A 72089-nucleotide genomic window follows, 5' to 3' on the forward strand; every position below is an offset into this window, starting at 1 on the left:
AAGTTACAGTTTAGAAATGATTCCCACACTCAGGTGAGCCATCATCAAGTCTTGCTAGCATATGAGCTCCACTGTATTGCTTGCATTTCTGTGGAAGCAAGTTGAAGCAGATCATTATCTTTTTCTCCTTCAATCCCAAAAATCCTGCTTGATGAGATAAATGTAATAAATAACCCCAATGTTGTCAATCTAAGACATCTGTTCACCACAGGAATGCATTTCTGTACTGAATGGAAGCAGAAACCCACACAATAAAGGGTTTCAATCTCCAACTTGTTTTCTGGATTTTGTTGGTGAGGTTGAAAGCAAATCATTGCAAAATATCAGCAAAGATGGTAATGCCCAATTATAGTTGGGCCTTTTAGTGCTTTAAGAAATAGGTCCTTTTGGAAATGGAGACTCTGTTTTACTGTTGAAGTTCTTTTTGCTGTATAAATGTGCTTCTAGATAACATTTAATGTGGCTTTTTAAAATATATGGATGTTTCCATAAAATCACAACAACATTCATGCAGCTTGAACCAGTAATAGAAATTGTATAGAAGTAGATGTGCCCTTTGGAGATTTTTACTGTTTTAAATTTGTTTCTGCTTCTGTTCTTGGTTTGATTTTCTTTTTAATCCCATCAATGTTTTGGTTATTGTTTTGGTATCTTGTTTCTGCAGAAAAGAAAAAAAGAAAAGAAAAGAAAACACACAACCCCCCCCCCGTTTATATTTATTCAAGGATCAAGAATTATTATTTCTTTTTCAGATGCTGATTATTGCCAGACATGCCCAGAAGATCAGCATCCAAATGAAAATCAGGATCAGTGCACCCCCAAAGTTTTAACTTATCTATCCTATGAAGAACCCTTGGGAATTATTTTAGCTTCTTCCACTGGTTTCCTTACTTTGATTACCCTTATAGTGATGTGGAGTTTCATTCAGCATCGCAATACTCCCTTAATCAAAGCCAACAACTGGGTCATATCATGTGTCTTGCTTTCTTGCTTGCTATTTTCTTTTCTCTGCTCTTTTTTATACATTGGAAAGCCTGGGAGGGTCCTTTGCCTTCTGCGTCAAACAGTGTACAACATTATCTTCTCCATTACTGTGTCTTGTATTTTGGCTAAAACCGTGACTGTGCTTTGGGCATTTGAGACCACAAAGCCAGGAAACTGGATGAAAAAATTGTCAGGAAAGCGACTGGCAGGATGGGTTGTGATTCTTAGTTCTCTTATTCAAACTGTTCTCCATGCTGTGCAGCTGGCAACATCTCCAGCTTTCCTAGAGTTTGATATGCACTCCCACCCTGATCAAATCATATTGCAGTGCAACAAAAAGTCAAGTCTAATGGTGTACATTATATTAAGCTATATGGGATTTCTGGCTATCACCTGTTTCATCATTGCCTTCTTCGCCAGAAAGTTGCCTGATACTTTTAATGAAGCTAAGGTCATCAATTTCAGTATGTTGCTGTTTCTTAGTCTTTTAGTGACATTTATCCCAGCCTATTTCAGCTCTAAAGGGAAAAACACAGTGGCCCTAGGAGTTTTCTGCATTTTGTTCACAAATGCTGGATTGCTGAGTTTCATCTTTCTCCCCAAATTGCACATCATTGTACTAAGGCCAGAGCTGAATGTTAGGAGTCAGTGGACAAGGAAAAAAAGATTTTGAGATTCTGAAGGTTGTAAATCGGGAATCGGATGATGTACATAGCAAAATAATTTCAACTCTTAAGACCCTTCAAGCCAACAAAACATTCTGTCTCTTTCACACCTGCAAAACCTGCTGAACTCTCAATGATGTTTCTGCATCCCTGGGGTCTAAATTGTTTTAAAAAGTAACTGTGATCCTTGACCAAAAATCAGCTGTTTCCCTCTCTTGTGTGTGAAATAGTCTCCTATTTGCTATAATAGCAATGTAAGGCTCTGATCTATTTCATTGACAGATTAGAAAAGGTGTACTTCTTTAAAATAACTATTCAAAGTGCTAAAATCAAACAGCTCGGGGAATCAAACAGCTCACCTTTAAAGCCCTACATGGCATGGGGCCAGGTTACCTGAGGGACTGCCTCTTCCCAATTACATCAGCCTGTCCCACCCGATCATGCAGAGAGGGTATGTTGCAGACCCTGTCTGCAAGAGAATTCTGTTTGGTGGGGTCCAGGAAAAGGGCCTTCCCTGCAGTAGCTCCCACCCTGTGAGACATGCTGTAATGGTTGCCTATTCTAAAACACTATCAGACTCATGAGCAGGAATTCAAAGATATCTGATTTATTAAAGAATAGTATGCAGGATCACAGAGAAAGCTGAGAATGGAAAAAGCACACCAAATGCAAACTAAAAAACCCTCGGTACAAACGAGATCCCTCCCCCCGTAGAATCTTCCCAGGCTCACAATCCCAGGTGCTCCTAATGGCTTCTGCTGGTCCACGGGAAAAGTCCTTGAGCAGAGCACATAACCCAAACACATTCCATTGAAATGAACATAGATACAGAGCTTGGTACAAGGTTTCACAGCAGCTCCCTCCCAAACAGAAACGCGCATCAGCGCCATGGCATGTGAAACATTACGATGTATACTGTACATTGAAACAGTGAACACAACACACGCTGCCCCTGGAGGTGAGATTGGCCCCATTGCTCCTGGCCTTCCAGAGGAATCTGAAGACCTGGCTCTGCCATCTTGCTTGGGGTGGAGAAGGGAGTAGCACCACTTGGGGATGGCTGGCACCCTAGAACACTCCTCACATACATGGACTGTGTTAGTTCTTGCTATTTGGACTTTATTTTTACTCTTATCTTTACAGTTATTTATTAATGGTATTGATATTTTATATATTGCATTTGTATTTTATATTTATTGTTTTAATCAATTATTTTTGTTGTAAACCACCCAGAGCCCCTCTGGTGGGATGAGATGGGCAGTGACAAATTTGATAAATAAAATAAATAAATAAAATGTTTTCCACCTCTATATATCCAACAACCTAAGAGATGGCTTTATACATGGACTTCACCAGATGGACAACACCGAAATCAGATTGACTACATCCTTTGCAGCCAAAGGTGGCGGACATCTGTACAGTCGGTAAAAACAAGACCTGGAGCTCACGATCACGAACTTAGTTCCGATCACGAACTTCTTCTTGCACAATTTAGGATCAGACTAAAGAGATTAGGGAAGACCCACAGATCAGCTAGATATGAGCTCACTAATATCCCTCAGGAATATGCAGTGGAGGTAAAGAATCGATTTAAGGAAGAACTCTGGACAGAAGTTCGCAACATTGTTCAGGAGGCGGCAACAAAATACATCCCAAACAAAGAGAAAACCAAAAAGGCAAAATGGCTGTCTGCTGAGACACTAGAAGTAGCCCAAGAAAGAAGGAAAGCAAAAGGCAACAGTGATCGGGGGAGATACGCCCAATTAAATGCAAAATTCCAGAGGTTAGCCAGAAGAGATAAGGAATTATTTTTAAACAAGCAATGCACGGAACTGGAAGAAGTCAATAGAATAGGAAGGACAAGAGACCTCTTCCAGAAAATTAGAAACATTGGAGGTAAATTCCATTCAAAAATGGGCATGATCAAAAACAAAGATGGCAAGGACCTAACAGAAGAAGAAGAGATCAAGAAAAGGTGGCAAGAATATACGGAAGACCTGTATAGGAAGGATAACAATATCAGGGATAGCTTTGACGGTGTGGTCAGTGAGCTAGAGCCAGACATCCTGAAGAGTGAGGTTGAATGGGCCTTAAGAAGCATTGCTAATAACAAGGCAGCAGGAGACGATGGCATCCCAGCTGAACTGTTCAAAATCTTGCAAGATGATGCTGTCAAGGTAATGCATGCTATATGCCAGCAAATTTGGAAAACACAAGAATGGCCATCAGATTGGAAAAAATCAACTTATATCCCCTTACCAAAAAAGGGAAACACTAAAGAATGTTCAAACTATCGAACAGTGGCACTCAATTCACATGCCAGTAAGGTAATGCTCAAGATCCTGCAAGGTAGACTTCAGCAATTCAGGGAGCGAGAATTGCCAGATGTACAAGCTGGGTTTAGAAAAGGCAGAGGAACTAGGGACCAAATTGCCAATACCTGCTGGATAATGGAAAAAGCCAGGGAGTTTCAGAAAAACATCTATTTCTGTTTTATTGACTATTCTAAAGCCTTTGACTGTGTGGACCATAACAAATTGTGGCACGTTCTTAGTGGTATGGGGATACCAAGTCATCTTGTATGCCTCCTGAAGAATTTGTATAACAACCAAGTAGCAACAGTAAGAACAGACCACGGAACAACCAACTGGTTTAAGATTGGGAAAGGAGTACGGCAGGGCTGTATACTCTCACCCTACCTATTCAACTTGTACGCAGAACACATCATGAGACATGCTGGGCTTGAGGAACCCAAGGCTGGAGTTAAAATCAGTGGAAGAAACATTAACAATCTCAGATATGCAGATGATACCACTTTGATGGCTGAAAGCGAAGAGGAACTGAGGAGCCTTATGATGAAGGTGAAAGAAGAAAGTGCAAAAGCTGGCTTGCAGCTAAACCTCAAAAAAACCAAGATTATGGCAACCAGCTTGATTGATAACTGGCAAATAGAGGGAGAAAATGTAGAAGCAGTGAAAGACTTTGTATTTCTAGGTGCAAAGATTCCTGCAGATGCTGACTGCAGTTGGGAAATCAGAAGACGCTTAATCCTTGGGAGAAGAGCAATGACAAATCTCGATAAAATAGTTAAGAGCAGAGACATCCCACTGACAACAAAGGTCCGCATAGTTAAAGCAATGGTGTTCCCCGTAGTAACATATGGCTGCGAGAGCTGGACCATAAGGAAGGCTGAGAGAAGGAAGATCGATGCTTTGGAACTGTGGTGTTGGAGGAAAATTCTGAGAGTGCCTTGGACTGCCAGAAGATCAAACCAGTCCATCCTCCAGGAAATAAAGGCAGACTGCTCACTTGAGGGAATGATATTCAAGGCAAAACTGAAATACTTTGGCCACATAATGAGAAGACAGGACACCCTGGAGAAGATGCTGATGCTAGGGAGAGTGGATGGCAAAAGGAAGAGGGGCCGACCAAGGGCAAGGTGGATGGATGATATTCTAGAGGTGATGGACTCATCCCTGGGGGAGCTGGGGTGTTGACCGACAGGAAGCTCTGGCGTGGGCTGGTCCATGAAGTCACGAAGAGTCAGAAGCGACTAAACAAATAAACAACAAATCTCTATATATTATAGCCAAACATAAGAAAAAAACATTTTCAAATATTCTCCAGTTCTCCAGTGGACTGAGCGTTGAAAAAAAAAATCTGATATTTTTGAAGTTAGAGCCCTTGGAACTGGAGAATAATATTTTGATTGTTGTAAAACAGAGATATGGGGACGCGGTGGCGCTGCAGGTTAAACCGCTGAGCTGTTGATCGGAAGGTTGGCGGTTCGAAACCGCGCGGTGGGGTGAGCTCCCGTTGCTCGTCCCAGCTCCTGCTCACCTAGCAGTTCGAAAACATGCAAATGTGAGTAGATTAATAGGTACCGCTTCGGCGGGAAGGTAACGGCGTTCTGAGTCATCATGCTGGCCACATGACCCGGAAGCGTCTATGACAACGCCGGCTCCAAGGTTTAGAAACGGAGATGAGCACCGCCCCCTAGAGTCGGATTCGACTGGACTTTACGTCAAGGGAAACCTTTACCTTAAAACAGAGATGGACAACTTTTTCATGGCCAAGTGTTGCCTTAAAATTTGGGGGTCAGGCTGAGGGGTGGTTTTGTAGGTGGGTTTAGGAGAGGGCTCTTTTTTAAAAAAGTATATACTCAACCATTCTGGAAGCCTCACACTAATTTTCATCTTTCATCCCTTTGAAAAGGTGGACAATGCTGCTGATGGTTATTAATCATGAAGATCAGAGGGGGTTTTAAGGGCCACGAAAGACAGACTCAAGGGGAGGTTGACCAAAACATTTTAAAAGGAAAATGATGTTATATACCATTTTGCCATTTAAGTGGTTGATCAGTTGCCCCAAACAGGTATTTTCCTGAAACAAAAACATCATCCTAGGCAAAACATTCATCTTTATCAGAGAAATTCTCCCCCAGCAAAGACAGCTGTAGTTTCTCCCATCTTAATATGTCTTTTTAAAGTTCATTCCATGTTTTAACATAATTTTCTGAAATAATATACAGTTCATATTTGTCATAGTGATACCCAAATATTTTACTTTTTTCTCAATCTTAAAACCCATTTTCTTCTGTTTGTTCCACTATTTTCATATTTTTGTTAACATCTTCATCTTCTGAAAATTAATCTTAAAACCTGCTAGCATACCAAATTCTTTTAATTTTACTACTAATGTTTCTATTCTCTTTAGTAGATCCTCCAAAACCAAAAACAAGTCATCAGCAAATGCCCTGAAATTAAAAGTTTCTTTTTTAATCTTTACTCCCACAATTTTCTCATCTTGTCTTATATCTATATTCAATATTTCAAGAACTAAAATAAACAGGAGAGGAAACAACGGGCATCCTTCTCTTGCCCTTTTTTGCTTCTCACATGGTTTTGTTAGATCTCCATTGACAATTACTCCATTGATCTTACCCATTTAATAAAATTCTTTACAAAATGCATATCTTCCAAAACTTTAAACAGGAAAGCCCTCAGGGCAGTTAACCCTCAAAGACTTGTAATTTACTCCTGCAGTTGGGAGCTAAAAAAAAAAAATCTGGCAATGAGATTCCAATAGAAATTTGGTAAAATAATCTATGTGTAGTAATTTGAAGATCAAGAACATACATCATATATGAATATGACTTGTTTTCTGTGTTGAAAACTGTAGCCTAGAGAACCTGTGATCTTTAGAAGTTGATATCCAATTCCTCTTACTCCATGATGTGAATGACAGGAAAGATAGGATCTGTAATCCAATGACAGATGGGTGTTCATAGCTACTCCATCAGCCTTCTGTCCTATAGGCCTGGATCTCTTTATTGCAATTCTATGAGCAGGAAATAGGGTTTGGGTTTTTTTTTCCTAAAACGGTTTGCTTATTATTTATTACTTGTTGTAATAAATGCAATAAGCAATATTTGTTCTGAGATTACCTGCAAAACGAAACAGCTGACCTTTGCTAATGCAACAATCACACAATTCACACTACATTTTAAGCAACATGCCTTCCAAAGGACATGGCATCATTCATGGTAGCAAGCTTTGTGAAGCTCACTTTCCAGTGTTTTGCACAACCTTACTGTTTAACTCACTGCATGGCTTTACTACTTAACTCACACAGTTCTTTTTCTCTCTCTCTCTCTTCTGGAGGGGGACATCTGGTGAGCTTCTAAATCCTAACTATGGAGACACTACAAAGAAATGCTTTGTTACACATTGTTTATAGTTGTAGAGATCCACAGAGTTGACCCTTGAGAAACCATGCAGTTACAGAAAGAAAGAAAAAACATGGTTTAAGCTCAGAAAATGAGATAATTATAAAAAGGGAACTAAAATTGCCTCTGCTGTAAGTCTGTGGGGTATAAGAGAGAGGGAAGGGAATACATATTTATTTTATTTATTTATTATTCACATTTCTATCACCACCCATCTCCCCCTAAAAGGCTTCCAAGATTCTGTTCCTATAGCCTATATCAATAAAGCAGAGATCCCATCAAACTGGTAGACTCTCTTTCTTCATCTGGCCTGCCTCAAAAGATTGAGAGTAGTTTCTTAAGGAATGTGTGTGGTGGGGATGTACAGGCTATTCAAGGTTCTTGAGGTGTCTTCTCTCTTAGGAAATAAGCCCATACCTACAGAGGAAGGAATCAGACCCCCAGAACCCTTAGTCAAGTCAGGGGAATGAGTGAAGAGATGTGCCTGTGAGCCAGACTGAGGTGCCTTGGTACTCTAGGAATCTCATTATTAATTCTTTAATTCTACTTTTTTAACTAAGATTACTTTCAACATTTTATCTCACTTTGACTCTGCTGTTCCTCCAGCTTTATGTCATCCTAGGATTTCTATTTCTTTCCGTGGCTTAACCTATGTCATGGTTAATGTATTGAGGAAGTGCAATTGTGAGAGGCCTGGTTGACATCTGTGAAGCTCATGTTTCAGCAGGGTGATTTGGATTGCCTACAAGGACAGTTCACTGCTTTTCTTATTCCCCAGGAAATTAAAAAATCCTGTGTGACCATTACTATATAATACATATATGTTAAAAAAGAAATCGTTACTCAGTTTTATATTAATTATGACATCTTGCTGTTAAGGATTATATCCTAATCAAAACATACAATGTACTTCAACTTTGATAAGAGAAACAAATGTTCCCCAGGAAAAGATTCAAGAACAGATACTTGGATTGGACTGCTTCCTCATTGGATGTTCTTTTCTGTTTAACTGTGGCTTCAAGAGAATGATGTAGCACTTGGGGAGAAAGATGCAGCTCAATAGGCCAGCAGTAGAGGCAAAGATGGAGAAGATCTCCACAGCCACCATGTATTTTCCCTTTGTGCACAGATAGGAGGGGATGAAAGACAAAATGTTTCTTCCTCTGCTGATAAACACTTAAACCAAACCACTAACAGAGCTATCTTTGCAGGTCAGACTATGAAAATCTTCAGAGCATCTGTCCATCCATCCATCCATTTATCTATCTTATTTCTCCATCCGTCCTTTCAATACATTGCCAAATACAGTATTTCTCTCATAGGAACAGATAACAGTAAATGTAAGATGAAAGAGAAGAAATGACTGAGAAATTAAAGCACAGATATTTATTAACCTAACTTGAAAATCAGGCAGACCAAAGTAGAAGACCTTCACTCCTTTCCTCAAGGTACAAAGACAGGAGACTCAGCCAATCATCTGAGAGAGATCATTCCATAGCTTGGGTAAAATGGATCTAGAGAAGCATGTTCCTCCAAAGAAATCTATCTTTTTGATCACCTTATTCAGTAACAGTACCTTAACACTGAGCAATCATTCTTTAACCCTTTGAAGTCAAGAGTAAAGAATTCTAATGCTTGACTTCTTCAAGCAGGAGGTGTAACTCCTCTCCCATAAATGAATGCCATGTTCTACATAGGACAAATGGGACAATCTTTACAGAAAAAATTAATGTATCTCATCAGGACTCAGAGAAAGTTCCAAGTGATGTCTAAGCATTTCAACCTCTCAGGATACTTCATAGCAGATCTTAGCATGACTCTTTTGGACAATGATCTTTGAACAACAGCATTAAATGAAAAATGGTTGAACTCACATTGAGGAAAAGAAATGTCAGGCAATCTCAGAAGGTCTCAGCTAACACAATGAGTTTTTAACACCTGACAATCATTCATTGGTAATGGCATTTGCAATCTGTCTCGTATATAATCTGCTTCTGCATAATTAAGATATCTTCCCCTTCCTTTCCCCTCCTTTCCCCCCAACTCACCTTAATTGAATAAGTCCATCCACTCACAAAACCTTATGCTTTTTATTAAAATATATTCTTCAGAAAAAGTGCTACCAGATTCCTTCTGATTTTTTGCCACCATAGACTAACACTTCTACAATTGATGGCCTAAAATAATTCTTAAATTTTATATTGTCAGATCCTTTTAACTTCCCTGATCTTCAGCTTCTTGAACTTCATCAAAATGACTGAAGCCACAGCTCAGTGTTTACTGCTTTAGCTGACAAATTAGAAATCCGTGTCAAGATTGCCCACATGCCTAGCCCACAGTCACTGGGTGTCTCTTCAGTGGGCTGCATTTAAGGCTGTCTGATCTAGGCAGACCCAACCCAACCTAAGAAGGTGTTAACTTGATTTGTATAAAAGAGACAGGAGTGGGGGAGGCAGGTGGGCCAGGATGAGCCCAGCTTCTCCCATCTTGGAATTCTGTAGTGCAGAAAGCCAGGAGAGATGGCTGGGAAGATGTATTGGCTGTGAGCCAGGTTGATGGCAGCTTATACTTAAGAAATTAATTTCTTTAATTAGCTAGGCTTAAATAAAATCAACCGAAACATTCTACCTCTCTTTGGAACTGTCTGCTATTCTTCCAATATTATACCACCCTCAGTTTTTTATAAGGATTTCTATTGCTTTCCATGCCTTCACTTAAGCCACCTATAGTAAGGTATGAGGTAAAAGAAGAACTTTCAGGAGTGACCACAAGAGGGGTTGGGCACAAAATATCAAGAAGGTATTCTTGACTATGTGAGCCAAGCCCCCTTCCCCCATTTTGGCATTCATCGTTCTCAGCCCTACTACCATATTCATCCCTAGAGTATTGTCAATAATTCAGGTATTTGTTCTCATGGTGAAGCAGTCTTTTCACTAGTTAATCACTGAGTCTCTATAAATTTACCTTAAAAGAGCAAAAGGCAGACAGAATAAAATGGCTAGGTTCACAAGCTCTTGTCCAGGACATTAAAGTGATGTTTCATAGTTTGTGGTTCCCCATATTCTGAAAGAAAGGTATATTATGGTATATCTTTTATTTATATGAGTACATTGTATAATGTGATCACCACATAGAGCAGCTCATGGATTCTAAAATTCCCTGAATCCCATGAATAAATTCAATGTGAAACCTCTATGGTGTTCTTTCTCCTCCCCCCGCCCCCCTGATTTCTCATTCAAAGTCATCAGTGTTTTGCACACATGAAAAGTCATCCCTTGTCTTTCCAAGGGGGGAAAAATCACAGTATTAATATGTAAGGAATACATATTAATCAAGATGATCTACTTCAAGATTTATAAGAGAAACAAATGCTCCCCAGGAAAAGGTTCAAGAACAGACACTTGGATTGTACTGCTAAAATACCCTCCTTGTCAGATGTTCTTTTGTGTTTAACTGTGGCTTCAAGAGAATGATGTAGCACTTGGGGAGGAAGATGCAGCCCAATAGCCCAGCAGTAGAGGCCAAGATGGAGAAGATCTCCACAGCCACCATGTATTTTCCCTTCGTGCTCAGATAGGAGGGGATGAAAGACACCCAAACACTGCAGAACACAAGCATACTGAAGGTGATCAGCTTGGCTTCATTGAAAGTATCAGGCAGCTTCCTAGCAAAGAAAGCCACAGCAAAGCTGATGCTGGCCAGAAGCCCCAGGTAGCCCAGGACAATGTACCACATGATCTCTGATCCTTCGTTGCATTGCACTATGATCTTATCAGTCAGGGAATGCATCTCCAATTCTGGGAAGGGAGGAGACGTGGCCAGCCACACTGCACAGAAGCCCATTTGAATGGAAGAACAGAAGATGATGACAAATCCTGCCAGTCTTTTCCCTACCCACTTCCTCATCTGGTTTCCTGGCTTGGTGGCCAGAAAGGCCAGAACTACTGTCATGGTTTTTGCCAAGATGCAGGAAACAGAGATAGAAAAAACAGTGCCAAATGCTGTTTGCCGGAGAAAGCAGGTCACTTCTCCAGGCCAACCAATGAACAGAAATGGACACAGAAAGCAAAGGAAGAGTGAAGAAAGCAGGGCACATGTGATGTTCCTATTGTTAGCTTTGACAATGGGGGTGTCCCAGTGCAGAATAAGGATTATTGCCACCATAATGATGGTCACTGAAAAGAAAAGAACAGAGGAAATCAGGATGATTCCTAAGGGTTCCCTGAAGGACAAATAGCTGAACATTTTGAGAAGGCATTGATTGTTTTCTTCATTGGAATAGTGATCTTCTGGGCACATTTGACATTGGTCGGCATCTGAAATAAAGAAAGAAGGCCCTGTAATTTACAGATACATAGAAAGAGTTCCATTTCACCCACAGTTTACAATCATCATTTTCTATTTATCAGCCAAGCCTGCTGTGCTATAGTAAATAGTAAATGTTCAGCTGTGTTTCCATAACTTTGTCTAGATTAATTTGTCCTTTCCCAATTGCATAAAAGAACAATTTCAGAAGCCATTGAAATAGTTAATGTAATGAATACACAAATGTCATATATTTTTAAAAGCTAATAACACTAAACCACCCTTTACTCTCAATATATGTGAGTAAAGTCATCCATGTATTTTGCCACATCTTAGTTTAGCCAGAAATTATGCTAAACCCTATTAAAGCCCTCTGAAAAAGTGGTTAGAATTGACAGCAACCATGGAAATAGTTTTATTCCCACTTCAGTTAAGCTTTTTAGGGCCAAACTGCTGAGACTAAAACTTTGTGGGACTCAACATTCTTCTATTTGTGCCTAGAAGGATATATGAACATTGGAGATAATTCAGTCCAAGTTCTTAAGAGCACCACTTTGTGTCCCTTGATGCTGTAGTGGGGTTGTGTGTCAACAGGAGTGCAGAAGAGGACTTGAAGGTTGAAATAGTAGCTAAAATTAACCATGGGGGGGGGGCAGATCTAGATCCCACTTAACACTTGTGAACAAGATTGACTCCTCATGGCAAAAAAGCACAGATTTAAACCAGGCCTATTGTGAATTTTCAGACCTGAGTCAAAGGACCATGAACCAGCTTATCCTGAAGCTAAACTTGCAGAAGGACAGGAGCAGAATTTCTCACCATGGAACTTTGACCTTTGAAACATCTTTGTCTACTTTTAAGTACTGTTCCATGACAAAAGGAAATTCACATTATTTTTCTCTTTTAATGTTATAATGTATTATATGTTTCTTCTTTAGCATTTCACACAGAATTTTGGTGTATAACTATAATTTTTTTTGATATTTTATACATTGATTTATTTACAGGAGTGAAAGAGGGGGGATGCTTTAAAGTTGTGAATGTTCCATTCTGAAAAATGGATACATAAATTTCTACCCAAGAATTCCAATTTTTGTTTTGAACTCTAGAATTCTGTTTCACTTTTTAAAAAACTTGCCAAACTGGAGTGAGATCGTTCCGTCTGGGCATTCCCTGCAATTGTAGCAACAAGAATGCTTTCCTGGCTGAACAACCCTGCTGTACCCCTGGTGGCAGCTCTCAACACATCTGGCACGGGGAGGTACCTAGAAAGAAGCATAAGAAAGGGTTACAGTGAGGATTCATACAGATTTAGAAATACTCCCCCTTATTTGCAATGGAACTGCAAAGGACAGGAGCTGATTAAATAATCAGAGTGGACAAAATGTGTTTGCCTCAAAATGTCCCAACTTTCAAATGGCACTTCCTTTTTTTTCCCAAAGAACTTTATTAATCTTCAAAGTATATTTAAAATACAAAATAGAATATAGAAAAGCTAGAATACAGAGCTAAAGAAAAAAGAAAAACTTAAAAAGTGTAAAGCAGAGAGAAAGTAGAAACAGAAAGGGACTTCTGACTTTCTCCAGTACAGATATGGATACATTACAAATATTACCTTTTACAATTATTTAAACCTTAATAACATTATTTCTATCAGTTCAAACCATTTAATCATTAAAACCTAAAATCAAAGCTTCATTTTTTTCTGGCAGAAGCAAGTAATCGAAAAGTGGTTGCCAAGTGGACAGAAATCCAAAAGGGTATTTTCTCTTTTCAATGCTGTTAACTTGGCCATTTGGGCCAGCTCCATCAATTTAATAATCCAATCCTCCACTATAGGCATTTGTGGATCTTTCCATCTCTGTCTGTATAAAAGTCCTGCTGCTATAATCACATATAAAAGTAAAGTCCCATGTTGTTTCTTGAGCTGCTTCTCCATCAAACCTAAGCGAAACCGTTCTGGGGTTTTTGTGAATCCACTTTTAGAATCTTTTGGATATTAACACATATTTGATCCCAATTTTTTTTAGCCTTTTCACAACTCCATCAAAGATGATAAAATGTCCCTTCACCAAGAGAACTTTTCCAACAAACATTCATTATTGCAACTTTAAAATGACACTTTCAAGTTTTCCTTTTCTTCTCCCTCTCTCTCAGAGGGCTCTTAAAGAGCAAGAGGTGGTTTCAGTTTCTACCGCTTAGAGTAGAAACTCCAATCTTTTCAAATGTTCTTTGAATCAGATATTAGGAATAGGGCTGATTGTTTATGATTTTGGTACTCTTAGAAAAGAATTCCTACACATACTGGTGAATTGCACAAAAACAGCACCAAAGAGGATTCTCACTGGGAGCTTTTCTTTTCTTTTCTTTTCCTTTCCTTTCCTTTCCTTTCCTTTCCTTTCCTTTCCTTTCCTTTCCTTTCTTATCATGATTTCCTATTCATACAATTTTGGAGTCATTGCATTTTGGGATATTCTCGCAGGAAAATGTGCCCAACTTTAGAATAAAAGGAAAGGAAAGGAAAGGAAAGGAAAGGAAAGGAAAGGAGAGGAAATATTACTTCTAGAAAAGGTTTTAGTGTGTCCTTTTTCTAGGGAAATAGAAAGCAAAAGATCTCAACAAATTGTCAATGGAAGGTTGTGATTTTGTCTCTGGTCATAGCTAAAATTAAGTATTTTTTTCTGTTTACACAGATCATGACTCTTTTGGAGAATAATAAAAAAAATGGTCTCTTCTCAGCTCATGCTTCTCAATTATGTAATATAAATTTCCAACTAAGATGAATCTGAGATTTTTTTTACTTTTATTCTTTACTTTGAATCTATTCTATTGAATCCTACCCTATCCTATCCTATCCTATCCTATTATTCTATTGAATCTACTCTAATTTAAACAGATACAAAAGAAATATAGGCAGCTGGACCAAAAAATTTTGAATGAAATATATTTTTGGTTTATTCTTCTTTCAAGTCTCTTGAAAAACTGTAAGAAAAATACATCTTTGAATATTAATCAGAATCAGCAGTTGAATTATGTTTGAGAAGAGAAACCCAAATATTCAGGAAACTTCTGGAAGCTCAAGCACACAAACTAATGCAACGTCCAGGTACAACTGCACACCACCTGAAGACTTACCTGCCGAAACTTGTGATTCCACATAATGGCACTTTCCCTGATGGTGAACTTTTTCTCCTCAAGAGATTTGGGGTCCATCTTCCCAATCCGCATGCTCTGGAAGGATTGATTGTGGAAGGTGACCAAGTTGAAGATGTCGTATCCTGAGTCAAAGTCCCCCTTTTCATCAAAAAAGATTTCATCTCCCACACTATTGTTAAAACGCACATGTCTCAGGAAGTAGTGAAGCTGGATTGGAGGGAGGGCAAAAGTTCAGGAAGGTAAATCAGAGGCTAGATCAGGTAACCAGAGATGGGATAAAATTATCTCACTACTTTCTAGGCAAGAGAGCATTAAAATTAGAGGAAAATAGATATAACGGTTAAAAATTTTTGAGTACATCAAAAAGGGTGAAACCATTTAATTTTACTGGCAAATTCACAGAAACTGGATTAAGTCAGAGGGAATGAAGCAGGAGGAGAAGTGAACTGTGACAATGTTAGGAACACTTGACCATCAACTGCACGCCTATAACGTTTCTGGTGTTATATTCCCCTTCATTCCTCACAATACAAATACCTTTTCTTTCTCCTGGGGGGAAAGAACTAGGAATTTAGGGTTCCTTCTAAAACTGTCATTCAGAGAATTTACTTCTGATTTCCTCCATTAGCACTAGTGTGTCTTATGAATGGCTGATAAGTTCTGCATGTCTGATCTCATCATCCATTTAAAATGCTGAGATTTGGGCAACCAATGGAGGTCTGATTCTAGGCCATATTGAGAATTAAGGGGAAGATGTGCATTTTTGCTTGGTTTATCACATCAGAGCGCTGGAATGGGAAATGCCAGCTTGGTTGTTGGGAACACATACCTGCCAAGGTTGAATTTCCCAGGGATTATGTTTGTTCTGAATCCTTTGGAAGACCAGTGTTGCTCTTGCTGAATGCAGAGAGTGCAAAGCATGTGCCACAGAATAAACCCCATTGTAGATATTGTAGCTCTCTCCAGACATTTTCATTTCAAACACAGAGCCGGGGAGTCTCCTTAGTTCTTCCTTCCCTGTGCAGTTTTTTCTTTTTTTTCCAAGATGAAGATCATGCTGGGGGAATGAACAGAGAAATGCAGCACTCCAGAAGTGATAGGTAAAAGGAAAGGAATGAGTGAAGGGATTTATGCTCTCAAGAAACTCCTGAAATCCTGGCACTGTGTTTGTATGGAGTGAAAAGAATAATGTGCCATTGAAAGTTTGCAATGCAAATTTCATCCAAGCAAATACAGTTCTGAACTCCCACTGAGCAGTTATGATCCACACTCTATGATCCAGTGGATTGTTGATGACAAATTCAAAGGTATACAGAGTGATCTGAAGACCCTCCATAGACTGGAAATCTCCATAAACAAGGAACACACTGATTTTCAGCTCTGAGATAATATTTCCTATCCTTCCTAAACTTTGAACAAAGGAACGTCGATTTCCTGTGTAAGTTTTCATTATTGGGATGGTTTTCATCAAAGCTAGGCAGATGTCATTCTGAAAGAGCTTTGGCTTCAGATTCCGAAGAAACCTTTCCCCGCTTTCATCCTCAGGTATGAAGAGGCCAATCCAGTTCCATCCAAAATGTTTCAGTAAATGAACAATCCCCTCGTATTGCAAGTTTTCACTGGGAACCATGCGGAAGAAGGAAGGGAAGTGAGTTTTATCACTTAGGACTGGATCAAAGGAGCCATAACTGAGCTATGGTGCAAAGAAATAATGTAGCAAATAGAAAAAGAAGCATTACAATTGAGACATGAACCTTTTATCCTGAAGAACAAATTGCCTTTTCAGTTTGTATGTGAATTCTACACAGTACTTTAGTACTTTAATGAAGAATCCCATAAACTATTGAAGTGGAAAGCCTCAGGACTGAAATTTCTGGCCTTTCAGTGATGATTGGACTTCAGATCCTTTCCTCTCTCATCATAAGAGATTTGGCAAAAGCTGATGGGAGCCAAAGTTAAGTAAGAAGTGGAGCTCCACATGATCACCATACCTATTTCAACAGATGTTTCAACTGAACCTTACATTAATTATGTCATAAGACTTTTCCCATCTGCTTTTCGATGAGACCCATTTTTATCTAAGATGAGAACATTTCTCATTCTGTGAAAAGGTCCCTACTTAGAACAAAATGGATGAGTCGGAGTTTCCCATGTATCATCAAATACAGTGTTTAGTATATTGGGGAATTTTTTGGTCAGATTCAAGATGCAAAACTCAATGCCTCACATTTCCCCCTGTCATCCAGCATTTTATTCAACATAGTTTTGCAATTCATATAGTATTTTATATTAAGACTGTCCGTATTTTCTGCTGACAACTATTTTGCCCCACAGAATATCATCTTCTATTCATGGCCTACTTTACTGAGTAATAGGCTGTAATCATACAAACTCCAAAACTCTGAAAGAGGATGAAGGAAATGATTCCTAATTTCTGAAAGCTGCAAAAAAATTCTGTGAAATGCACATACCTGGGGAATCTTGTAGATGTTCAGAATGTGGGCCATCTGGATGGAGTTTGGGGAGGTGAGGCCACCAAGGATAGCCAGGAGCTTCCTCTTGCTCCTTCTGACACAGTTGTAGTTGATGGGATTCCCTTGTTGCTGAAAGAGAAGATCTTGCATGTTCTTCATAGTAAACCTTGTATTAAAGACATTATCGTAGACCTGCAACCCAAATGTGGTGTTGGGTAGCAGCTTGATGTTGCTGTTGATGTCGTGGATGGCAAAAAACATGGAAAGAACATGCTGGTAGTTTTTGGGGATCGTGCTGAAATGGGAATTTTATGTTGATGGAGATCATTATGTTAGGAAGAAATAAAAAGCCAACAAGCTAGAAACTATATAAGCAGTTCCCGAAATTTCTGTAAAGGCCACTTCCAGCTCATGTCCTCCCCTCCTAAAAACCTTCTTGTGGAAGGTCACTCTAAACAATACAATGGGAAATTTATGTGAAATGGAATGGGAAATGTTTAATCTGCAAGGAAGAATAGAGTATTACAAGTGCAGTTAAGAACCTAAAACAATATACTTTAACCAGGAAGTTGGACGAACATTTCACCCAGGCCTTTTCAATCTTTTTAAAATAGATTCTTTCACTTTCTACTATGAGTTAATAAAAATTCTGCCTCCCACCCACGTAACTTTTATAAAGTCTCCCCAATTTTTATATTGGTAATTCAGTGGACGCACTTGAACTGAGCTCTTTGGTACCTCCAGTTCTGCAATGGGTGGGAAAGCAAGATTAACAGCCGGAGTGCTTTGGACAATCAATTCTGTAAGAGTTTCTAGTGAAAAGGCAATTTCAAAGTGTGCAATAGAAGTCAAGGCAGGTATGATCCAGTATGAGCCGATTCCATTTTTAAATCTTGTGGGTCATCTCCTAGTGGCTTTTGATCTGTTTGTTGTCTTATAACATGTATATTATTGCCAAATTCAAGACCCACCAAGTAGTACATGCCCCAGGGGAACTTGTGTTCTCCACATTTATTTATTTGTTTGTTTATTTATTTATTGTCATATTTCTCCCTGCCCACCTTGTACTGCAACAACTCATTCCACTCATTCTGTCAGCTTGCTTTGAAAATGTAGTGCCCATAATTCAAAGGGGATAAATATACCTACATTCCCATTTGGAAGGAATATGGCGGTTTTGTGAAGGTGTAGAAGGGCAAATCAGGAAATGTGCCTGAAAAAAATCCCCCAAGGATCACATCTTCTCCGGAGTTAAGAAATTTCCTTTGAGCACTGGAAGACTGACTGCAGATCGAGTTCAAACTCCCATTGATAGAATCAGAAAGAAGGGGGAAGAGGAAAACCATTTTGAATGCCAGCAGACATAAACCAGAAGCACCTCTGTTCAACTGCATGGTCAACATAAAAGCATCTGTACTCACTAGAAACAATATTTTCTTGAGAAAACTAAGGAATCTCTCCATAAAACTGGATGAAGAAAGTTTTGAAAAAAAAATACTAAGAGAGTATTGAATGCTGAAGATTAAACATTTTATCAACCGCCAACGATGGCTCTTTCCCCCTGGCAGGTATCTTCTAAGGTCTCAGTGGCACAAGGTGAATTTGAAATGGAGTATAAAAGTAGCTGTTGTTTACGCTGTGGGTGTGGCTTTACTGACTCTTTGTCTTTTTTAAGAAGTCGTGATGTAGTTTAGATACTTGCAAAGAAATAGGATTCAAACCTAGTTATTTTGATAATTATAGGACAAATAATAACTTTCATCAAAGTCTTCTAGTCCCTGTAGAACTTAAGAAAGGATGTTTTGGATCCCTCCCTAGTCAATGTCAGGCTAGAAGCAGCTTTGTTGAGATTATACAGCAATGGCCATTGAAGTTGCAACTTTCCCATTTGGGATTAGGTCCCTTTTCCCGAATCAAATCAAAGCTGCCTTGGAAGTGATTTGGTTTTACTGTATGATGATGAGGACTTTCCCTGGAATATTCTGGCTCTAGCTGAAACTTTTTCCAGATCGACATGAAATCTTTGAATTTGCTGAACAACCTATTCCCATTCTACATCACATGAATCCTTAAACCATGACACTTAATGGTTCAGCTAACATTATCAGTTGCTAATGTGGCCAAACCTGCATCACAAATGAAATCCAAGCAAGCCCTAAACCAGACGGCTGCATATTCATAGTGTTCATGTGATCTTTGTGTGCATGTTCTCTCCTTAAAGATTGTGTGCTATATTTGATGATACTTAAGGTACATACCTTCACCTTGATCACCTTGATTGACCAGACTGTTGCTGGACAGAATCCTGCTGGTCACAACTTGCTTTCCATTTTTCTCGAATCCTGGCTTTTCTTCCCCAGGTTCAGCCAAAGTCCTTGACTATTGGAACTTCCCATCTCTCTGGAGGTCGGCGGATAGGTCTTTTTATTTCTCTTGGATACCATTCAGCGACTTCTGTTGCCCAATGGCCATCTGACATGTGCGCGGCATGTCCTGCCCAGCGTAGCTTCCGTTTTCTATATTCAATGATGACATAATTTATTCCTGTTCATGTTCTAATGTGGTCTTGGAGAGAAACTTTCAGCAGGGATCTTTCCATAGACCTTAAGATACATACCTTACTTGTTTTTAATACCTGTATTGTGTTTTCTTTTGTTCTATTATTTTTCTTTTAGTTTTTAGAATTCTATTTTTTGTGTGTGTGATAGTGACGTGAAGGTTTATTTTCCCACAAAACCTTCAACATTCTCCTAATGTTTTCTCTCCAGTGATGTCAACTTTTGACTTCTATGGATCCATTGCAAACACTCCAATGCTCTTTAAATCCCATCTCTTAAACAAAGAGCAACAAGGAAAAAATAGCACGTATTGTTGGAATATTGGGGAAAATTATTTATAACCTCAAAATCAGAATCTTCATCCTTCACTCAGCAGCCCTCCTTTGCAATCTTTTTAAGTCACATGATTTAAAACCTTCAAAAGTGTTGAGATTTGTTATAAATTCAGCAGCTCCAGCATCACTGGAATCCCTTGAGGAAAGTTCTTTCAGGTTTTTTTCTTCTTTTTTTTCATCTTTTGAGAGAGTAGGTCTTTCAACTTTGGGGAGGGGGTTTCCTCAAGAATACTTTGCTTGATGAGTCGTTGGAAGAATAGCTCCCACCTTGTCTCTGTCAGATATGACATCCTCCCTGTAGCCCTATTCTTTTCCAACCTTCGGATAGATTCGAAGAATTCAGGGCTGTTTTTTTAGTTCCAGCCCAGTGTTTCCATTCTGCCAAAACCAGGAAGAGGTTTTCAATACATTTCACCAAAATTCCGTGTCAAACAGTTTTTGAAATTATGTTGGCTATTTTTCAAGCTCCTTATTCAAATCAGATGTCAACAGATCAGAAGCTGTTACTCTTAACTTCCTGTGGCTATGGCATGATGCTCATGGGAACTGCAGGTACCAGTTCTTCAGCCAGGATCTATGTTGCTCCTGTTTATTTATTTATTTATTTTTATTTAATTCTGAAACATAAGCTTTATCACCTATGAAATGTAGTCTTTATCACCAAGGATTATTTTCACCTCTGAATTCCCACCTTTTCCCTCATTCTGGGCCTTCTTAGCAGGGGAAATAACCATGGCCTGCAGCTAATGTCTTTCCCAGATCAGGGGCCCACCACCCAAATGGCACAACAGAGGAGATGCCAGAGAGCCTCCCGGAGGCTAGAGGGACAATGAGGGGGGTGACCTCCTCAGTATATTTTCTGAGAAATGGGTGTTGTATGGCTACTCATGTTTGACTAGGCTGTCTTGCATAAGCATGTCCATAGACTTTTCTTAAAGTACCAAATACACCTACTAGCTGAAAAAATATAGCAGACTGTGGTGTGTGTTTTTTTGGTTTGTGTGTTTGTTTTTGTTTTTTTCACCAAATCCAGGCTCAGCTGACCAAAGCAAGTGGGGAAATGAATCTTTATGTCTATGTCCTTCTTTTCAATAATGCATTGCTGGTTTGGTTTTGTTTGCTAGGTTTTGGTTTTTGGTCTAATTAGAAACAGCATGATGTGGTGGCACTGTGGGTTAAACTGCTGAGCTGCTGAGCTTGCTGATCAGAAGGTCGGCGGTTCGAATCCGCGTGACGTGGTGAGCTCCTGTTGCTAGTCCCAGCTCCTGCCAACCTAGCAGTTTGAAAACATGCAAATGTGAGTAGATTAATAGGTACCGCTTCGGCGGGCAGGTAACAGCGTAGTCATGCCGGCCACATGACCACGGAAGTGTCTACGGACAAACACCGGCTCTGCGGTTTTGAAACGGAGAAGAGCACCGCCCCCTAGAGTCGGACACGACTGGACTTAATGTCAAGGGAAACCTTGACCTTTTCCTTTACCTATGAAATATTAGGGCTTCCAGTAGGAATAGTGGACTGAATGCCTGTGCCTGCTGGCTCAGCAGGTGGAGCTGACAATGCACTAACTTTTTTTGGGTGCAGGCAGGTTTTCCTGAAGCCCACAAATGTTCTCTGGATCAAGGAGAATACTTGGAATCATCCCATCTGTCCTCTGGCTGGCTGCTTGCAGCCAGAAGATCACAAAGAGCATTTTTCATTCAACTAGTAAGACCCAGCTGGGAGGAAGGGACTTCATCACTTTCCAAGATGCACTGTAGCCATAAAGGGACAGTAAGACTGGTCACCCCACTAATTTTTTTTATTTTTTAAAGTATGTTTACACCAAGAGAGGCTTTCTACAGTGAGGAGAAGCTGGTCCTCTGGCTGCTTAATGTTATTTTGGGGATTTAAAAAAAGAAAAATTAAGTTTTGGATTTCATATTCCTTCCAAAGAAAATTCCAAAGATTGAGAGTAAACAATTGTCTTCCTGTTATTGTTTTTGTATTAAATTTAATTGGCATTTTCCTACAGGTTGAGTTGGCTGATTTGAACCTTCAGCTTTCTGTTTTCACTTTCCCTTCAGAACTGTCTGCTATCTCACTCTCACTTTATGTAAACACACTTTGGACCTTTTCCATACCTTTGACTTTTGCTAGTTAAGCTTCTAGGGGGCACCATAATCTACTGCATGAGACATGGAGGATTTCAAACAGATTCTTTCTGAGTTTCAACAGGATTTTAAACAGATTTCTTCTGACTTCTATTGAGCTTTCATGTAAGGACATGGTGGAAAATATGAGATCTGAGTTGTGCCATCAGGTTGGGGATGTGGTGGATGAAATTTAAGAGTGATAGAAAGTCTTTTTTTCAGACTGAGATTGGGACTTCCATCGAGATGCTGAAGATTGGATAATGGAGTTGGAGAAACCTAAGGGAGAGAGTGATCTGCAAGCCATAAGTAAAATCGATCTCCTGGTGGAATGCCATGAAAAGAACCTGGAGTCTTTGAGGGGAGCAGTTGGGCTGTTTGATTCTTTCAAGAGGAAAGCTCTGTGCACATTGTGGGGATACGTAACTGCTCTGGTTTATTTTGAAATGGGATAAGGGTTGAAGAATGTTCATCTGGTTTGCTTTACAGATTTGATTGATGCTATTTGCCTTAAAAGATTTGGATTTACTGTTTTGAATTGGCTTTGTTTTGGGGGTTTATTAAGATTAAATTTATTAAAACTGTGGTATTAAGGTTAAAAGGTAAAGGTAAAGGTTTCCCTTGACGTAAAGTCCAGTCGAATCCGACTCTAGGGGGCGGTGCTCATCTCCGTTTCTAAGCCATGGAGCCGGCGTTGTCATAGACACTTCCGGGTCATGTGGCCAGCATGACGACTCGGAACGCCGTTACCTTCCCGCCGAAGCGGTACCTATTGATCTACTCACATTTGCATGTTTTCGAACTGCTAGGTGAGCAGGAGCTGGGACGAGCAACGGGAGCTCACCCCGCCGCGCGATTTCGAACCGCCGACCTTCCGATCGACAGCTCAGCGGTTTAACCCGCAGCGCCACCGCGTCCCTGGTATTAAGGTTAAATAATGTTTATCTGGTTTGCTTTAAGGATTTGATTGATGATATTCCCTTTTAAAGAATTACTGTTTTGAATTGTCTTTGTTTTTTGGGTTTGTTAAGATTGGGATTATTAAAATTTTGGTACTATTAAGCATAATAGCAGACAACCAATGTGCTATTTAATTTGATTCTTATTATAGTAGACAGAAGTGTATAGAATAGTAGTAGGAAGAGAATAATTAGTATGTTTTATCTTTCAGAGGGGAGAAAGATGTTTAGGAGGCTTATATGAATTTTTTCCCCTTTATTTTAATATGAAGGGGAGGAGTAACTGTTTTTGTTGTTTACTTGTTTAGTCGCTTTCGACTCTTCGTGACTTCACGGACCAGCCCACGCCAGAGCTTCCTGTCGGTCGTCAACACCTCCAGCTCCCCCAGGGATGAGTCTATCACCTCTAGAATATCATCTATCCATCTTGCCCTTGGTCGGCCCCTCTTCCTTTTGCCCTCCACTCTCCCTAGCATCAGCACCTTCTCCAGGGTGTCCTGTCTTCTCGTTATGTGGCCAAAGTATTTCAGTTTTAACTGAGTAACTGTACTTAGTGATTTTTATTAAGTGTTAAAGTGGAATGACTTATAGAAATAATGTGGTGTTTTGGTTTAATATAGAAATTGATTATGGAAATTTTTGTATATTCTTGCTATTAAAAGTCAGAAGTATAAGGAATGTGGGGTCACATATCTCAATAGCAATAATCCTCACTATCAGCCATTTAGATTTTAGGAAGGAAATTTTATTAAGATACAGTCGCTTTCCATTGAAAGACACAAGTGAATCAGATTCCGTGAATCTGTCCTTTAAACTCTTCATGTTTTCCCACTTTTCTTTTGAAACTCAATCTTTACAACTGCTCAGTTCCCAACCTGCATTCCTCGGGTTGGTGTCAATTGTAGATAAGGTGATTGCCAGAGCAATTCAGTTCCTCTCTGCTGTGTCTACTGGCAATGTCTGTTCTCAAGCAGCAATCCATCCTCCCACCTCCCTCCTATACATTTCATGGCAGAGAAGAAGAACCAGAAACATTTTATGGCTTCTGGGACAAGCCTCTCACAGGAAGCCACATTTTTGTAAATTTGAAAAAAATTCTCTTTTGTTTCTGCACTTGTTTAGTTTCTTTCTTTCTTTGGAGTTTTTTTTCTTTTTGGTAGTTTGTATTCTTCTCTTTGATCCTGATAAAATTTACTATAAAGAAAAAGAAACAGCATGAAATATGAAACAGAAACTTAGATAGGATATTGGTCATGTGACTAACAGTTTGGTTTCTTACCATTGTTTCTGTCCCCAAAAATATGCAAATCATTTTTAATGGAATTAGAAACAGGAACTCCTCAGTTGGAAAATAGAACACTTCAAGGACCACGTAGCACATTCATTTTCCTTACAAGATGTTTTGTGTAATCTCTTGGAAGTGTAATGCTTGGTAGAATGATTCTGTCCAAAGAGTCAACAGGTTCCAGGATGGAGAAGATCTCCACAGCCACCATAGATTTCCTCTTAGTGTTCAGTAGGCTGCAATATATGTGTCTCTGTATTGGTTTTTACATGTTGCCTGTTTTGGGCCTTTTCATTGTTTTTGGTGTATTTTTTATATATGCTTTTATATTTCCATTTAAAATATTAGTAAATACTATTGTATTTTTTATGTGTGGCCCAACACAATAATATTCACTTGACTTTGTTGGGATTTCAGTTTATAGCGCCTGGAGAACAATGCAATATGCAGTGACTCACAAACTTTAGGAACAGACAAAAAAGAATGTTCACAGTTAGCAATGTCAGAGAATGCTTCTTCATCTGCTAATAAACAGTTCATCCAATCCAACTAACAAGAATTTTTGCTGCTCAGAATATAAACATCTTCAGAGCATCTATCTATCTATCTATCTATCTATCTATCTATCTATCTATCTATCCATCCATCCATCCATCCATCCATTCATCCATCCATTCTGCACATTTCAAGGAACCATCCATAGATTTATCTATCTTATCACTATCTTCTCTCCTATCCATCCATATCCATCCATCCATCCATTCATCCTTTCACTGGATTGCCAGAATTGTCATGCATACAAAATTCAAAACATCTAATAATAAACATAAGATGAAAGAGAAGCAATTACTGCACAAGTAAAGCAAAGATCTTTATTAACCCAAAATGAAAATTAAGCAGACTGAAGAAGACAACCTTCACTCCATTCCTTAAGATGCAAAGGTGAAATGGATCTAGAGAATCACGTTCCTCCAAAGACCCCTACCTTTTTCATTTCCTTATTCAGTATTAGTACCTTGACACAAAATAATCTTTCTCTATCCCTTTGAAGTCAAAAGGAAACAGGTATAATCCTCGCCTCCTTTCAGCAGGAGGAATAACTCCTTTCCTATAAATAACTGCACATTCTACATAGGGCAAATGGGAGAACTATTGCCCAAAATAAATAATGCACATTTCAATAGGACCATTAAAATACCCTCCTTGTCAGATGTGCTTTTGTGTTTAAATGTGGCTTCAAGAGAATGATGTAGCACTTGGGGAGGAAGATGCAGCCCAAGAGGCCAGCAGTAGAGGCCAAGATGGAGAAGATCTCCACAGCCACCATGTATTTTCCCTTGGTGCTAAGATAGGCAGGAAAGAAGGACACCCAAACACTGCAGAACACAAACATGCTGAAGGTGATCAGCTTGCCTTCATTGAAACTATCAGGCAGCTTCCTAGCAAAGAAAGCCACAGCAAAGCTGATGCTGGCCAGAAACCCCAGGTAGCCCAGGACAATGTACCACATGATCTCTGATCCTTCGTTGCATTGCACTATGATCTTATCTGTCAGGGAATGCATGTCCAACTCTGGGAAGGGAGGAGACGTGGCCAGCCACACCGCACAGAAGCCCACTTGAATGAAGGAACAGAAGACAATGAGAAATCCTGCCAGTCCTTTCCCTACCCACTTCCTCATCCGGTTTCCTGGCTCGGTGGCCAGAAAGGCAAGAACGACCGTAATGGTTTTGGCCAAGATGCAGGAAACGGAGATGGAAAAAACAGTGCCAAACAGTGTTTGCCGGAGAAAGCAGGTCACTTCTCCAGGCCAACCAATGAACAGAAAGGGACACAGAAAGCAAAGGAAAAGTGAGGAAAGCAGGGCACATGTGATGCTTCTATTGTTGGCTTTGACAATGGGGGTGTCCCAGTGCAGAATAAGGATGATTGCCATCATGATGGTGGCTGCAGCAAAGAAAAGAACAAAGGAAGTCAGGATGATTCCTAAGAGTTCACTGAAAGACAAAAAGCTGAACATTTTGGGGAGGCATCGATTGTTTTCCCCATTGGAATAGTGATCCTCTGGGCATCTCTCACATTGGTCTGCATCTGAAATGGAAACAGGTAGGCTCTGTAATTTCCAAATAAATAGAAATAGTTCCCTTTATGATAATCAGTGTTACTATAAACCTCTCTTGATTAACTTGACCCTAACCCTTCCTCTAAGAGAACAAGTAATTGAACGGCACAAAAATATGGGGGTAAATATTAATATACTGAATAAACATTTGTAATTTCTTTTTGAAGTGCTACAGCCACACATCCCACTTTAACCTGAATTTATCTGAGTGAATCCATTCATTTTGTAGGCTCCTCATAATTTTAGCCAAAGGTCGAGAACACCCTAGTCAGCCCTCCAAAAAGTGAATATTTCCCCGATGTCAGCAAATAAAGCCACCTCTCCTCTCCTTTCTGCAAATAACGGTTTTAGCCTTTCTCTGACACAAGTTGGTTTTCAACAAATCTGTGAGATGCTGATTATAGAGGGCATAAATAGAAGATTAATCAGCTTCAAAAATGGGAAATCAACAGATTTGGAAGGAGCAAATGTGTAACTTTAAATGATTAGGAATTATGTTTCAATCCTCCCATATATAGAAAGAGCAAGAAAAAGTCCTACTTCAACTATTCTAAGACAATACTTAGAATTGCCAATCACCATGGAAATAATTTTGTTCCCACTTCAGTCAAGCTTTTTAGGACCAAAGCCCTGAGCCTGAATCTGTGGGACACAATGTTCCTTTAATTATGCCTAGAAAGATAAAGGAACATTGGAGCTAATTCAGTCCAAGTTCTTAAGAGCGATGCTTTTTGTCCGTTGATGCTGTAGTTGGGTTGTGTGTCAGCAGGGGTCTGTAAGAGGGCTTGCTGATTGAAATGCTGGCTAAAATTCACATGGGGGAGGGGGACAGATCTCGAATTCCACTTAACACTTGTCAACAAGAGTGACTCCTCATGGAATAAAAACATAGGTGTTAATCCTGACCTAGTGTAGTTTTGCAGTTTAATTACTGATAACAGTAAAATCTGAAAGGACTTTACAAGGCATCAGGCACATAGGCTACATCAAGACAGGAGAACTTCTCTCCAGTGTAACATCAGTCTTTCGAACCAGTTTATCTGCATATTATTATTCTATCTCAGAAAGCAATTACGTTTGTTTTTCTCTCTTAATAATATAGTACATTATATTTCTCTTGTTCAGTGTTTTATACAAAATATGGATGTATAGCTATCAATGAAGTACGACATTTTATACATAAAGATGGAGGGTAGGTACAGAAGAGAAACCTTAAAGTCTGGAGTGTTGCATTCTACAAAATCGTTGCATAACTTTCTACTCCAGAATTCCAACTTTTGTTTTGACTTTTGTTTTGAACTTTATTTTTTTTTTAACTTACCAATTTGGACTGAGATATTTCTTTACTGAGATCTGATGCAAGTAGTTAAGTTAAGGGACACCTCATGATGCAAATCTTTTTATTCAGCCCCCTTGTCCCCTCCTATGGATTTTCTTTGACTACTCATCCAACGCATCACTGTTTCAAGTCCTGGTGGCAAGCCCTTGTTTCTTGCAACGTGTGAGACGTAACACCACACCTCAGCAATACATTGCAGCTATCTAGACAGGCAAACTCTTCTTCAGCATTTGGATTCACTTGGCATAAAACTTGGCTAACTTAGAGTTGAGAATGAACCTTAAATACAAGAGCTGATTGCCTTATTTGGAGCAAAAAATTGAGGGCCTTCATACAGGGCCTTTATAGCTGGACCACATTGCTTTCCTGGCCTTTCCTCGTATCTTCCAATCAATTGGTACTTGGTGGTTTACATGGCAGCCTCTTGTAGCTGATCTATAGCCACAAATCAAGTTTCTCTAGCTTGGGAGCTGCTGATTCCCACCTTGCTCCGGAGTCCCTGTGCTGCCCATGCATCTTCTTGAGGGACCTCCTACCTGCCATGAGTCAAGAGCCCAAGGATTCAGTCTCTCTTGATTCCTCAGAGATCGTGGATTTGCTCTGGTGGAATGCAGAGAATGCAAAGCGTGTGCTACAGAATAAACCACATTGTAGATATTGTAGCTCTCTCCAGACATTTCCATTTCAAACACATAGCCAGGGAGTCTCCCCAGTTCTTCCTTCCCTGTGCACTTCTTTGCTCCTTTTGGATACCAGTGAAACTGGGGGAATGAACAGAGAAATGCAGCAGTCCAGAAGTGATAGATAAAAGGAAAGGAATGAGTGAAAGGATTTATGCTCTCAAGAAACTCCTGAAATCCTGGCACTGTGTTTGTGTGGAGGGAGAAAAACAAGGTACCATTGAAGGTCTGCAGTGGGAATCTAAAGGAAAAAAATGCAGTTGTGAAGTCCCACCGAGCAGTGATGATCCAGACTCGATAATCCATTGGAGTTTTCATATCAAATTCAGAGATTTCCAGAAAAAAATGGAGACTGAACATTGACTGGAACTCCCCATAAACAAGGAATACATTGGTTTTGTTCTGTGAGACAATATGTTCCATCTTTTCTAGCAGTTCTTTAAAGGAATCTTCACTTTTGTCTGCAGCATTAAATACTAGGAGTCTTTGCAGGAAAGAAGAGCTTTCTGGAAGAGCTTTGGCTGCAGCTTTTGGAGAAAGGTTTCCCCACTTTCATCCTCTGGTACTAAGAGGCCAACCCAGTTCCATCCAAAATGCTTCAGTAAATGAACAATCCCCTCATATTGCAAGTTTTCTCTGGGAACCATGCGGAAGAAGGAAGGGAAGCGAGTTTTGTCATGCAGGATTGAATCTAAGGAGCCATAACTGAGCTACAGTTCAAAGAAACAAACAAACAAGCAAGCAAGCATTCACTTTTGAGATGTCTACCTTTTGCCCTGAAGTACAAATTGCCTTTTCAGTCGGTATTTGAATTCTGCATACTCCTTTCATTTAATGGAAAGATCAAATGAGAAAGAATCCCATAACTGGTCAACAGGAAAGCCTTGGGATTCAAATTCCTTTCCTTTCAGAGATGATTGGACTTCATTCCTTTCCTCTCTCATCATCAGAGATGATGGAGAAAGCTGGTGGGAGCCAAAGTTACAAAACAAGCAGAGCTCCACACGTTTGCCAAACCTATTTTGCCAAATCTTGCATCTGCACATAACATTACGTTATGAGAGTTTTCCGCACTGTTTCTATCTTAGGACCATTTTAGTCTGTGATGAGAACATTTCTCTTTCTTTGAAAATGTATCTTATTTAAACAAAATGGATGAGTCCGTGTTTCCCATGTTCTCCAAATACAGTACTTAGTACTTTGGAGACTTGAGTGGAGAGATTCACGATTTAAGACTCTATGCCTGTAATTTGTCTCTGCCATCCAGCATTTCATTCAATATCATTTCGTAACTATTATAGTATGTTGTGTTGATCCTGTCCATATTTTCCACTCATCATTTTAGCAACCTGTTCTTCTGAATTTCATCATCCATTCACAGAGTCTCCTTGACAGTGCAGTGTTGTTACTATACAAATTCTGAATGCGGATCTGGGAAATGACTCCTGATTTCCAGAAGCTACAGAAGATTTCTGTTCAATGCACCTACCTGTGGAATCTTGTAGGCATTCAAAATGTGGGCCATCTGGATAGAGGTTGGGGAGGTGAGGCCACCAAGGACAGCCAGGAGCTTCCTCTCCCTCCTCCTGACACAACTGTAGTTGATGGGGTTCCCTTTTCCCAGAAAGAGAAGATTTAAAATTTCCTTACTGGCAACTCTTGCATGAAAAATGGTATTATGATCTTCCAATTCCAATGTAATGTTAGGTAAAAGACTGATTTTGCTGTTGATCTCATGAATGGCAAAAAACATGGAAAGGAGATGCTGGTAGTGTTTGGCAATCACACTGAAAAGGGAGTTTCACATTCATGGAGTTCATTATGTCAGGAAGAAATAGCAAGGCAACAAGCTAGAAACTAAGGAGGCAGTTTTAATCCTTTCTCAGCAGTGATCTTCCAACTTATTTCCTCTGCTCCGAAAAACCTGCTGTTGGAAATTCACTCCCAATAATGCAATATATGATACTACAGTTAATTACTCATTGAAGAAGAACAGTGTATGGCAAGCACAGTTAGGAACCTAACTCAACATATTTGACTGTTGCTGCTGGAAATAAATTGTGGCCCTCCCTTTTTTTCCAATCCTTTTCTCTGTTCCTATTGCTTCCTTCCCCACTAGTACCTGGCCATAAAAATGTGCTTTAAAATGAATGCAACTAATGTTCCCAGAGGTGCATTTCTTAGAATTTCCTTTGCTTTGGATTGCTGGAAAATTGGTTCCCTAATCGTGAGCAGATCCACCTTTTGAGTTTTGTGGGTCATCCCTTACTGGTTCCTGCTCTAAAATGCATAATATTGCCTAAGTCTATACCCACCAAGTAGAAATAAGAATAAGTGATTTTCTAGATTTCACCCATATTTCTTTGCTATACTCTAAATATGTAATGCGCATAATTCAAGAGGAAATATACCCACAGTCCATCAATGAAGTCTTCCGGTTGTTCTGTGTAGATGTATGGGGGCAAATCCGCAATCGCGTAGGAAAAAAATCCCCCAAGTATCATGTTTTCTCCAGAGCTAGAAAATTCCCGCAGAGCACCAGGCAGCTGACTGCAGACGGGTTTCCAACTCTGACTGACAATACCAGGAAGGAAGACGAATAGCAAAATAGTTTTAGATGCCAGCAGACCTGAGCTACAACCCCCTCGGTTTGAGCGCATGGTCAACATAGAAACAGCTGTCTAAACTATAAGTAGTATTTGTCTTGATAGAAACTAAGGGAAACTAGCCATACTACAGAAGGAAGGAGGATTAAAAGACAGAAGAAGAGGAGGAGGAGGAGGAGGAGGAGGGAGAGGAAGAGTTAGAAGAAGAAGAAGAAGAAGAAGAAGAAGAAGAAGAAGAAGAAGAAGAAGAAGAAGAAGAAGAAGAAGAAGAAGAAGAAGAAGAAGAAGTTAATGCTGAGTTTTCAGAACTCCAGATATTAGATCTTTCCCCTGCATATAACCTCCAAAACCTCAGTGGCACAAAGTGAATTACGAGGACTCCTTTTAAAATGTAGCATCAGAGGAGCTCTTCTTGATGATTGGGTGTTGCCTTGCTGATATGTTCTTGTGTAGCATTGATCCTTAAAAAAACAGCAATGCAACATAGTGATTTTGATAATAATGGGGCAAATGGTAAATGTCCTCAAGGTCCTCCAGTCCCTGTAGGGACTGTCCCATCTTCCTGAATTAGAGTATCCATTGTAAATGGCTTTTTTTTTTTTCTGGGATTACTTTAAGACTTCCCCAGGTCACTCTAGCTAAAGCTGAAACTCTCTCCGGATTCCCATCATACGTCTGAGTCTTCTGAACAGCTTCTGAATTCACACCTTTAGTTTAATAGCCCTCCTTTAAATAAATTGCAAAGTACAAATAATAAGGATAATGTAGCTCACACTTATCTGTAAACATTCATACAGCTAGTTACATTTATCAAAGAAAATACAGAAAGAGAAGTGGCAAGTGACATAATACAGAAAGGCTGTTCTACACGGTTGCCTTATATTAAGGAGCCTTTATGAGGGAGCGAATGCCCATCTGACCTCTGGAGCTGCCAGGCTGAACCTGATGTTCCCCATGCCCTGCTGCAGGAAGCCATGGCATTGAGAATCAAAGTGTGTGGAGCAAGGAGGACTTCTCTTTTAAGTCAGCCAGAACAGAGACCACGTGAGCTTCATCGCCAAACTAGCAGTACTAGCACCTTCAACATTGGTCCCCTAAATGGGGAAAGATGACGCGGGGCTCCCCTGGATCAACCAAAGCAGACATCGGGCCCTCCGTTCCAAGTGAACCCCACTTAGCCAGCCGTTTTCAAGCCCATCGATATCCAGGACAAATTACAATGATCTTTTCAAGGAGCCTTTCAACGATTGAAGCCATTTAACCTCGAAGTACATTTGTTGTCAAATACGTCCCATAGTCCTTAGCTAATGCAGCCTTTTGATCTTATTTAAATACAATTCTACGCCTTTATTCGATTGGATGGATGAAAATAAATCAGAATAGGAAGCTGTAGTCTCACAAAGTCATCGGTCCTCACTGCAAAACACCTTCTGGAAGCACAAATACGTAATCTCGAGTGGGGGTTCTTAAACCTTTCCAGCTTCAGCGCCGGTTAGCTTTCAAGAAATAAAGTGAGCCCAGAATCCCAGGCCAAGAAGCAAAGCTTCTGGACATCAGCTGAGAGGCCCCGCCTTTGCTGCTGTTCCTTGGACATATAGCATGGAACGTCCAACTGACCGAAACAACACAAAAGGTTATGTGTAAGCGGTGCCAGGCAAGATTTGGAAGAACCACAACAGGAACTCGAAAGGAGCCAGACAGGAAGGACAGGAAGTTTTGAACTCCATGCTCTACAGCGCAACCTTAATGTGAAAGGGAATTGGTGCGTTGTGTGTGGAAGAACGGCACATGGTGGTGTGTGAGCATAAGGTCAGACGTGAACGCATTGTTTCCCCAACCTTGCAAACCCACAGACTCTTACCCTTCAGCCTCTCCACTTCTATTAATGCTCCATAAAGGTCCCTTCAGCTGGCAGAGAGTAGGAGCCAAGAGATCAAGACAAATATGACTGTCGATAATAGGCTTAATATATACGCCATCTAGAATTACCCAATTCAGGTGACTGAGGCAGCATCCAGATAGCCAAATACAGAGATGGTAGAAATAGGGATGGGAGAGGGAGAGGGAGAGGGAGATAGATATTTTGCTTCAGCTACCTTACATTCAGCCATACTGGCAGAGCACAGAATTGCATCAATATTCCCGAAGTGCCACAATGGCAAGAGAGCTGGATAGAGGGAGGCAGCGGAGCATCTTTCTTCTCCACTCCAGGTACTGGGTGTGCATTGCCCATAGATGGTTTGGATTTAACAAAGGGTAACTTATTGTTTACGTTTTCTAACTTACATGAAATAGTGTGTTATAGATACGCTAATATGAATTTCATGATTGACAATGAACTATATCACTGAGTTTTGTGTTTTTTCCTGATTGTACTGCTTTATCTGTTTGGGTTTTAAGATATAGTGAAGTCCATATTCAATGCCAAGGGCAGACAGTCCTCTTGGACAAATTTATCAAGTTGGGTTAAGGCGATGGGTGATAGCCATACCTTCCAGTTTTGAAGGCCTGCAACAGCAGGCTGCTTTCAAAGGGAGGGTGTTACCTCACCTTGCATAAAAGAGACCAAGAGACAAAACTAAGGGAGGCAGGCAGGCCATTATACGACTAGCTTCTCTCTTCTGGATACTCTGTAGTAGAGCAAACCAGGGGAAGTGAGTGGGGAGATGATGTACTTCTGAGACAGGTAGGTGGGTAGCTATTTTTCATAGAATAATACAACTGTCTTTAAGTAAGATGACCTTCAACATTCTTTCTGTCTTTAGATCTGTTTCTATTCCTCCAGCTGTCTCTCACTCTCCATGTGCCTATGAGGATTTCTGTGGCTTATCATAACATCCATTTATAGGAAGGCATGATGCCCCAGAAGCGGTTTCAGAGGAGGCTACCTGGTGGAGTCAAAAAGGTCACGATAGATTTGTGACCAAACAATCCAAGCCCCACCCCATTTTCACGTTCCACTTTCTCAGCCCTCCTGACCATATTCATCCTGAGAGGTCTCTAATCATTTAACTCTTGTAAAGTTTGTTCTCATTGTGAAACAACCTCTTTTCTAGTTAATCACTGAGCTGCTACTTATTTATTTAAGAACTTTCCAAAAAACAGAGAAGATAATGTTCTGCCAAGTGTCCATGCAGTGAGCAGCTACCCAGACAATTGGTTCTTTTAGTTCCAGAGGCAATAAGCACACCAGTGAATAAAGAGAGTTTAAGCTTTATTATAAACTGAAGCAAACAAATTTAAACAGAAACACAGTTTAGGCAGATTAAACAGAACCATAAAAAGCATAGCATAAAGAAAGGAAAATCATTACATAGCAAGCAAGTTGATACCCTATCTCCCACAGGCTGTCAGGAACACCTTAATAAAGACAGTGGAGACACCCCAGGGTGGCTCAATTTCCACAGCACCCAGTGCTCACATCTGGCAGCAGCTTCCAAACACAAAAGGCAATGCTAAGGTTTTTATCGAAGTCTGACCCTAAAACCTCATGACCCTGTTCCCATGGTACAGAGGCTGCAGGATCTGACCTTGACTGGATAGTTCCCAGGGTGTGGAGCACCTGTTTAATCCAAGAGCCTGGGAAACTATACAGATATGCTAATGCTTAACCAAAACGAACTGGGGGTTTTCTCTTATCCCCCACACATCAAACAGAAATGAAAAACAAGCCAGCTAAACATTAGGATAACTCAGAATAAACTCCAAGCTTCTTTGTGTGAAGGAGAAGAATCTAAGTATGTCTTGTAAAATCCTCAAAATGCAACGATCTTCCACATTCCCACTACAGATAATTCTTTGTGAAATAGTCATGGCCAAAGATCATGCCTGGGGACATTAGGATGAAGTTTAATAGTACAACCATACAACTCCAGTAGAACCACAACGGAATAATCCTTAAGTTCTAGAAAAGAACGCATTTTACTTGGTTTGATATTAATTATGAAGTCTTACTATTAAGCACTATACAGTATTCAAGCCACACAATTTCCTTCCACTTTAAAAAGGGAAACAAATGAAAGGAGCTTTTTCTATGAAGCTTCAGTCAGCAACATGTATTTTACGCTTGAAGTCTCCTCCTTGTCAGATGCTCTTTTGTGTTCAAATGTGGCTTGTAGACAATGATGTAGCACTTGGGGAGAAAGATGCAGCCCAGGAGGCCAGCAGTAGAGGCCAAGATGGAGAAGATCTCCACAGCCACCATGTATTTTCCCTTGGTGCTCAGATAGGAGGGGATGAAGGACACCCAAACGCTGCAAAACACAAGCATGCTGAAGGTGATCAGCTTGGCTTCGTTGAAAGTATCAGGCAGCTTCCTAGCAAAGAAAGCCACAGCAAAGCTGATGCTGGCCAGAAGCCCCAGGTAGCCCAGGACAATGTACCACATGATCTCTGATCCTTCGTTGCATTGCACTATGATCTTATCTGTCAGGGAATGCATGTCCAACTCTGGGAAGGGAGGAGACGTGGCCAGCCACACCACACAGAAGCCCACTTGAATGAAAGAACAGAAGACAATGACGAATCCTGCCAGTCCTTTCCCTACCCACTTCCTCATCCGGTTTCCTGGCTTGGTGGCCAGAAAGGCAAGGACGACCGTAATGGTTTTGGCCAAGATGCAGGAAACGGAGATGGAAAAAACAGTGCCAAACAGTGTTTGCCGGAGAAAGCAGGTCACTTCTCCAGGCCAACCAATGAACAGAAAGGAGCAAAGGAAGCAAAGGAAGAGTGAGGAAAGCAGGGCACATGTGATGCTTCTATTGTTGGCTTTGACAACGGGGGTTTCCCAGTGCAGAATAAGGATGATTGCCACCATAATGGGGGTTGCTGAAAAGAAAAGAACAAAGGAAGTCAGGATGATTCCCAAGGGTTCCCTGAAGGACAAGAAGCTGAACCTTTTGGGGAGGCACTTCTCTTTTTCTGCATTGGAATAGTGATCCTCTGGGCATCTCTCACATTGGTCTGCATCTGAAATAAAGGAATAAGGCCCTGTAATTTCCAAATGCATAGAAAGAGTTCCAATTCAGACACCCTTTACAATCATTCTTTTCTATTTAACAGGACAGGATGCTGGGTTATAGTAAACAGGTACATATTCAGCTGTGTTTCCATAACATTGCCTAGATTAATTTTTCTTTTCACATTCCACTAAAGAACAACGAACTGAATGTCACAAATCATATATGAAAATGGTGTAATGAATACACAAATTTATTTTTTTTAAACTCATCTACCACACAAAGACAGCCCACGATGCTCTGAATTTATGAGTAAACTCATCCATTTAGAGTGCTACACTTTTTCTTAGCCAGTGGTTGAGAATACCCCATTCAACCCCTGTGGAAAATGAATATATTCCTCTACGTTAGCAAATAAACCAAACCCCCTTTTTTCTTCATGCAGGTCATATGACTACACTTTCCATGAGACAGCTTGTTTTTCAACACTGTTTATGCATTGATTTGTAGGGGACAAAATAAGAATAATTAGGAATGGTATTCAATCATCTAATACCCTGAAAAAGCAAGGAAAAATATTTTGTCTTTTGCACAAAACACTTCTAATACAGTCATCAGAATTGCCAGCCACCAAAACTATGGAAATAAATTTCTTCCCACTTCAATCACGTTTTTAGGGCCAAAGTGCCAAGCTTAAACCCTTGTGGAAAACAACGTTGCTCTAATTGTGCCTAGAAAGTTGTATGAACATTGGAGCTAATTCAGTCCAAGTTCTTAAGAGCACCACTTTGTGTGCCTTGATGCTGTAGCTGGGTCAGGTGTCAACAGGAGCCCATAAGAGGTCTGAAAGATTGAAATAGTAGCTCAAATTAATATGGGGGGGGTGAGGTCAGATCATGATCCCACGTAAAGCTCGTCAACACGATTGACTTCTCGTGGAAATAGAGCACAGCTCTTAGCATGGCCTACTGTGGAAATTCAGACATGAGTGAAAGAGCCATGAAGCAGCACATCCTGACGCTCAACCTCCAGAAGGACCGGAGCAGAATTTCTCACCATGTAACAACGACCTTTGGAACATTTTTACCTACTTTTAAATATTGTTCCATGACAAAAGGCAATATTTTTCTCTACTTTTAACCTTATAGTGTATTATATCTTTCTTCTTTAGTGTTGTAGACAGAATTTTGGTCTCTAACGATAAATAAAATTTGATATGTTATACATTGATTTAGTTGCAGGAATGAAAGTGGAGCTTATGTACAGGAGGGGAGCTTGAAAGTGGTGAATGTTCTGCTCTAGAAAATGGATATGTAGTTTTCTGCCCCAGAATTCCAACTTTTGTTTTCAACTCCAGAATTATCTTTTCACTCTTTTTGTAACTTGCCAATCCACCCTGAGATCGTTCCGTCTGGGCATTCCCTGCAATTGTAGCAACAAGAATGCCTCCCCGGCTGCACAATCCTGCTGTACCCCTGGTGGCAGCTCTCAACGCATCTGGCACGGGGAGGTACCTAGAAAGAAGCATAAGAAAGGGTTACAGTGAGGATTCATATAGCCTTCGCAATGGAACTTGTAAGGACAGGGGCTGACTAAAGAATTAGCGGGGATAACATGTGTTTCCCTCAAAATACCCCAACTTTCCAAAGGCACTTTCAAGTGTTCCTTTTCTTTTCCCTTGAGGGCTACAAAAGTAGACGGGGAATGGCAGGGTTGTCTTGATGTTCTTTGCTGCTTCTGATCCACGTGATAGAAAAATAGGCAAAGGGGATCATTTCTAAGGGGGGAAAAGCCCACAAAATATGCAAGCCTTGTTGAAAACCATGGATTGAACCAGAAAACAGCCACTCTTTCTACCTTGTTGCATAGAAGAAAAAGGAAAAAGATGGTTTCAATTTCTGACTGGCTCGAAAAGTAGAACAATTGCTTCCAAGTTTCTTCCATGGAATATTTGAAATGGGGTTGCTTGTTTAGAATTCAGGAAGTTTAGAAAACAATTCTTGGACATAGCTGTAAAGTTCACAAAAATGTCCCCAAAAGAGAATGCTTCTCAATAGGAACCATATTTTAATTACACTTTTTTTTTTCCATTAGGATTTCCTATACAGACAATTATGGATCCATTTCTTCTTGGGATATTCTCAATGGAAAATGTAAAGAAATGTTAAAAATAAAAGATTATTTCTAGAAAGTTCTGCGATGTGTGTTTTTTCTAGGGAAACGGAAAGGAAGAAAAGTCTCAGGAAATTGTCAAGGGAAGCTCTTGATGCTATTTCTGCTTACAGCTAAAATGAAATCTCTTCTTTCTTCTCCAGCCATGCTCCTTAACTATGTAATAGATGATTCCAATTACGATTTTTTCTTTTTTCTTTTTTACTTTTATTCCTTATTTTGAACCTATTCTATGTTAAAGTTACCTGAAAGAAAGATAGGCAGCTGCGCTCAAAAAAGTTTTGAATCAACTACCTTTTCTGGTTTGTTTGTTTGTGTTTCTTCTTCATCAAATCTCTTGATGGAGAATTGATACCCACCAGGAAAGAATATGTCTTCCAATGGTAATCAGTATTAGGCTTGGAAGTATTTCTGAGAGGAGAACTCCAAATACAGAGGAAACGTGCCTTCTTCAAGGTTTTGATAAAAATATTACACACGTGGATTCTTCAGCATGCAAACAAATACATCTCCCAGGGACAACTGCACACCACCTGAAGACACACCTGCCAAAACTTGTGATTCCACACAATGGCACCTTCATTGATGGTGAGCTTTTTCCCATCGGGGGCTTTGGAGTCCATCCTTCCAATCTGGACTCTGTGGAAGGTCTGATTGTGGAAGGTGACCAAGTTGAAGATGTCATAACCAGGGTCATAGTCCCCCTTCTCATCAAAAAAGATTTCATCCCCCACCGTATTGTTAAAACGCACGTGTCTCAGAAAGTAGTGGAGCTGGAATTGAGGAAAAGGAAAGTTGGGTACTAATTTACACCATAGACCTCTTCCTAGGCACGAAAGCAGCAACATTACAGCAAAGTACTTGTGGGTTTAAAGAACTGTGGGAACCTCCCCCAAAATGTGAGACCCATTTTGTTTGACCGGCACCAAATTCTCAGCATGTAGATTAGGTCAGAGGGAATGTTGGAGGAGGAGAAGTGAATTGTGGCAAAGATAGGAACACTGAGCGTTGTTGACCATTCAGAGCGTTCCTAGTGCTGAATTCCCAATTATTCCACAGGCTCCAAATTCCTTTCCTTTCCCTTCCTTTTCTTCAAATGCTCACAAGCAAGGGCTCGTTCCAAACAGGCCTTTGAGGTGAGACTTGAACTGCCCTTCATTAGCACGGTGGATGAGCAAGAGACTCTGGGTCTGTGATCTCATGATCTCTTTATGATCCTGAACTGTGGGCAGCCCATCGTCTCTGGTTGCAAGAACTGACTAACAAGTAAGGGAAAGGCCTCTCCTTTCGGTATGGCTGCTAAGGCTGTTTTTTCACATCTGAGCTCTGGAATGGGAAATCAGGGCTTGTTCTTTGGGAAGAGGTTTAAATCTGAACACACTGGATAACAGCAAGCTGCTCCAGGGTGAGGAAATCATGTGTCAGAATGAGCCTAATCATCTCCAGAATTTGGATGGTTTTCAGAACCAAAGCACAGTCTCCACTCATAGAAGTTGAAAGTGTGAGCCATTCGGCTTTGATCCAGATGTTCTTTAAACTTATAGCACTACAAAAAATAAATGGTCTCACATCACACAAAGAAAAACAATTTCAGTTAAGTTAAATCCTACATCACCCATACCAGACATGGAAATTGGATAGAATTTGTTTCTTTTTTCTCCCCCACCTTTTTCTCCAGGGTGAAATGGTGAAGTCAGCTGTAGATGCACAGGTTCCCCATAGTAAAAGTGTGTAATTTCAGCTAAAGACAGACTGAATTTGAGCTTGTGCCCGGAAGATCACATTTTTAGCTCAGGACCTGATGATTCCTGCCTTGCTATCTTCAGCCCTTGCACAGATGCATCTTGTTGAGGGACCTCTTACCTGCCATGCCTCAACTCTCCCAGCATTCAGCCTGTCTTGATTCCTCAGAGAAACCAGTGTTGCTCTTGCTGAATGCAGAGAGTGCAAAGCATGTGCCACAGAATAAACCCCATTGTAGATATTGTAGCTCTCTCCAGACATTTTCATTTCAAACACAGAGCCGGGGAGTCTCCCTAGTTCTTCCTTCCCAGTGCAGGACTTTTCTTTTTCCAGATGCCGATCATGCTGGGGGAATGAACAGAGAAATGCAGCAGACCAGAAATGATGGATAAAAGGAAAGGAATGAGTGAAAGGATTTATGCTTTGAAGAAACCCCTGAAATCCTGGTACTGTGTTTGTGTGGAGTGAAAAAAATAATGTACCATTGTAGGATTGTAAGGCAAATTTAAGCCAAGAAAATACAGCTGTGAAGTCCCACTGAGCAGTTATGATCCACACTCTATGATCCAGTGGATTGTTCATGACAAATTCAAAGGTATACAGAGTGATCTGAAGACCCTCCATAGACTGGAAATCTCCATAAACGAGGAACACACTGATTTTCAGCTCTGAGATAGTATTTCCTATCCTTCCTAAACTTTGAACAAAGGAACGTCGATTTCCTGTGTAAGTTTTCATTATAGGGATGGTGTGCATCAAAGCTAGGCAGATGTCATTCTGAAAGAGCTTTGGCTTCAGATTCCGAAGAAACCTTTCCCCGCTTTCATCCTCAGGTACTAAGAGGCCAATCCAGTTCCATCCAAAACGTTTCAGTAAATGAACAATCCCCTCGTATTGCAAGTTTTCACTGGGAACCATGCGGAAGAAGGAAGGGAAGCGAGTTTTATCACTTAGGACTGGATCAAAGGAGCCATAACTGAGCTATGGTGCAAACAAATAATGCAGCAAACAGAAAAAGAAGCATTAACATTGAGACATGCACCTTTTGTCCTGAAGAACATTCTAATTCGGTTTGTACAGTATGTGAATTCTGCACTGTACTTTACTCTAAGACTATGATTCAATAAGAAAGAATCCCATAAACTATTGAAATGGAAAGCCTCAGGATTGAAATTTCTGGCCTTTCAGAGATGGTTGGACTTCAGACCCTTTCCTCTCTCATCCTAAGAGATTTGGCGGAAGCTGATGGGAGGCAAAGTTAAGTAAGAAGTGGAGCTCCACATGTTCAGCATACCTAATTTGACAAATGCTTCAACTGAACCTTACATTAATGATGTCATAAGACTTTTTCCCAGTACTTTTAGGTGAAACCCATTTTAATCTATGACGAGAACATTTCACTTTCTGTGAAAATTGGCAATGGAGAGTTTCCCATGTATCTCCAAATACTAATTGAGGTTATTGGAGAACTACTTGCAGAGATTCATGATGAACTGTAAGACTCAATGCTTTACATTTTCCTCTGACATCCAGTATTTTATTCAGTTCTTAGAGTATGTTGTATTAGCCCTGTCCATGTTTTCTGCTCCTAACTATTTTAACATTTTTACCCTTTAGAATTTCACCTACTATTCACAGTCCGCTTTACTGAGTAATATACTTTAACAGTACAAACTCCGAAACTCTGACTGAGGATGAAGAAAATGCTTCCTAATTTCTGAAAGCTAGAGAAGATTTCTGTGAAATGCACATACCTGGGGAATCTTGTAGGTGTTCAGAATGTGGGCCATCTGGATGGAGTTTGGGGAGGTGAGGCCACCAAGGATAGCCAGGAGCTTCCTTTTGCTCCTTCTGACACAGTTGTAGTTGATGGGATTCCCTTGTTGCTGAAAGAGAAGATCTTGCATGTTCTCAGTAGCAATCCCTGGATGGAAATAATTATCATAGACCTGCGACCCAAACGTGGTGTTGGGTAGCAGCTTGATGTTGCTGTTGATGTCATGGATGGCAAAAAACATGGAAAGAAGATGCTGGTAGTTTTTGGGGATCTTGCTACAATAGGAATATTACATGGATGGAGATCATTATCTTAGGAGGAAATAACAAGCCAATAAGCTAGACACTATATAAGCAGTTCCCCTAATTTCTGTAAAAGCCACTTCCAGCTCATGTCCTCCCCTCCTAAAAACCTTCTCGTGGACAGTCAGTCCCAAGAGTAGAATGGGAAATGTACCTACTGTTTAATCTGCAAAGAAGAATAGAGCATTACAAGTGCAGTTAAGAACCTAAAACAATATACTTTAACCAAGAAGTCAGAAGAATATTTTTGCCCAGCCCTTTTTAGTCTTTTTTCTTTTGTAGATTGCTTTACTTTCTACTACGAGTTAATAAAAATTCTGCCTCCCACCCACATAGGTATTATAACGTCTCGCCCAATTTTTATATTGGTAATTCAGTGGACGCACTTGAACTGAGCTCTTTGGTACCTCCAGTTCTGCAATGGGTGGGAAAGCAAGATTAACAGCCGGAGTGCTTTGGACAATCAATTCTGTAAGAGTTTCTAGTGAAAAGGCAATTTCAAAGTGTGAAATAGAAGTCAAGGCAGGTATGATCCAGTATGAGCCGATTCCATTTTTAAATCTTGTGGGTCATCTCCTAGTGGCTTTTGATCTGTTTGTTGTCTTATAACATGTATATTATTGCCAAATTCAAGACCCACCAAGTAGTACATGCCCCAGGGGAACTTGTGTTCTCCACATTTATTTGTTTATTTATTTATTGTCATATTTCTCCCTGCCCACCTTGTACTGCAACAACTCATTCCACTCATTCTGTCAGCTTGCTTTGAAAATGTAGTGCCCATAATTCAAAGGGGATAAATATACCTACATTCCAATTCGGAAGGAATATGGCGGTTTTGTGAAGGTGTAGAAGGGCAAATCAGGAAACCTGCCTGAAAAAAATCCCCCAAGGATCACATCTTCTCCGGAGTTAAGAAATTTCCTTTGAGCACTGGAAGGCTGACTGCAGATCGAGTTCAAACTCCCATTGATAGAATCAGAAAGAAGGGGGAAGAGGAAAACCATTTTGAATGCCAGCAGACATAAACCAGAAGCGCCTCTGTTCCACTGCATGGTCAACATACAAACATCTGTACTCACTAGAAGCAATATTTTCTTGAGAAAACTAAGGAATCTCTCCATACAACTGGATGAAGAAAGTTTTGAAAAAAAATACTAAGAGAGTATTGAATGCTGAAGATTAAACATTTTATCAACTGCCAACGATGGCTCTTTCCCCCTGGCAGGTATCTTCTAAGGTCTCAGTGGCACAAGGTGAATTTGAAATGGAGTATAAAAGTAGCTGTTGTTTACATTGTGGGTGTGGCTTTACTGACTCTTTGTCTTTTTTAAGAAGTCATTATGGAGCTTAGATACTTGCAAAGAAATAGGATTCAAACCTAGTTATTTTGATAATTATAGAACAAATAATAACGTTCATCAAAGTCTTCTAGTCCCAGTAGAACTTAAGAAAGGATGTTTTGGATCCCTCCCTAGTCAATGTCAGGCTAGAAGCAGCTTTGTTGAGATTATACAGCAATGGCCATTGAAATTGCAATTTTCCCATTTGGGATTAGGTCCCTTTTCCCAAATCAAATCAAAGCTGCCTTGGAAGTGACTTGGTTTTACTGTATGATGATGAGGACTTTCCCTGGAATATTCTGGCTCTAGCTGAAACTTTTTCCAGATCGACATGAAATCTTTGAATTTGCTGAACAACCTATTCCCATTCTACATCACATGAATCCTTAAACCATGACACTTAATGGTTCAGCTAACATTATCAGTTGCTAATGTGGCCAAACCTGCATCACAAATGATTTCCAAGCAAGCCCTAAACCACACGGCTGCATATTCATAGTGTTCATGTGATCTTTGTGTGCATGTTCTCTCCTTAAAGATTGTGTGCTATATTTGATGATACTTAAGGTACATACCTTCACCTTGATCACCTTGATTGACCAGACTGTTGCTGGACAGAATCCTGCTGGTCACAACTTGCTTTCCATTTTTCTCGAATCCTGGCTTTTCTTCCCCAGGTTCAGCCAAAGTCCTTGACTATTGGAACTTCCCATCTCTCTGGAGGTCGGCGGATAGGTCTTTTTATTTCTCTAGGATACCATTCAGCGACTTCTGTTGCCCAATGGCCATCTGACATGTGCGCGGCATGTCCTGCCCAGCGTAGCTTCCGTTTTCTGTATTCGATGATGACATAATTTATTCCTGTTCGTGTTCTAATGTGGTCTTGGAGAGAAACTTTCAGCAGGGATCTTTCCATAGACCTTAAGACACATACCTTACTTGTTTTTAATACCTGTATTGCGTTTTCTTTTGTTCTATTATTTTTCTTTTAGTTTTTAGAATTCTATTTTTTGTGTGTGTGATAGTGACGTGAAGGTTTATTTTCCCACAAAACCTTCAAAATTCTCCTAATGTTTTCTCTCCAGTGATGTCAACTTTTGACTTCTATGGATCCATTGCAAACACTCCAATGCTCTTTAAATCCCATCTCTTAAACAAAGAGCAACAAGGAAAAAATAGCACGTATTGTTGGAATATTGGGGAAAATTATTTATAACCTCAAAATCAGAATCTTCATCCTTCACTCAGCAGCCCTCCTTTGCAATCTTTTTAAATCACATGATTTAAAACCTTCAAAAGTGTTGAGATTTGTTATAAATTCAGCAGCTCCAGCATCACTGGAATCCCTTGAGGAAAGTTCTTTCAGGTTTTTTCTTTTTTTTTCATCTTTTGAGAGAGTAGGTCTTTCAACTTTGGGGAGGGGGTTTCCTCAAGAATACTTTGCTTGATGAGTTGTTGGAAGAATAGCTCCCACCTTGTCTCTGTCAGATATGACATCCTCCCTGTAGCCCTATTCTTTTCCAACCTTCGGATAGATTCGAAGAATTCAGGGCTGTTTTTTTAGTTCCAGCCCAGTGTTTCCATTCTGCCAAAACCAGGAAGAGGTTTTCAATACATTTCACCAAAATTCCGTGTCAAACAGTTTTTGAAATTATGTTGGCTATTTTTCAAGCTCCTTATTCAAATCAGATGTCAACAGATCAGAAGCTGTTACTCTTAACTTCCTGTGGCTATGGCATGATGCTCATGGGAACTGCAGGTACCAGTTCTTCAGCCAGGATCTATGTTGCTCCTGTTTATTTATTTATTTTTATTTAATTCTGAAACATAAGCTTTATCACCTATGAAATGTAGTCTTTATCACCAAGGATTATTTTCACCTCTGAATTCCCACCTTTTCCCTCATTCTGGGCCTTCTTAGCAGGGGAAATAACCATGGCCTGCAGCTAATGTCTTTCCCAGATCAGGGGCCCACCACCCAAATGGCACAACAGAGGAGATGCCAGAGAGCCTCCCGGAGGCTAGAGGGACAATGAGGGGGGTGACCTCCTCAGTATATTTTCTGGGAAATGGGTGTTGTATGGCTACTCATGTTTGACTAGGCTGTCTTGTATAAGCATGTCCATAGACTTTTCTTAAAGTACCAAATACACCTACTAGCTGAAAAAATATAGCAGACTGTGGTGTGTGTTTTTTTGGTTTGTGTGTTTGTTTTTGTTTTTTTCACCAAATCCAGGCTCAGCTGACCAAAGCAAGTGGGGAAATGAATCTTTATGTCTATGTCCTTCTTTTCAATAATGCATTGCTGGTTTGGTTTTGTTTGCTAGGTTTTGGTTTTTGGTCTAATTAGAAACAGCATGATGTGGTGGCACTGTGGGTTAAACTGCTGAGCTGCTGAGCTTGCTGATCGGAAGGTCGGCGGTTCGAATCCGCGTGACGTGGTGAGCTCCTGTTGCTAGTCCCAGCTCCTGCCAACCTAGCAGTTTGAAAACATGCAAATGTGAGTAGATTAATAGGTACCGCTTCGGCGGGCAGGTAACAGCGTAGTCATGCCGGCCACATGACCACGGAAGTGTCTACGGACAAACACTGGCTCTGCGGTTTTGAAACGGAGAAGAGCGCCGCCCCCTAGAGTCGGACATGACTGGACTTAATGTCAAGGGAAACCTTGACCTTTTCCTTTACCTATGAAATATTAGGGCTTCCAGTAGGAATCGTGGACTGAATGCCTGTGCCTGCTGGCTCAGCAGGTGGAGCTGACAATGCACTAACTTTTTTTGGGTGCAGGCAGGTTTTCCTGAAGACCCACAAATGTTCTCTGGATCAAGGAGAATACTTGGAATCATCCCATCTGTCCTCTGGCTGGCTGCTTGCAGCCAGAAGATCACAAACAGCATTTCACATTCAACTAGTAAGACCCAGCTGGGAGGAAGGGACTTCATCACTTTCCAAGATGCACTGTAGCCATAAAGGGACAGTAAGACTGGTCACCCCACTAATTTTTTTATTTTTTTAAAGTATGTTTACACCAAGAGAGGCTTTCTATAGTGAGGAGAAGCTGGTCCTCTGGCTGCTTAATGTTATTTTGGGGATTTAAAAAAAGAAAAATTAAGTTTTGGATTTCATATTCCTTCCAAAGAAAATTCCAAAGATTGAGAGTAAACAATTGTCTTCCTGTTATTGTTTTTGTATTAAATTTAATTGGCATTTTCCTACAGGTTGAGTTGGCTGATTTGAACCTTCAGCTTTCTGTTTTCACTTTCCCTTGAGAACTGTCTGCTCTCTCACTCTCACTTTATGTAAACACACTTTGGACCTTTTCCATACCTTTGACTTTTGCTAGTTAAGCTTCTAGGGGGCACCATAATCTACTGCATGAGACATGGAGGATTTCAAACAGATTCTTTCTGAGTTTCAACAGGATTTTAAACAGATTTCTTCTGACTTCTATTGAGCTTTCATGTAAGGACATGGTGGAAAATATGAGATCTGAGTTGTGCCATCAGGTTGGGGATGTGGTGGATGAAATTTAAGAGTGATAGAAAGGTCTTTTTTTCAGACTGAGATTGGGACTTCCATCGAGATGCTGAAGATTGGATAATGGAGTTGGAGAAACCTAAGGGAGAGAGTGATCTGCAAGCCATAAGTAAAATCGATCTCCTGGTGGAATGCCATGAAAAGAACCTGGAGTCTTTGAGGGGAGCAGTTAGGCTGTTTGATTCTTTCAAGAGGAAAGCTCTGTGCACATTGTGGGGATACGTAACTGCTCTGGTTTATTTTGAAATGGGATAAGGGTTGAAGAATGTTCATCTGGTTTGCTTTACAGATTTGATTGATGCTATTTGCCTTAAAAGATTTGGATTTACTGTTTTGAATTGGCTTTGTTTTGGGGGTTTATTAAGGTTAAATTTATTAAAACTGTGGTATTAAGGTTAAAGAATGTTTATCTGGTTTGCTTTAAGGATTTGATTGATGATATTCCCTTTTAAAGAATTACTGTTTTGAATTGTCTTTGTTTTTTGGGTTTATTAAGATTGGGATTATTAAAATTTTGGTACTATTAAGCATAATAGCAGACAACCAATCTGCTGTTTAATTTGATTCTTATTATAGTAGACAGAAATGTATAGAATAGTAGTAGGAAGGGAATAATTAGTATGTTTTATCTTTCAGAGGGGAGAAAGATGTTTAGGAGGCTTATATGATTTTTTTTTCCTTTATTTTAATATGAAGGGGAGGAGTAACTGTTTTTGTTGTTTATTTGTTTAGTCGCTTTCGACTCTTCGTGACTTCATGGAGCAGCCCACGCCAGAGCTTCCTGTCGGTCGTCAACACCCCCAGCTCCCCCAGGGATGAGTCTATCACCTCTAGAATATCATCTATCCATCTTGCCCTTGGTCGGCCCCTCTTCCTTTTGCCTTCCACTCTCCCTAGCATCAGCACCTTCTCCAGGGTGTCCTGTCTTCTCGTTATGTGGCCAAAGTATTTCAGTTTTAACTGAGTAACTGTACTTAGTGATTTTTATTAAGTGTTAAAGTGGAATGACTTATAGAAATAATGTGGTGTTTTGATTTAATATAGAAATTGATTATGGAAATTTTTGTATATTCTTGCTATTAAAAGTTGGAAGTATAAGGAATGTGGGGTCACATATCTCAATAGCAATAATCCTCGCTATAAGCCATTTAGGTTTTAGGAAGGAAATTTTATTAAGATACAGTCACTTTCCATTCAAAGACACAAGTGAATCAGATTCCGTGAATCCGTCCTTTAAACTCTTCATGTTTTCCCACTTTTCTTTTGAAACTCAATCTTTACAACTGCTTTTGGTTTTACAACTCAGTTCCCAACCTGCATTCCTCGGGTTGGTGTCAATTGTAGATAAGGTGATTCCCAGAGCAATTCAGTTCCTCTCTGCTGTGTCTACTGGCAATGTCTGTTCTCAAGCAGCAATCCAGCCTCCCACCTCCCTCCTATACATTTCATGGCAGAGGAGAAGAATCAGAAACATTTTATGGCTTCTGGGACAAGCCTCTCACGGGAAGCCACATTTTTGTAAATTTGAAAAAAAATTCTCTTTTGTTTCTGCACTTGTTTAGTTTTTTTCTTTCTTTGGAGTTTTTTTTTCTTTTTGGTAGTTTTTATTCTTCTCTTTGATCCTAATAAAATTTACTATAAAGAAAAAGAAACAGCATGAAATATGAAACAGAAACTTAGATAGGATATTGGTCATGTGACTAACAGTTTGGTTTCTTACCATTGTTTCTGTCCCCAAAAATATGCAAATCATATGTACTTCAAGGACCATGTAGCACATTCATTTTCCTTACAAGATGTTTTGTGTAATCTCTTGGAAGTGTAATGCTTGGTAGAATGATTCTGTCCAATGAGTCAACAGGTTCCAGGATGGAGAAGACCTCCACAGCCACCATAGATTTCCTCTTAGTGTTCAGTAGGCTGCAATATCTGTGTCTCTTTATTGGTTTTTACATGTTGCCTGTTTTGGGCCTTTTCATTGTTTTTGGTGTATTTTTTATATATGCTTTTATATTTCCATTTAAAATATTAGTAAATACTATTGTATTTTTTATGTGTGGCCCAACACAATAATATTCACTTGACTTTGTTGGGATTTCAGTTTATAGCGCCTGGAGAACAATGCAATATGCAGTGACTCACAAACTTTAGGAACAGACAAAAAAGAATGTTCACAGTTAGCAATGTCAGAGAATGCTTCTTCATCTGCTAATAAACAGTTCATCCAATCCAACTAACAAGAATTTTTGCTGCTCAGAATATAAACATCTTCAGAGCATCTATCTATCTATCTATCTATCTATCTATCTATCTATCTATCCATCCATCCATCCATCCATCCATCCATCCATCCATCCATTCTGCACATTTCAAGGAACCATCCATAGATTTATCTATCTTATCAGTATCTTATCTCCTATCCATCCATATCCATCCATCCATCCATTCATCCTTTCACTGGATTGCCAGAATTGTCATGCATACAAAATTCAAAACATCTAATAATAAACATAAGATGAAAGAGAAGCAATTACTGCACAAGTAAAGCAAAGATCTTTATTAACCCAAAATGAAAATTAAGCAGACTGAAGAAGACAACCTTCACTCCATTCCTTAAGATGCAAAGGTGAAATGGATCTAGAGAATCACGTTCCTCCAAAGACCCCTACCTTTTTCATTTCCTTATTCAGTATTAGTACCTTGACACAAAAGAATCTTTCTCTATCCCTTTGAAGTCAAAAGGAAACAGGTATAATCCTCGCCTCCTTTCAGCAGGAGGAATAACTCCTTTCCTATAAATAACTGCACATTCTACATAGGGCAAATGGGAGAACTATTGCCCAAAATAAATAATGCACATTTCAATAGGACCATTAAAATACCCTCCTTGTCAGATGTGCTTTTGTGTTTAAATGTGGCTTCAAGAGAATGATGTAGCACTTGGGGAGGAAGATGCAGCCCAAGAGGCCAGCAGTAGAGGCCAGGATAGAGAAGATCTCCACAGCCACCATGTATTTTCCCTTGGTGCTAAGATAGGCAGGAAAGAAGGACACCCAAACACTGCAGAACACAAACATGCTGAAGGTGATCAGCTTGGCTTCATTGAAACTATCAGGCAGCTTCCTAGCAAAGAAAGCCACAGCAAAGCTGATGCTGGCCAGAAACCCCAGGTAGCCCAGGACAATGTACCACATGATCTCTGATCCTTCGTTGCATTGCACTATGATCTTATCTGTCAGGGAATGCATGTCCAACTCTGGGAAGGGAGGAGACGTGGCCAGCCACACCGCACAGAAGCCCACTTGAATGAAGGAACAGAAGACAATGAGAAATCCTGCCAGTCCTTTCCCTACCCACTTCCTCATCCGGTTTCCTGGCTTGGTGGCCAGAAAGGCAAGAACGACCGTAATGGTTTTGGCCAAGATGCAGGAAACGGAGATGGAAAAAACAGTGCCAAACAGTGTTTGCCGGAGAAAGCAGGTCACTTCTCCAGGCCAACCAATGAACAGAAAGGGACACAGAAAGCAAAGGAACAGTGAGGAAAGCAGGGCACACGTGATGCTTCTATTGTTGGCTTTGACAATGGGGGTGTCCCAGTGCAGAATAAGGATGATTGCCATCATGATGGTGGCTGCAGCAAAGAAAAGAACAAAGGAAGTCAGGATGATTCCTAAGAGTTCACTGAAAGACAAAAAGCTGAACATTTTGGGGAGGCATCGATTGTTTTCCCCATTGGAATAGTGATCCTCTGGGCATCTCTCACATTGGTCTGCATCTGAAATGGAAACAGGTAGGCTCTGTAATTTCCAAATAAATAGAAATAGTTCCCTTTATGATAATCAGTGTTACTATAAACTTCTCTTGATTAACTTGACCCTAACCCTTCCTCTAAGAGAACAAGTAATTGAACGGCACAAAAATATGGGGGTAAATATTAATATACTGAATAAACATTTGTAATTTCTTTTTGAAGTGCTACAGCCACACATCCCACTTTAACCTGAATTTATCTGAGTGAATCCATTCATTTTGTAGGCTCCTCATAATTTTAGCCAAAGGTCGAGAACACCCTAGTCAGCCCTCCAAAAAGTGAATATTTCCCCGATGTCAGCAAATAAAGCCACCTCTCCTCTCCTTTCTGCAAATAACGGTTTTAGCCTTTCTCTGACACAAGTTGGTTTTCAACAGATCTGTGAGATGCTGATTATAGAGGGCATAAATAGAAGATTAATCAGCTTCAAAAATGGGAAATCAACAGATGTGGAAGGAGCAAATGTATAACTTTAAATGATTAGGAATTATGTTTCAATCCTCCCATATATAGAAAGAGCAAGAAAAAGTCCTACTTCAACTATTCTAAGACAATACTTAGAATTGCCAATCACCATGGAAATAATTTTGTTCCCACTTCAGTCAAGCTTTTTAGGACCAAAGCCCTGAGCCTGAATCTGTGGGACACAATGTTCCTTTAATTATGCCTAGAAAGATAAAGGAACATTGGAGCTAATTCAGTCCAAGTTCTTAAGAGCGATGCTTTTTGTCCGTTGATGCTGTAGTTGGGTTGTGCATCAGCAGGGGTCTGTAAGAGGGCTTGCTGATTGAAATGCTGGCTAAAATTCACATGGGGGAGCGGGAGAGATCTTGAATTCCACTTAACACTTGTCAACAAGAGTGACTCCTCATGGAATAAAAACATAGGTGTTAATCCTGACCTAGTGTAGTTTTGCAGTTTAATTACTGATAACAGTAAAATCTGAAAGGACTTTACAAGGCATCAGGCACATAGGCTACATCAAGACAGGAGAACTTCTCTCCAGTGTAACATCAGTTTTTCGAACCAGTTTATCTGCATATTATTATTCTATCTCAGAAAGCAATTACGTTTGTTTTTCTCTCTTAATAATATAGTACATTATATTTCTCTTGTTCAGTGTTTTATACAAAATATGGATGTATAGCTATCAATGAAGTACGACATTTTATACATAAAGATGGAGGGTAGGTACAGAAGAGAAACCTTAAAGTCTGGGGTGCTGCATTCTACAAAATCGTTGCATAACTTTCTACTCCAGAATTCCAACGTTTGTTTTGACTTTTGTTTTGAACTTTATTTTTTTTTTAACTTACCAATTTGGACTGAGATCGTTCCTTTGGGACATTTAGTGCAACTGTAGCAACAAACATGTTTTCCCTCCTGAACAAACCTCCTGTACCCATGGGGGCAGCTCTCAACACATCTGGCCCGGGGACGTATCTACAAATAAATGTAAGAAAGGAATAAGGCTAGGATTCATACCACATCTGGAAATAGTCCATCTTTTTTGCAAGGGAACTGGAAAAGAAATGAGCTTATTGCAATCTTATAGTGTGCAAAATGTTGGAGCTCAAAATGTCCCAATGTTAAAACCGCCCTTTCAAATTTTCCATGTTCTTCTTCTCTTAGGACCACTGAAATCAGCGGGCAACAGCATCTTGTAGCCATTCTTGGTTCCTACCTGTCATCCACTCTTTATATAAACGGACCTAGACCATTATCCCCCCCTGAAAAAAAGTACACACAAAATATGCAGTTCAAATACAAAGCCTGAGAATCAGCAACTATTGATTGATTGATTGATTGATTTTTCAAATTTCTGTTACCGCCCATCTCTCCCAAAAGGGGGACTCTGAGTGGTTTACAATAAAATCAGAATTAAAAGCATATAAATTACAATAAAATAAGTAAACTGTATTGTAAACTAAAGGATCAAGGGATGGTTTTATATTTTGATGATTTTTTAGGGTAGAACACTTCAACTATTTCAAAGTTTGTTCTCATGGAATATTGATAATGTGGCTGGTCTATTATGATTTTCAATCTATCCATATCTCTGTCTCAGTTGCTGTCGCTGTCCCTCTATCTCTATCTCTATCTCTATCTCTATCTCTATCTATCTCTATCTCTATCTCTATCTCATCCTGGTGACTTGCACAAAAGTCTCTCAAAGGGAGAATTCTTCTCAAAGGGAGCCATATTGAATTTTGCTTTTTTCTGTCATTATTTCCTATCCACACATTCTTGGATCCATTTCTTTTGGGGATATGGTAGTATTCCTGTTTATTGAAGAAATTAGTTAATTTTCTTTTTTTTAATGGGTCACGACTTCTGTAGAACAGTAGTAAAGGTCTCGTTCTCAGCTAATACTTACAATAGAGTTTTCCAATTCATATGTCTTTTTATTATTATTATTATTATTATTTTTATTCATTTGTAAGAAAAAAAAATGAATGAAGTATCTTTATAATGTCCTGGTTAATTGTTATATCAAATCTCCAGAAAAACTGTAAGTAGGAAAATGTTCGCATATCTTCACATACGTATCTTCGCATACTGATCACAATAAGCAGTTGAAACCAAAATATCGAGGAAACATGTCATATTTGGGCCTTTAATGAACATATTACCCCTGAAAATTCTCAAAGACACAAAGAAATATATTTTCCACTTACACTTATGCACTGACTAAAGAGTTACCTGACGAAATTTGTGATTCCACACGATGGCCCTTTCCCTGATGGTAAACCTTTTCTCCTCAGGAGCTTTGGAATCCATCCTTCCAATTTGGACTCTGTGGAAGGATTTGTTGTGGAAGGTGACCAAGTTGAAGACTGCATATCCTGGGTCAAAATCCCCGTTCTCGTCAAAAAAGATTTCATCTCCCGCGGTATTGTTAAAACGCACATGTCTCAGAAAGTAGTGAAGCTAGGTTTGAGATAGGAAAAATGTTAGATCCTTGCTTACATCACTGAGACGTCTCTAGGCAGGGAAGCAGCGGAATTACAGTGAAACGGGTGTGGGGTTAAAGAATTATGAGAACAACAGCAGCAAGCAGAAAAACAAAAGACCAGCGTTCGAGTGCTAAAGCTCTGATATTTGAAACTGAGGGCCACTCTGCTTTGATTCAAACCTCTCTTAAATTTGCAGCACTACAAATACTGTATTACTGTGTCTTAGACCACACTGATAAACAAAATTGCAGTTGAGTCGAATCTTGTATTTCCCACGCAAAACATGGACCTTACAGCAATTACAGGTAGACCTCACTTAAGGACTGCCCTGTTAGGTGACCATTCAAAGTTATGATGGCACTGAAAAAGTAACTTTATGACCTGTCCTCTCACTTAGGACTGTCACAGCATCCCTGCAGTCAGTGATCAAGATCTGGGCACTTGGCAACCACCAGGCATTTATGGCTGTGGCAGCATCCCAGGGTCATAAGGTTGCCATTTGCGCTGCACAGTCAGCTTCTGACAAGCAGAGTCAAAGGAGAAGTCAGCAATAAAATTGCCAGTCGGGGTCATGTGATGTCTGGCTTACGAGCTGCATCACTTAGCGATGGAGTGGCTGGTCCCAATTGTGGGTATTAAGCGAGGACTACACGTATGTCCTTTTGCTCCCCCACGTGGAGGGTTACAGGGAAAGTCTGCTCAGCACATAAGTTGCCCACTGCAACATTCTATAATTTCATTTCCTGCTGGATTCAAATTCAGTTTGTCTCTGGAGGACTGCAAGGACACAACTATGCATATCTGTGACAATATCATGGAAGGACTTTGTCATTCTCCTGTCCTACAACGGTTTCAATTCAGCTTAATCTAGAACCCTGATATTCCTTGGTGATCTCCTGCTGAAGTGTCAATGTCTGCTCAACTTCAGAGCCCTAACAAGGCCAGCCTCTTGCCACCACCTGCTTAGAATGTTACGTATGTGGACCCAGTCCAGTCCACTCCATTCCTAATAAAGTCAATGGTTTGCTGTTGTTGTTGCTGTTTATCCACAAAAACTGCAGGAATATTCACAAATAATTTGGATTTTCACACAGAAGGTCCAGAAGGCTTCCACAATCTTTCTTCATGCACTCCCAACTGTCAACTATCAGTACAATGCAATGCACCTAGTACAGGTGTGTGTGTGAAAGTACTATAAAGTTTATAGTTTGCCAAAATAGTCCTTTTCCAATATTGTAAAATGGACAGCTTGTGAGTGGTGATCCCAAAAACCAATCCCAGCCCCTACATATTTCTTTACTGAGATCTGATGCAAGTAGTTAAGTTAAGAGACACCTCATGATGCAAATCTTTTCATTCTGCCCCCTTGTCCCCTCCTATGGATTTTCTTTGACTACTCATCCAACGCATCAGTGTTTCAAGTCCTGGTGGCAAGCCCTTGTTTCTTGCAACGTGTGAGACGTAACACCACACCTCAGCAATACATTGCTGCTATCTAGACAGGCAAACTCTTCTTCAGCATTTGGATTCACTTGGCATAAAACTTGGCTAAATTAGAGTTGAGAATGCACCCTTAAATACAAGAGCTGATTGCCTTATTTGGAGCAAAAAATTGAGGGCCTTCATACAGGGCCTTTATAGCTGGACCACATTGCTTTCCTGGCCTTTCCTCCTATCTTCCAATCAATTGGTACTTGGTGGTTTACATGGCAGCCTCTTGTAGCTGATCTATAGCCACAAATCAAGGTTCTCTAGCTTGGGAGCTGCTGATTCCCGCCTTGCTCCTGAGTCCCTGTGCTGCCCATGCACCTTCTTGAGGGACCTCCTACCTGCCATGAGTCAACAGTCCAAGGATTCAGTCTCTCTTGATTCCTCAGGGATCGTGGATTTGCTCTGGTGGAACGCAGAGAATGCAAAGCGTGTGCTACAGAATAAACCGCATTGTAGATATTGTAGCTCTCTCCAGACATTTCCATTTCAAACACATAGCCAGGGAGTCTCCCCAGTTCTTCCTTCCCTGTGCACTTCTTTGCTCCTTTTGGATACAGGCGAAACTGGGGGAATGAACAGAGAAATACAGAATACCAGAAATGAAGGATGAAAGGGAAGGATTCAGTGAAAGGATTTATGTTCTCAAGAAACTCCTGAAATCCTGGCACTCTGTTTGTGTGGAGGGAGAAGAATAAAGTACCATTCAAGGATTGCAATGCAAATTTACGCCATGGAAAAACACCTGTGAAATCCCACTGGGCAGTGATGATCCAGACCCGATGATCCACTGGATTATTCCTATAAAATTCAGAGCCTTCCAGAAAAAACTGAAGACCAAACATTGACTGGAAATCCCCATGAACAAGGAACACGTTGGTTTTCTTCTGTGAGATAATGTCTTCCATCTTTTCAAATATTTTAGCAAGGGACTTTGGATTTATCTCTTCAGTATTCATTACTGGAACCATTTGCAGAAGAGCTAGGCAGATGTCATTCTGAAAGAGCTTTGGCTGGAGATTTTGAAAAAAGTTTTTTCCACTTTCATCCTCCGGTAAGAAGAGGCCAATCCAGTTCCATCCAAAATGTTTCAATAAATGAACAATCCCCTCATATTGCAAGTTTTCTTTGGGAACCATGCAGAAGAAGGAAGGGAAGTGAGTTTTGTCTCTCAAGACTGGATCAAAGGAGCCATAACTGAGCTACGGTTCAAAGAAACAAACAAAGAAACAAGCATTCACAAGTGAGACATCTACCTTTTGTCCTGAAGAACAAATTTCCATTTGAGTCTCTATGTGACTTCTGGAAACTACTTTCAATTAATCATATAACTGATTGAGAATGAACCACATAAACCGTTGATGTAGAAAAGCTCAGAATTCAAATTTCTGGATTTCCAGAGATTATGGGACTTCAGTTCTTTTCAAGATTAGAGACATTGGAAAAGCTGGTGGGAGGCAAAGTTCAAAAATGTCTGGAGCCCTACATATTCACCACACTAATTTTGACAAATATTGTTCCTGAACAATTCATTAATTATACTGTAAGACTTTTTTTCCACTGATTTTAGATTCGGACCATTTTAATCTATGGTGAGAAGATTTATCTCGTTTTGTGTGTGAAAATGCCTGTACTTGAAACAAAATGGATGAGTCAGAGTTTCCCATGTAGCTCCTCACACTGTACTCTGACTATTGGGGAATTACTTGGGGAGATTCATGATATAAGACTTGATACTTTTAATTTGTCTTTGCCACCCAACATGTTATTCAACATCAATTTGTAACTACTGTAGTATTTTATCTTGGCCCGGGAAATAGTTTTGACTCCTACTAATTGTTGCCATTTTCTTCTTTCCAATTTTACCTTACATAAACACCATCTAGCTTACTGAGTAATACATATTTTGAATGAGGATCCAGGAAATGATTCCTGTTTTCTAAAAACTGCAAAAGATTTCTGTGAAATGCACATACCTGGGGAATCTTGTAGGCATTCAACATGTGGGCCATCTGGATGGAGTTTGGGGAGGTGAGGCCACCAAGGATAGCCAGCAGTGTCTTCTTCCTCCTTCTGAGACAACTGTAGTTGATGGGATTCCTTTCCCCCAGAAAGAGAAGATCTAAAATGTTCTTACTTGCTTTCTTTGGGTTAAAATAATTATCATAGGCCTCCAATCCTAATGTGCTGTTAGGTAAAATTTTGTTGTTGTTGTTGATGTCATGAATGGCAAAAAAAAAGGAAAGAACCTGCTGGTAGTTTTTGGAGATCATGCTGAAATGGGGATTGAGAAGTTATGGAGATCATTCTATCAGTGCATTTCTTAGGATTTCCTTTGCTTAGGATTGCTGGAAAATTCTGTTCCTTATGGGGTGCCAGAAATCTACCCTCCACTCACATAAATATGATGAACTCTCCCAGTATTTGCCATATGAAAAAAAGACAAAGAATTCAATGGGCCCATTTTAATGGGCTGGATGGGAGGGAAAGCAACTTAATATTACGAGATATTGGTTTGCATGATCAGTTCTCTAAAAATTTCTACTCAAAAGACAGAAAGAGATAAAACTCAGGGCAGTTATGTTAATTAATTAGCAGATCCCCCTTCTGGGTTTCTTGTGTCATTGTTTTGTGGTTGCTCTGCCTGCTGTCTTGTGAAATGTATAACATCACCAAATTCTACACCCACCAAGGGGAAACATGGAGAAGGATTTTTCTACATTTGCCCATATTTTATCACCTTCTCTAAAGATGTAATGCATGCAATTCAGAGAAGAAAGATACCCACAGTCTTCCCATGGAGTCATCTGGTTGCACTCTGTAGCTGTACAAGGACAAATCAGGAAACCCATAGGAAAAATATCCCCCAAAAATCATTTTCTCTCTAGAGCTAGAAAATTCCCGTGAAGCACCCGGAGGCTGACTGCACAGGGGTGTCCAACTCTCACTGACAACATCAGGAAGGCAGAGGAATAGCAAAATGTTTCTAGATGCCAGCAGACCCGCACCACTACGCCATCGGTTTGAGCACATGGTCAACATAGAAACGGGTCTCTAAACCATAACCAGTATTTGTCTTGATAGGACCTAAAGGAAGCTATCCATGCAAGAGGAGAAAAAGGTGTATCAAATAAACAAACAAACAAACAAACAAATAGGATGTTTCCTTTTAATGCTGAATGTTCAGAACTCCAGCTGCCAGATCTTTTCCCTGCAAATAATCTCTAAAACCTTAGTGGCGCAAGGATGAATTAGGAGGACTCCTTGTAGAACGTAGCATCAAAGAATCTGGTGTTCATGGCTGAGTGTTACATTTTGCTTAGTAAGAGGCCTTTTTGCCACTTTCATCCTTCCAAAGGAACAGAAGTGAAACATAGTGATTTTGATAATGATAGGGCCAATGGTAAAGTTCCTCAAGGTCCTCCAGTCCCTGTAGACTTATTTATTTCTAAGATTCAGGGGCCAATGAAAAACAAAAAGGAAACCTCCCTGAAAAACATCACGTCCAGGACTCCACAAACACCTTATTTCAAAGCCTGGGAGAAGATCCAGGTTTTTAAGGCCTTCTGGAACATCATTATGTGGGATCTAGAGAAATAAGGTTTACCTGACCCCTACCTACTTAGTTCAGGTACTTCTGCTGAGATTATACTGCAGTGTCCATTCGAGGTCCAACTTTCTCACTTGAGATTACTACCAGCCTCCTAAAGCCAACAGAAGCTGCCTTGGAAAGACTTCTGTGTGCTGTGATAACATGAGGACTTTCCCCTGAATATTCTAGCTACATCTAAGACTTTTTCCAGATCACTATGAAATCTCTGATTTTCCCAAATCGCCTGCTCCATTTCTGCGTCTGATGAATTTTGTAAATTTATGATCCATGACACTTAATCGAGTAACGTTAAGAGCATAATGTTAACTTAATCTTATATACTCTCTTAACTTGGCCAAATATTTATCACATCTCGTGGGAGAAGAAGAAAAGAAATGTTAGAGGCTGAGCATATAGATCACCTAGAAAAAGGAAGGGAGGAGAGAGTAGCTCAAATGGTGGAATTTGGAGAGCTATTTTCTATTCTCAAGGACACTGAAGCCGTCGGACAGGAGTCTCCATCTCTGGGTAGCTCTACTCCTAGTAGAGAAGGCGTGCAGGACCCAATGGTAGGCATACAAAAATCCATACATTGAGTGAGGATGAGCACCTAGAGGCATTTTGTACTACCCTTGAATGTGTGGCACTGTCATGTCAATGGCCAAGGAGAGACTGGGTGGCCCAGTTGGCCCCATGTTTTCCAGGAAAGGGCCCATGCAGGTCTTCCTGCTCAGGAGGTGGTGGATTACAGGAAAATAAAACAGTGATTATGAAGTTATAAAGTACCCTTATAGGCAGAGATTCTGGGAATCTAAGTACCAGGCACAGGATCAAGTGAGAGAACTTTAGGCAAGGCCAGCAAACTACAGTAGCAAGAGAATGGTTGCAGCCAGGGGGAGAGAGCGTGGAGGAAATTATGGATGAAATGGCTTCAGGACAATTCCTACAGATGCTGCCTAGTCCTGTTAGATTTTGGGTGCTAGAGTTTGGATGCAAGAGCAGGGATTGAGGCAGTCTCTCTAGCTAAAGATTAACTCACAGCGGAAGAGCTGAGGAAGCTAGAAGGGGACAGGGAGAGGTTGGAAAAGGGAAGCAAAAAGGAGAGACGGAAAAAGGAGGTGCACATGGAAAGGCACCTCTTTCCAGTCTAAGGAGGTCAAACAAAGGCTAGTTCTACATCTCTGTATGATGTCCATGTCTGAACTGGGAAGCAGAGGGCAAACGGCACGTGTCCGTTCTGAGTCCCATGACTGGGTAGATGGCAGTTTGGGAGGGCAGCTTAGAATGCAGCAGTCAGGAGGATTGTGAGTCCCTGCCCAGCTTCCTCTCCCATAGGGATGTATGGGGGATTTTTCTCCACGTGTTTTAATTCTCCACAGCCTCTAATTTTCCAACTTTTTCTTTCTTTCACTGTCTTGCCCAACCACATTCAATGTGGCCCCAATCTGATCAGACGGCTTGCTCATAGAGGATAAGTGAAGAAAGGACACAAAGAAACACAACACCAAATGCTTCTGTATATAGCCAAATTGTATTGATATCCCCAAAACACCAGAATGGAGAAGGGAGCTGGATAGTGGGGAAAAGCAGAGTCCCTTCCTTCCTTATTCTAGGGTTGGCAGTGCACTGTCCACAGAACCAGCAGTTGGCATTTGCCGGTCATAAAATAACAACAGGTTTTAAAAGTGCAAACTCCATGAGTTTATCGAAGTCGGAGGCCCTGAAATCTTACCAGATGGGGCATTCTCAAAACATCTCAGAAATTTTTAAACAATTGATTTTCTTAAGAGGGCACCCATGCCTTGGCACTAAAGCCTGGGATGGATGCTACAATCATGTTATGCCAAATTACCCAGAAGATCATCATTGACTCACGCTTTCTTTCTGGGAAAAAAATGAATGTTATGTACAACTGACTCTGAAGGGGGGGATGTGTCTTAAAATTGAGAATGAAGATATTTCAGTGGTGGACAGTGTCTGCCTTTTAGGATCAAGCATCGACAGTAAAGGAAAAAGCAGTCAAGAAATCTGCTACAGACTAGCGCCCGGTAGAGCAGCCGTGAAGGCCTTGGGAAAGGTATTAAAAGCTGTGATGTGTGTCTACCTACAAAGATCAGAACTGTGCAAGCCACGGCATTCCCTGGAAAACTCCTTCTATGGGAGTGCACTTTAATGAAGCAGGATAGGAAGAGTATTGATGCTTTTAAACTTTGGTGTTGGAGAAGACTCCTGAGAATATCGTGAACAGCCCAGAAAACAAACCATAGATCATCAAAGGAATCAACCCAGAAATTTACCTTGCTCTGGACTTGTTTCCTATTCCTCCAACATTATATCATCTCAGTTTTTTATAAGGATTTTTATTATAAGGGTAAGTTTATAAGGATAAGTTTTTGATAAGGATTTCTATTGCTTTTTGTGCCTTTACGTAAACCATTTATAGTAAGCTACAAGGTAAAAGAAGAAGTTTCAGGGGGGAACACAAACACATATCTATACAGATATATTATGGCATATTTTTTATTTATATACTGTAGGTACTCTGCATGTTGTGACCACCACACAAAACAGCTAATGGATTCTAAAATGCCCTGAATCCCATGTATGAATTCAGGGTGACACCTCTACTGTGTTCTTTCTCCTCCCCTCACCCCCAATTTCCCTTTCAAAATCATCAGTATATTGCACAAATGCAAAGACATCATTTGTCTTTGCAAGTGGGGGAAAAGTCACAGTATTAAGGATTATATGGGAACTACTTCAAGATTAATAAGAGAAACAAATGCTCCCCAGGAAAATGTTCAAGAACAGATACTTGGATTGGACTGCTAAGATACCTTCCTCGTCAGATGTTCTTTTGTGTTCAAATGTGGCTTGTAGACAATGATGTAGCACTTGGGGAGAAAGATGCAGCCCAGGAGGCCAGCAGTAGAGGCCAAGATGGAGAAGATCTCCACAGCCACCATGTATTTTCCTTTGGTGCTCAGATAGGAGGGGATGAAGGACACCCAAACACTGCAAAACACAAGCATGCTGAAGGTGATCAGCTTGGCTTCGTTGAAACTATCAGGCAGCTTCCTAGCAAAGAAAGCCACAGCAAAGCTGATGCTGGCCAGAAGCCCCAGGTAGCCCAGGACAATGTACCACATGATCTCTGATCCTTCGTTGCATTGCACTATGATCTTATCTGTCAGGGAATGCATGTCCAACTCTGGGAAGGGAGGAGACGTGGCCAGCCACACCGCACAGAAGCCCATTTGAATGAAAGAACAGAAGACAATGACGAATCCTGCCAGTCTTTTCCCTACCCACTTCCTCATCCGGTTTCCTGGCTTGGTGGCCAGAAAGGCAAGAACGACCGTAATGGTTTTGGCCAAGATGCAGGAAACGGAGATGGAAAAAACAGTGCCAAACAGTGTTTGCCGGAGAAAGCAGGTCACTTCTCCCAGCCAACCAATGAACAGAAAGGAGCAAAGGAAGCAAAGGAAGAGTGAGGAAAGCAGGGCACACGTGATGCTTCTGTTGTTGGCTTTGACAACGGGGGTTTCCCAGTGCAGAAGAAGGATGATTGCCACCATAATGGGGGTTGCTGAAAAGAAAAGAACAAAGGAAGTCAGGATGATTCCTAAGGGTTCCCTGAAGGACAAGAAGCTGAACCTTTTGGGGAGGCACTTCTCTTTTTCTGCATTGGAATAGTGATCCTCTGGGCATCTCTCACATTGGTCTGCATCTGAAATAAAGGAATAAGGCCCTGTAATTTCCAAATGCATAGAAAGAGTTCCAATTCAGACACCCTTTACAATCATTCTTTTCTATTTAACAGGACAGGATGCTGGGTTATAGTAAACAGGTACATATTTAGCTGTGTTTCCATAAAATTGCCTAGATTAATTTTTCTTTTCACATTCCACTAAAGAACAAAGAACTGAATGTCACGAATCATATATGGAGATGGTGTAATGAATACACAATATATTTTTTTTAAACTCATCTACCACACAAACACAGCCCACGATGCTCTGAATTTATGAGTAAACTCATCCATTTAGAGTGCTACACTTTTTCTTAGCCAGTGGTTGAGAATACCCCATTCAACCCCTGTGGAAAATGAATATATTCCTCTACGTTAGCAAATAAACCAAACCCCCTTTTTTCTTCATGCAGGTCATATGACTACACTTTCCATGAGACAGCTTGTTTTTCAACACTGTTTATGCATCAATTTGTAGGGGACAAAATAAGAATAATTAGGAATGGTATTCAATCATCTAATACCCTGAAAAAGCAAGGAAAAATATTTCGTCTTTTGCACAGAACACTTCGAATGCAGTCATCAGAATTGCCAGCCACCAAAACTATGGAAATAAATTTCTTCCAACTTCAATAAAGTTTTTAGGGCCAAAGTGCCAAGCTTAAACCCTTGTGGAAAACAACGTTGCTCTAATTGTGTCTAGAAGGATGTATGAACATTGGAGCTAATTCAGTCCAAGTTCTTAAGAGCACCACTTTGTGTGCCTTGATGCTGTAGCTGGGTCGGGTGTCAACAGGAGCCCATAAGAGGCCTGAAAGGTTGAAATAGTAGCTCAAATTAATATGGGGGTGGGGGGGTGGGGTCCGATCATGATCCCACGTAAAGCTCGTCAACCAGATTGACTTCTCGTGGAAATAGAGCACAGCTCTTAGCATGGCCTACTGTGGAAATTCAGACATGAGTCAAAGAGCCATGAAGCAGCACATCCTGACGCTCAACCTCCAGAAGGACCAGAGCAGAATTTCTCACCATGTAACAACGACCTTTGGAACATTTTTACCTACTTTTAAATATTGTTCCATGACAAAAGGCAATTCACTCCACTTTTAACCTTATAGTGTATTATATCTTTCTTCTTTAGTGTTGTAGACAGAATTTTGGTCTCTAACGATAAATAAAATTTGATATGTTATACATTGATTTAGTTGCAGGAATGAAAGTGGAGCTTATGTACAGGAGGGGAGCTTGAAAGTTGTGAATGTTCTGCTCTAGAAAATGGATATGTAGTTTTCTGCCCCAGAATTCCAACTTTTGTTTTCAACTCCAGAATTATCTTTTCACTCTTTTTGTAACTTGCCAATCCACCCTGAGATCGTTCCGTCTGGGCATTCCCTGCAATTGTAGCAACAAGAATGCCTCCCCGGCTGCACAATCCTGCTGTACCCCTGGTGGCAGCTCTCAACGCATCTGGCACGGGGAGGTACCTAGAAAGAAGGATAAGAAAGGGTTACAGTGAGGATTCATATAGCCTTCGCAATGGAACTTGTAAGGACAGGGGCTGACTAAAGAATTAGCGGGGATAACATTTTCCCTCAAAATACCCCAACTTTCCAAAGGCACTTTCAAGTGTTCCTTTTCTTTTCCCTTGAGGGCTACAAAAGTAGACGGGGAATGGCAGGGTTGTCTTGATGTTCTTTGCTGCTTCTGGTCCACGTGATAGAAAAATAGGCAAAGGGGATCATTTCTAAGGGGGGAAAAGCCCACAAAATATGCAAGCCTTGTTGAAAACCATGGATTGAACCAGAAAACAGCCACTCTTTCTACCTTGTTGCATAGAAGAAAAAGGAAAAAGATGGTTTCAATTTCTGACTGGCTCGAAAAGTAGAACAATTGCTTCCAAGTTTCTTCCATGGAATATTTGAAATGGGGTTGCTTGTTTAGAATTCAGGAAGTTTAGAAAACAATTCTTGGACATAGCTGTAAAGTTCACAAAAATGTCCCCAAAAGAGAATGCTTCTCAATAGGAACCATATTTTAATTACACTTTTTTTTTTCCATTAGGATTTCCTATACAGACAATTATGGATCCATTTCTTCTTGGGATATTCTCAATGGAAAATGTAAAGAAATGTTAAAAATAAAAGATTATTTCTAGAAAGTTCTGCGATGTGTGTTTTTTCTAGGGAAACGGAAAGGAAGAAAAGTCTCAGGAAATTGTCAAGGGAAGCTCTTGATGCTATTTCTGCTTACAGCTAAAATGAAATCTCTTCTTTCTTCTCCAGCCATGCTCCTTAACTATGTAATAGATGATTCCAATTACGATTTTTTCTTTTTTCTTTTTTACTTTTATTCCTTATTTTGAACCTATTCTATGTTAAAGTTACCTGAAAGAAAGATAGGCAGCTGCGCTCAAAAAAGTTTTGAATCAACTACCTTTTCTGGTTTGTTTGTTTGTGTTTCTTCTTCATCAAATCTCTTGATGGAGAATTGATACCCACCAGGAAAGAATATGTCTTCCAATGGTAATCAGTATTAGGCTTGGAAGTATTTCTGAGAGGAGAACTCCAAATACAGAGGAAACGTGCCTTCTTCAAGGTTTTGATAAAAATATTACACACGTGGATTCTTCAGCATGCAAACAAATACATCTCCCAGGGACAACTGCACACCACCTGAAGACACACCTGCCAAAACTTGTGATTCCACACAATGGCACCTTCATTGATGGTGAGCTTTTTCCCATCGGGGGCTTTGGAGTCCATCCTTCCAATCTGGACTCTGTGGAAGGTCTGATTGTGGAAGGTGACCAAGTTGAAGATGTCATAACCAGGGTCATAGTCCCCCTTCTCATCAAAAAAGATTTCATCCCCCACCGTATTGTTAAAACGCACGTGTCTCAGAAAGTAGTGGAGCTGGAATTGAGGAAAAGGAAAGTTGGGTACTAATTTACACCATAGACCTCTTCCTAGGCACGAAAGCAGCAACATTACAGCAAAGTACTTGTGGGTTTAAAGAACTGTGGGAACCTCCCCCAAAATGTGAGACCCATTTTGTTTGACCGGCACCAAATTCTCAGCATGTAGATTAGGTCAGAGGGAATGTTGGAGGAGGAGAAGTGAATTGTGGCAAAGATAGGAACACTGAGCGTTGTTGACCATTCAGAGCGTTCCTAGTGCTGAATTCCCAATTATTCCACAGGCTCCAAATTCCTTTCCTTTCCCTTCCTTTTCTTCAAATGCTCACAAGCAAGGGCTCGTTCCAAACAGGCCTTTGAGGTGAGACTTGAACTGCCCTTCATTAGCACGGTGGATGAGCAAGAGACTCTGGGTCTGTGATCTCATGATCTCTTTATGATCCTGAACTGTGGGCAGCCCATCGTCTCTGGTTGCAAGAACTGACTAACAAGTAAGGGAAAGGCCTCTCCTTTCGGTATGGCTGCTCAGGCTGTTTTTTCACATCTGAGCTCTGGAATGGGAAATCAGGGCTTGTTCTTTGGGAAGAGGTTTAAATCTGAACACACTGGATAACAGCAAGCTGCTCCAGGGTGAGGAAATCATGTGTCAGAATGAGCCTAATCATATCCAGAATTTGGATGGTTTTCAGAACCAAAGCACAGTCTCCACTCATAGAAGTTGAAAGTGTGAGCCATTCGGCTTTGATCCAGATGTTCTTTAAACTTATAGCACTACAAAAAATAAATGGTCTCACATCACACAAAGAAAAACAATTTCAGTTAAGTTAAATCCTACATCACCCATACCAGACATGGAAATTGGATAGAATTTGTTTCTTTTTTCTCCCCCACCTTTTTCTCCAGGGTGAAATGGTGAAGTCAGCTGTAGATGCACAGGTTCCCCATAGTAAAAGTGTGTAATTTCAGCTAAAGACAGACTGAATTTGAGCTTGTGCCCGGAAGATCACATTTTTAGCTCAGGACCTGATGATTCCTGCCTTGCTATCTTCAGCCCTTGCACAGATGCATCTTGTTGAGGGACCTCTTACCTGCCATGCCTCAACTCTCCCAGCATTCAGCCTGTCTTGATTCCTCAGAGAAACCAGTGTTGCTCTTGCTGAATGCAGAGAGTGCAAAGCATGTGCCACAGAATAAACCCCATTGTAGATATTGTAGCTCTCTCCAGACATTTTCATTTCAAACACAGAGCCGGGGAGTCTCCCTAGTTCTTCCTTCCCAGTGCAGGACTTTTCTTTTTCCAGATGCCGATCATGCTGGGGGAATGAACAGAGAAATGCAGCAGACCAGAAATGATGGATAAAAGGAAAGGAATGAGTGAAAGGATTTATGCTTTGAAGAAACCCCTGAAATCCTGGTACTGTGTTTGTGTGGAGTGAAAAAAATAATGTACCATTGTAGGATTGTAAGGCAAATTTAAGCCAAGAAAATACAGCTGTGAAGTCCCACTGAGCAGTTATGATCCACACTCTATGATCCAGTGGATTGTTCATGACAAATTCAAAGGTATACAGAGTGATCTGAAGACCCTCCATAGACTGGAAATCTCCATAAACGAGGAACACACTGATTTTCAGCTCTGAGATAGTATTTCCTATCCTTCCTAAACTTTGAACAAAGGAACGTCGATTTCCTGTGTAAGTTTTCATTATAGGGATGGTGTGCATCAAAGCTAGGCAGATGTCATTCTGAAAGAGCTTTGGCTTCAGATTCCGAAGAAACCTTTCCCCGCTTTCATCCTCAGGTACTAAGAGGCCAATCCAGTTCCATCCAAAACGTTTCAGTAAATGAACAATCCCCTCGTATTGCAAGTTTTCACTGGGAACCATGCGGAAGAAGGAAGGGAAGCGAGTTTTATCACTTAGGACTGGATCAAAGGAGCCATAACTGAGCTATGGTGCAAACAAATAATGCAGCAAACAGAAAAAGAAGTATTAACATTGAGACATGCACCTTTTGTCCTGAAGAACATTCTAATTCGGTTTGTACAGTATGTGAATTCTGCACTGTACTTTACTCTAAGACTATGATTCAATAAGAAAGAATCCCATAAACTATTGAAATGGAAAGCCTCAGTATTGAAATTTCTGGCCTTTCAGAGATGGTTGGACTTCAGACCCTTTCCTCTCTCATCCTAAGACATTTGGCGGAAGCTGATGGGAGGCAAAGTTAAGTAAGAAGTGGAGCTCCACATGTTCAGCATACCTATTTTGACAAATGTTTCAACCGAACCTTACATTAATGATGTCATAAGACTTTTTCCCAGTACTTTTAGGTGAAACCCATTTTAATCTATGACGAGAACATTTCACTTTCTGTGAAAATTGGCAATGGAGAGTTTCCCATGTATCTCCAAATACTAATTGAGGTTATTGGAGAACTACTTGCAGAGATTCATGATGAACTGTAAGACTCAATGCTTTACATTTTCCTCTGACATCCAGCATTTTATTCAGTTCTTAAGAGTATGTTGTATTAGCCCTGTCCATGTTTTCTGCTCCTAACTATATTAACATTTTTACCCTGTACAATTCCCCTTCTATTCACAGTCCGCTTTACTGAGTAATATACTTTAACCATACAAACTCCGAAACTCTGACTGAGGATGAAGAAAATGCTTCCTAATTTCTGAAAGCTAGAGAAGATTTCTGTGAAATGCACATACCTGGGGAATCTTGTAGGTGTTCAGAATGTGGGCCATCTGGATGGAGTTTGGGGAGGTGAGGCCACCAAGGATAGCCAGGAGCTTCCTTTTGCTCCTTCTGACACAGTTGTAGTTGATGGGATTCCCTTGTTGCTGAAAGAGAAGATCTTGCATGTTCTCAGTAGCAATCCCTGGATGGAAATAATTATCATAGACCTGCGACCCAAACGTGGTGTTGGGTAGCAGCTTGATGTTGCTGTTGATGTCGTGGATGGCAAAAAACATGGAAAGAAGATGCTGGTAGTTTTTGGGGATCTTGCTACAATAGGAATATTACATGGATGGAGGTCATTATCTTAGGAGGAAATAACAAGCGAATAAGCTAGACACTATATAAGCAGTTCCCCTAATTTCTGTAAAAGCCACTTCCAGCTCATGTCCTCCCCTCCTAAAAACCTTCTCGTGGACAGTCAGTCCCAAGAGTAGAATGGGAAATGTACCTACTGTTTAATCTGCAAAGAAGAATAGAGCATTACAAGTGCAGTTAAGAACCTAAAACAATATACTTTAACCAAGAAGTCAGAAGAATATTTTTGCCCAGCCCTTTTTAGTCTTTTTTCTTTTGTAGATTGCTTTACTTTCTACTACCAGATAATAAAAATTCTGCCTCCCACCCACATAGGTATTATAACGTCTCGCCCAATTTTTATATTGGTAATTCAGTGGACGCACTTGAACTGAGCTCTTTGGTACATCCGATTCTGCAATGGGTGGGAAAGCAAGATTAACAGCCAGAGTGCTTTGGACAATCAATTCTGTAAGAGTTTCTAGTGAAAAGGCAATTTCAAAGTGTGCAATAGAAGTCAAGGCAGGTATGATCCAGTATGAGCCGATTCCATTTTTAAATCTTGTGGGTCATCTCCTAGTGGCTTTCGATCTGTTTGTTGTCTTATAACATGTATATTATTGCCAAATTCAAGACCCACCAAGTAGTACATGCCCCAGGGGAACTTGTGTTCTCCACATTTATTTATTTGTTTACTTATTGTCGTATTTCTCCCTGCCCGCCTTATAGTGCAACAACTCATTCCACTCATTCTGTCAGCTTGCTTTGAAAATGTAGTGCCCATAATTCAAAGGGGATAAATATACCTACATTCCAATTCGGAAGGAATATGGCGGTTTTGTGAAGGTGTAGAAGGGCAAATCAGGAAACCTGCCTGAAAAAAATCCCCCAAGGATCACATCTTCTCCGGAGTTAAGAAATTTCCTTTGAGCACTGGAAGGCTGACTGCAGATCGAGTTCAAACTCCCATTGATAGAATCAGAAAGAAGGGGGAAGAGGAAAACCATTTTGAATGCCAGCAGACATAAACCAGAAGCGCCTCTGTTCCACTGCATGGTCAACATAAAAACATCTGTACTCACTAGAAGCAATATTTTCTTGAGAAAACTAAGGAATCTCTCCATACAACTGGATGAAGAAAGTTTTGAAAAAAAATACTAAGAGAGTATTGAATGCTGAAGATTAAACATCTTATCAACTGCCAACGATGGCTCTTTCCCCCTGGCAGGTATCTTCTAAGGTCTCAGTGGCACAAGGTGAATTTGAAATGGAGTATAAAAGTAGCTGTTGTTTACGCTGTGGGTGTGGCTTTACTGACTCTTTGTCTTTTTTAAGAAGTCGTGATGTAGTTTAGATACTTGCAAAGAAATAGGATTCAAACCTAGTTATTTTGATAATTATAGGACAAATAATAACTTTCATTAAAGTCTTCTAGTCCCTGTAGAACTTAAGAAAGGATGTTTTGGATCCCTCCCTAGTCAATGTCAGGCTAGAAGCAGCTTTGTTGAGATTATACAGCAATGGCCATTGAAGTTGCAACTTTCCCATTTGGGATTAGGTCCCTTTTCCCGAATCAAATCAAAGCTGCCTTGGAAGTGACTTGGTTTTACTGTATGATGATGAGGACTTTCCCTGGAATATTCTGGCTGTAGCTGAAACTTTTTCCAGATCGACATGAAATCTTTGAATTTGCTGAACAACCTATTCCCATTCTACATCACATGAATCCTTAAACCATGACACTTAATGGTTCAGCTAACATTATCAGTTGCTAATGTGGCCAAACCTGCATCACAAATGATTTCCAAGCAAGCCCTAAACCACACGGCTGCATATTCATAGTGTTCATGTGATCTTTGTGTGCATGTTCTCTCCTTAAAGATTGTGTGCTATATTTGATGATACTTAAGGTACATACCTTCACCTTGATCACCTTGATTGACCAGACTGTTGCTGGACAGAATCCTGCTGGTCACAACTTGCTTTCCATTTTTCTCGAATCCTGGCTTTTCTTCCCCAGGTTCAGCCAAAGTCCTTGACTATTGGAACTTCCCATCTCTCTGGAGGTCGGCGGATAGGTCTTTTTATTTCTCTAGGATACCATTCAGCGACTTCTGTTGCCCAATGGCCATCTGACATGTGCGCGGCATGTCCTGCCCAGCGTAGCTTCCGTTTTCTATATTCGATGATGACATAATTTATTCCTGTTTGTGTTCTAATGTGGTCTTGGAGAGAAACTTTCAGCAGGGATCTTTCCATAGACCCTAAGATACATACCTTACTTGTTTTTAATACCTATATTGTGTTTTCTTTTGTTCTATTATTTTTAATTTAGTTTTTAAAATTCTATTTTTTGTGTGTGTGATAGTGATGTGAAGGTTTATTTTCCCACAAAACCTTCAAAATTCTCCTAATGTTTTCTCTCCAGTGATGTCAACTTTTGACTTCTATGGATCCATTGCAAACACTCCAATGCTCTTTAAATCCCATCTCTTAAACAAAGAGCAACAAGGAAAAAATAGCACGTATTGTTGGAATATTGGGGAAAATTATTTATAACCTCAAAATCAGAATCTTCATCCTTCACTCAGCAGCCCTCCTTTGCAATCTTTTTAAATCACATGATTTAAAACCTTCAAAAGTGTTGAAATTTGTTATAAATTCAGCAGCTCCACGCATCACTGGAATCCCTTGAGGAAAGTTCTTTCAGGTTTTTTTCTTCTTTTTTTTCATCTTTTGAGAGAGTAGGTCTTTCAACTTTGGGGAGGGGGTTTCCTCAGGAATACTTTGCTTGATGAGTTGTTGGAAGAATAGCTCCCACCTTGTCTCTGTCAGATATGACATCCTCCTGTAGCCCTATTCTTTTCCAACCTTCAGATAGATTAGAAGAATTCAGGGCTGTTTTTTTAGTTGCAGCCCAGTGTTTCCATTCTGCCAAAACCAGGAAGAGGTTTTCAATACATTTCACCAAAATTCCGAGTCAAACAGTTTTTGAAATTATGTTGGCTATTTTTCAAGCTCCTTATTCAAATCAGATGTCAACAGATCAGAAGCTGTTACTATTAACTTCCTGTTGCTATGGCATGATGCTCATGGGGACTGCAGGTACTCTTCAGCCAGGATCTATGTTGCTCCTGTTTATTTATTTATTTTTATTTAATTCTGAAACATAAGCTTTATCACCTATGAAATGTAGTCTTTATCACCAAGGATTATTTTCACCTCTGAATTCCCACCTTTTCCCTCATTCTGGGCCTTCTTAGCAGGGGAAATAACCATGGCCTGCAGCTAATGTCTTTCCCAGATCAGGGGCCCACCACCCAAATGGCACAACAGAGGAGATGCCAGAGAGCCTCCTGGAGGCTAGAG

General features: G+C 40.3%; 3 protein-coding genes across 3 annotated transcripts; all 3 read right to left on the reverse strand.

The window, feature by feature from the left end:
* Positions 1–10791: 10791 nt before the first annotated feature.
* On the reverse strand, positions 10792–17573 carry LOC134496831 (vomeronasal type-2 receptor 26-like). The gene is made up of 5 exons (XM_063302544.1): positions 17310–17573; positions 14818–15045; positions 13982–13986; positions 12907–12947; positions 10792–11693 (listed from the first exon to the last, which is right to left on the reverse strand). Exons 1-5 carry the CDS (start codon positions 17571–17573, stop codon positions 10792–10794), a joined length of 1440 nt encoding a protein of 479 aa, XP_063158614.1.
* An 8197-nt stretch (positions 17574–25770) lies between these two features.
* Positions 25771–26517, reverse strand: LOC134496832 (vomeronasal type-2 receptor 26-like). The gene has a single exon (XM_063302545.1). The coding sequence runs from the start codon at positions 26515–26517 to the stop codon at positions 25771–25773; it is 747 nt and encodes a 248-aa protein (XP_063158615.1).
* An 8871-nt stretch (positions 26518–35388) lies between these two features.
* Positions 35389–36336, reverse strand: LOC134496833 (vomeronasal type-2 receptor 26-like). Its single transcript, XM_063302546.1, has one exon. The coding sequence runs from the start codon at positions 36334–36336 to the stop codon at positions 35389–35391; it is 948 nt and encodes a 315-aa protein (XP_063158616.1).
* Between the last annotated feature and the right edge of the window lie 35753 nt (positions 36337–72089).

This window comes from Candoia aspera, chromosome 4 (assembly GCF_035149785.1).
Source record: "Candoia aspera isolate rCanAsp1 chromosome 4, rCanAsp1.hap2, whole genome shotgun sequence".
NCBI classification, from domain to species: Eukaryota; Metazoa; Chordata; class Lepidosauria; order Squamata; family Boidae; genus Candoia; species Candoia aspera.

Bases quoted from the DNA above. Each gene is read 5' to 3' on its own strand.
- LOC134496833 (XM_063302546.1), bottom strand. From the start codon at position 36,336: ATGCATTTGGAAATTACAGGGCCTTATTCCTTTATTTCAGATGCAGAC.
- LOC134496832 (XM_063302545.1), bottom strand. From the start codon at position 26,517: ATGGCAATCATCCTTATTCTGCACTGGGACACCCCCATTGTCAAAGCC.
- LOC134496831 (XM_063302544.1), bottom strand. From the start codon at position 17,573: ATGTTTTTTGCCATCCACGACATCAACAGCAACATCAAGCTGCTACCC. The intron at 15,046-17,309 runs GTATGTGCATTT...CCTCCAATCCAG, and splicing joins ACATCTACAAGATTCCCCAG to CTTCACTACTTCCTGAGACA. The intron at 11,694-12,906 runs GTACAGCAGGGT...TCTTTATTTCAG, and splicing joins GTTGAGAGCTGCCACCAGGG to ATGCCGACCAATGTCAAATG.